The following is a 72,089-nucleotide window of genomic DNA, read 5'->3' as shown; positions in this document are numbered from 1 at the left end:
AGTTGGTACTTTCAACATGAATTTGTAGCAAGGTTTCATGATATTTATGCATGAAGAAGGGTGTGTCACATTGAGGGGATCTTGTTTCTCCATGTTGACATTGATCAATGGCACAAAACTCAAAAAGGAGCTCATGAATGGAGTGTGTTTATGCATTATAGTTTTGTAAAGATGAAGCTATTAAAGGAGATGACAAAGTAATGCATAAGGGCATAGCTAAGCTTTTAGAAGAGCACAAAGAAGGGTTTAAAATACCTAACAACCTATCACTAAAGAGAGATATTGATCATGGTATTGAGCTTGAATCAAATGCAAAGGCAATAATCAACAAGCCTTTATATAGGCTCTCTAAGGTGGAAAAAGATAAAGTAGTAAGTCAAGTCAAGTCAAGTCAAGGAACTCTTGTATATATAGGATGGGTAGAACCAAGCTAATCACCATTTGCTTCACCCATACTTTTGGTGAAGAAGAAAGATGGGAAATTCCATATGTGCATTGATTATCGTGATCTTAAACAAGAAGAACATCAAGAATAGATTTTTCATATCTCCTGTGGATAATCTTCTTGATGAACTCAAGGGTGCTAAGTACTTTAAGATTGATTCGAGGTCTAGGTACCATCAAATTAGAATGAGGGTGGGTGAAGAGTTCAAAACAACGTTTAGAATGGAAAGAGAGCTATTTTATTTTATGGTTATACCACTTGGGTTGTGCAATGTGCTCGCTACTTTCTAAGCATTGATGATGAACAAAATATTATAGTCCTTCCTCTCTTTGAGTTTGTGTTCATTTATTTGATGAGGATATAATTGCAAATGAGAGGATAACCATTTGATGCATGCTAGAGAAGTGCTTGAGGTATTAAAGAGTATGCAAAGGAGAGCAAATGTACTTTTATGGCTCAAGAGTAGCTTGGTCACATTATGAGCAAAGAAGGCATCAAAGTGAATCCTAAGAAGGTTGATTGCGGACCCATTGTTTTCCCAAATCTCCATCTATCTCCATTTTGTTCACCGATTCCAAACTAGATCCAAGTCCCATTGTGCTCATCTTGAAAATAGGTGATATTACATGTGATTACTCACTATCCTTCAGCTACCCTAGGAATATTCCCAAATCTCCATCTAGCCTCAAACTAGATCTAAGTCCCATTATGCTTATCTTGAAAACATGTGATTACTCACGATCCTCAGCTACCCTAGGAATATTACACTTTAGAAGTAGGAGCATCGACAATGATGCTCCAAATCTAGCAAGTCTTTTCATTTAATCCAAATCTAGCAATATCTCTCCTTTTCATTTGCACACGTCTTTGGACTATGCGCAACACTAAAAATGGCAGGCATAATCAAATAAACTCAAGTACAAAGGGTTAGGACCTTTCAGAGTGTCCAGGATCACCTCTCTAGGCTCGGTCCAAATTGAAACCATTGAGGGAGGAGAAATGGAAGGATACATTAATGGGAGAAAACTCAAAAAGTATTACGGACCCCTGACCTAGGAAATGCTTGCACAAGAGTGTAAGATTCCTCCCTCTAGCTTTTGAAGTGTGCTGGCATAAGTACCTCCCCTTCTGATCTTATAATTATTCCCTTCTCAGAAATAAAAGAAAGATCCTGTTTTGGCCTAGAGAGAGAAAATGTCTAGAGGGAGGTAATTCAAAATTGAGATATTTTTGGATATAATAAATCCTCTTAGTGTCTAAAATGGTTTCTCTTGAAATAGAAATTCAAAAAGAACTTCCCAATGTGCAATTGGAATTAATTAAAAATAGGTATAAAGGACCTTAGCCTAAGGGTGCAGATTTTCAAAAATTTTTGAATTATGCTCCAATTAAGGTTCCTATGGACCAATAAGATTAATCCAAATAATTCTACAAACTTTTTTTGTAAAAATAAATTTGCACCAAGATAAAGATATGTTCAACACTATACCAAGAGTTGCACAATGTTGCATTTCTCACATTAAAATGTTGTCCAAATTAGTCTTAATTGTCAACTATTGTAATAATCTTGTGTTTCTTCTAACAAGATATACTAATCTTGTTTCTCTTACATTAATTTCATCAATATTATGGTTTCTTGAACTTATTGTAATTTCTTTTTAAAAAACATAACTTATAAGAAGTGATCAAGATTAGAAAGGTTTTAATAAAGAACACTCACTGTTTAAGTTTGCGTCAAGATTTATTGATTTTCACACAATCTTGTAAACTTTACAAATCTTCACCAAGAACCTTGTAAACTGCACTTGCCATAGCATATTCTGCACAATTTGTAATAGATTTGAAAACTGCACTACTTTTCTTGATGAACTTTGTATCAAAATTTACACAGTAACGAGCATTTTTCTCTAAATTACCTAGATTCTTCATAAAGTAGGTAAATGTAAAAAAAAACTAGGGTTTATGAATAAGTTTTGTAAGAAAAAATACTAATTTAAGTATTATCTTACATTAATAACAGAGATTAGGATTTTAAAATCTATTGCAAATCTATACTCGAGATTAAAGTTTTCTAATCAAGATTATTAAGCAGATCTACCAATAATATCAACATCACCACTAATATTATCATCTTGTGCATTTATACACGGGACACCTTTACGAACATTGGTAAGTGGTAACTCATACCCTACATATTCCATTTATTCATAGACATATATATCTTTCACTCCCAACTCTTCCATAAGTTCATCAATGTCTTCGTCCTAGCAAGATTTGCAGAGCAGGCTAAGAAGGGAGATTTGTAGAGGCTAAGGAGGAAACATGAAATGTATACTTCAAGAAGTCAACTACTCAAATAACTTCAAAGAGGTAAGCTATGCAAATATAAATAGACACACTATGTTTGATATAGAAAAGTAACAAGCAAGACATACAAATTTACAAACATATTTTGAGTCAGCGATGGTCACAAAAGGCAACAACAAGCGTGAGAGGACATTTCTTTTTCAGTAGCCATGGATGGCGTTTCCAATAGCCAAGCACAACACTAAGCTCTAGGCTAAGCAGAGGAATTTGGATTCAGCTTTGGCGAGTTTATTAGTAGAAGGGGTGCTTTGAGGGTAGGCTTAGTAGGCCCAGGAGACGTTTTGGGAAGCATCACGGCCTTGGTAGCCACAACAGCCTTCATAGTGGCTTTGGTTGGTTGGAGAAGACCGTCTCGACTTTCTTGGGTGACTTAGTAGGTGATTACGGGCTATGCAGAGTGAGAGAGTTGTGCAAAAGAAAACCAAAGCACAGAGCGTGCTGCCATGATCTCAATGTGAAAAAGAAGGTGTGAGGAAAGAAAAGAATCTTTTGCAAAGAGTCTTATGACCTTAGGGTTTTGAAAAACTTAGGCCTTTCACATCTTGGCTTCCACCCAGACTGGACTATTTGATTCCCATTCATTCCCACATCTTGCCTTTTCACACACTTTCATTTTGTTAATACACCACGTGCCCAGTATTTGTTTCCAATTACACTAGAGCTTGTATTGCATGGGTGGTGAGTTTGTATACATTTGTGTGTTTGACCTTGTTCATACGCAATTGGGAATTGGGCATGTTGTCTTATGTATTGGTGCATTGCTAGCCTTCATTCACATGCATTGTAACTTGGGTGTAGGTTAGTGATCATTCAGGGCTTGTTCATAAGTGATTCTAATTTGTGATGTGTTGGGCTCATTTTGAGCCTTGGTTAGTGAGGGTGTTTACACGCTTAGGATTCTTTCACGTGTAAGTGTCTTTTGGAAATTATTAGAAATCATTCATGCATATTGGTGCATTGTTTAGCCTTGTTCATGTAAGGTGCGTGTTTGTTGTGCGTTTCTAGCCTTTGTTCGTGTGATCTCACATCATTATTGACATCACTTCGACAGAATTTTAGATACATATTATGGGAGATGTGCTCATGCCTTATTATCATGGCTCTACGCTCGATATTTTGAGTTGCCATTGTCTTAGGACACATACCTTTTGCTATACACATACCTTTGGCTCTTTGAGGCTTAGACCTCTAGACCCTCATTCTTTGACTTCATGCTATGATAAGGTGGCAAGCGACATACTCAAGCCATGGATTGATGTTCGAGCTTGAGGGTTTGATGCCTAGCTACTTGAGGCATTTTTTCGATGAGGTGGATGTACGTGCCGGATGGTCCAAGTATTCCGCCCACATTGACTTCATTGACTCTTTGCTTGGTTACCTCGACACATATGGTTCATATTGTTCGCATGGAATAAGTCTTCTTTTGGTGACTTTTATGAGTGTCCTACACTCTTGAGTCACCATGATTATGGTTCTGATATGGTGCAGACTACATCAACATGGATCTAGATAATGATGATAATGATGTATTGTATACTCATACACATGATGATGTATCACATACATATATGATAATATTCATGTATCACACGTACATGTGTTAACCACTCCAGTTAACATGACCTAATTTCATGGTGCTACAACACTCCTTTTATAACTTATCTTTTTGTAGCCGCGCAATGCGTTGATTGACATGGGATGACTGAGCTTACGACATGTGTAACGCCGGTCATGAGGAATTGATGTACATAGAGCTAGTAAAACTAGGAAGACTAGTTTTGGGCCCCCACTTGTAATCGGGCGGCCCAGACATTGTAAATATGAGCTCATGTATATAAGACATTTGATGCAATATGAAAAGGGAAAATCCCATTTGTCTCACTTGAGTTTACCTTCTCTCTCTCTTTCTCTCATTTGAGCTTATGGTTTCTTGCTTGCTTGTGTGGTTGCTTGCTTGCTTTGATTGTTGGTGTATGTGAGTAGGAATGGTAATTCTCTCCTCTCTCTCCGTCTCTACCTTCTCTTTGCTATCTACCATGTCTTATTTGCATACTAGTGGCATGAGGTAGAGGTTGAGCTCTCCATAGCTCCTTCCCTCTTGCTCTCTACTTAGCATTGGATCTATTCTTGGGTGACACAAGGAGGGTGTGGAGTGAGCCCCTAGCGACTTCACATCGAGGAGTTAACCTTCATAGGGTTGGCCACATGCTATTCACTGGATTTGACTCTTGCATGCATCTTTCTCTTCTCTTTTCTCTTGTGAATGCAAGGTAGTATGTTATTCCTTAACATCTTTGGTGTCGTTGCTGTCGAGGAAGGAATTTGGCTTAGGGTCCTCCACTTAATTCATTTGCTAGAGTCTTTGATTTAGCCTAGTTGGAGTGCAAATCCATTGGTGGATTGATTAATCTTATTTTGTGTTATTTTTTGATGATGATTACCTATAGCTTTGGTTTTTAATCGAGCATTGGAGCATTTGAGTCTTCAATGAGAGCGGGAGAAGCAAGTGAGTGCCCTTACCTTTCCCTTAACATTCAAGCAAATCTCAAATTTTTTGTGTTTTTCTTTATGTTTGTATTCTAGCTTAATCTTTAAATTAATCAATTTGTTAGATTAAATCATGCATTATAGGCATCAATAAGTATCTAGAGATTAGCTCTAGCTCCTTGTTAAAACAAAAACATAAAAAAATACTGGAAAGATACCTAAATCAGTTAGGTGATTGAAGAAAATCCCAGGTAAAACTGCATTCTGCCAAGCTACTCTGAGAGAAGCGAACGTCCGTTCGCTTATCAGGCCACATCTGTTCCTTTCATCTATAGTCTATATCTGGTAAGACCTCCTACCTAAAAGTGGCAGAGGCATTAAAAATAGAATAAATGCATTTAATTGGGCATAATTTGCATTGAAGTGCATTCAATCTAGGGGGATATTGTACTGTTAGAGGATCTTCAGGGAGGCTATCAGACCTACAGCCATAAAGTCCCAGTTAAATTCTGAAAATTCCTAGTTCTGAACAGTGCCACGTCCGTTCGCTTCTCATCTTGAAGCGAACACTCGTTCCTGTGCTTAACTGCAAAACTGCCACACCCATGTCTCTTTCTCTGACCCCTATATTTGCAAGTGAACGCCTGTTCTTTGTCACCGGAAGTGAACGTCCATTCCATTCAATTTTGTGAAGTGAACTTTCGTGGCATTTTTGCCATGCCTGTTCCACATAGCACTTAACTTCGAACACTCATTCCCTTCTAATCTCTGAAGAAAATGCTTGTTTCATCCTTCAACTCAGAAGCGCACGTCCGTGCTAATCCCAAAGCGAATGTTCATCTTTTCTCCCTTGAGTAGTGAATGCCCGTTCCCTTCACATTCCGCGAACATCTGTTCCTTCTCCCCTGAGAAGCAAACGCTCGTTCCCTTCACATTCCGAAGCGAACATCCGTTTCCCAAGCATACGGCCGTTCCATTTCTCTCTCTCTCTCTCTCTCTCTCTCTCTCTCTCTCTATATATATATATATATATATATATATATATATATATATGTTAAAATCCTAAAGTCTCTCTAGATAATTGCTATGCATAAACATGCATAAATTAGGCATAAACTCATCCACCCAACCATCCCTGAGCTCGTCGAGGGATGCACACATATACAAAGTTTCCTTTCCCTGAAGTCAAGTAACTTATCAGGTTCATGTAGAACATAGGATAATTCTTCTACTTCAACGAGTTCTTGAGGAGTAACTGTGTTATTCTCACCTCCCAGTTTCCCTTTCAATCTATTGATATGAAAGACTGGATGAACTCTAACATGTGGAGGTAGTTTAAGTTCATACGTAACTGTGCTAATCCAATGTATAAATCGAAATGAATCACAATATCTAGGATATAAATTCAAGCATTTTTCTTTTGACAAAGTCTGAGAATCTTTAGGAATTTTTAAATAAACCAATGCTCCTAGTTTAAAGGACCAAGTTGAGCATCCTCTATCAGCATAGAACCGTGCCCTATCCTAAGTACTCCTGATAGAATCTCGAGCTTCGATCAGCATTTCCTGCATATCACGCAAGAAATCCCTCGATGCATCAAGCTCGATGTCCTTAAGACCGACATCAATAGGTGCCCTGAGTTGATACCCATACATAAGCATGAACGGACTAAAACCAATAGCCGTATGTTTAAAACTGATATAGGCAAATTCCATCATTGGAAGATATTTTTTCCAATTTGATGCTTTTCCAGAGACATATGCATGAAGCATATCCTCTACAATCTGATTCATACGCTCTGTTTGCCCATTAGACTGAATATTATCAGAGGATCTCATACTCAAAGTAGTTTCCTCATTGTAAACCATTTGGAATAAAGTAGGAAAACATGGCATTATAACAGTAGGAACCAGGGATCCATCGACAACCCGATGTACCCACATCTGCACACATGGTATTATCAGTGTCCCGAGTTATCCATATCAACATAGAGATCATCAACGTCTCAATGAGTCACATATGTACATCCATAAACCATCAGGTGGACTGTATAAATCACCTAAAGGACGTAACTAATGCCATCAAAGGAAGAATCCAAGTTTCCTTAATCCGAACACAACAAGATAAACTCGTTGAACTTTAAAGAAGAAAATTTCAACAAGTGAATATGCCGACGAGATTACACTCATCAAAACATATAGGCTATAGATAAAAGAAGTTTATCAAGAGAATGCCTACACTATAACTTTAAATGAATTCAAAAAATGAGATTTTCTTTGAATGTTGAGGTCAACATGCCAAGTGATGTAAGCAAAGCAACAATCGTGAGCCCAAATTATCCTATAAGATAATATATGTGAGGGATCTCTAGCATCCCATACCACCCATACATACCTTATCAATTTGAAACTCCGTAAGTATGCCGTCTAGGAAAAATGAATAAAATCTTGTATAAAAGGAATAAGATGGCCTTATCCCAGACTTTCACATACTGAAACCTGTCTCTATATTCCTGAGACTACATCAAGATATAACTCTTTCCGAGTACATCATTAGAAAAGAAATTCAATCATTGGCACCTTTCTAATGAATAACGACCCAATAAACACAAAAAAGCTAGGGTAGAAAAATAACTCACCTAGATACATAAGCAACTAGGTATCCGAGTTGGAATATGTACAAGAGTACAAGCAATATACTCCAAAATTAAGTACAAAAAACGAAGGCAAATGCTACCTTCAAAGCACATGATATTATCCAAAAGATCAAAAGATCCTTATAAAACCATGGATAAAAGCATAGAAGCTCCTCGAATCCATGAAAACCATAGTTGATCATAAAAATCAATCCATGCCATCTAATGGTCTAATTATGCCAAAAGAAGCATTAAAATTGGTGGCCAACTCGTCAATCCAGAGTATATGAACGTGATGTCATTCAAGTAAAACTCCAAAGTAAGCAAGTGAAAACACATGTGTATAGCACTCATTAAAAACAACCCCTAGACACAAGTGATCTAGGCAGAACCTGATGAGTCCAAATAAAACTTGGAAAATATCCAATAAAATCCACCAAAACAAATCAACTAACCCATGATAGAATTTATCTTAGGCTTAAGAAATTAAGCATAGACCACACTTAAATAAGTGCAAAATAAATTATCATGGATAAGTGTCAAAGGCAAGACACACTTTGAACGCAAATTCTAGCCATCATTAAAGAAAGTAAGGAACATGTCCAAAAATAATGGCCAAACAATGGTAAAAAATCATGAAAATATGGTTTAGAATTAATCCAAACAGAAATAACTACTAATACGAGGTACAATCGTATTAATAATATGCAAATAACCTACATCTATCTAATTTCAGCACAAGAAAACATACTTCAACATTGAATAACCCTCAAAAATATTAAATTCTTGAGAAAAAAAATTATCATGATTTTTTTCTAATTTTTCCTAATTTAATAGGGCCACAAAATACGATAATTTTGAATTCCACCAAAACTATCTTATGGCATTCCAAACCTATATTTTTCTAGAAAATTTTTAGCAAATAGTTTTGCCAAAATACCATTGATATTTTAAAAAAATATCAATTTCTAGAATTTTTAAAAATAATTTCTAGAATATTCCTAATTTTTCTTGAGAATCCCGTCGTTTCACAAAATTTCCAATTCTGCTCGACAATTCTCAAATCCAATGAAAATTTATAATTTTAATGGATTTTTAAATTTTAGGGTAAAAATATATTTTTAAAGGAATTTGAATGGTCACGGGTGCCCGAATGGACACACCACATGCCAAACACCAACCCCACATTTATAAGAAATTTAAAATAACCTTTGTCTAATTTTTCACTAATTTTTTACTAATTTTCAAGAATTTAAAAAAAATAATTTACCCCGAATGCATTAGAGTACGAACGGTCAAAAAATTTCGAAATCCCAATGGTTTTCCCGGAATATGGAAAGCCAATAGATTCGAGAAAATGAAAAGACAAAATAAATTGGAATGTGAAAGGTCAAAAGTTTCCGGAATCCAAAAGGTCAAAAGATTTTCCGGAATTCGGAAAGTCAAAAGGTTTCTCAGGAGATGGAAAGCCAAAAGGCACCAAGAAAAAAATTTTCCAAAAAATTTTCAGAGAATTGTTTTTTCTTAGATTAGTCTAGTTGGGCGGTTGGCTAACCCCATCCAGTCCCATGGGTTAGCCAACCGCCCAACCATTGTAGTGATAGGATCCATTTAGGAATTTAGTTATGTTTTGTCTCGAGTACCAGGGAAAAGAGTTCCCACGTCCCTTAGTCGCCGGCACTTCAAGCAAACTTTAAGATAGTCACACCACTTACACACCCAATATGAAATTGTCTTTTTCACAGATTCAACTGTCTTTAAAACAATCTTTTAATGAAACCATAGTATCACTGATCATAATCCTCCAAAATATTTGGTTGAATTCTAATTTCCAATCATTCTTTCATCGGTGTACCTATGGCATCATTGGCAACCACAACGCTCCACGTGTCCACTTAGGGACCTTTTCAATAGTTCCTAGATCATAGTACCCAGGAATATATTCACTTATAAAAATCCAGATGGACTCTCTGTTGAAGATCAACAAGATTAACCAACAGATCCATATAAAAGAGCCATGGACTCATGAAACATAAACAGGTACAAGCTAGATTGGTAGCCAAAGGATATGCGCAGACATATGGCATTGATTATGAGGAAACTTTCAGCCCAGTTGTTGCCAAGATGGCAACAGTGAGAGTTGTGATGGCAATGGCTGCGTCAAAGCAATGGTCTTTACATCAGATGGATGTAAAGAATGCATTCTTGCATGGGGATTTGCATGAAGAGGTGTATATGTTGCAGCCACCTGGTTATGAGCATGTGAGTCACCCCGAGCATGTTTATAGGTTGAAGAAAGCCTTGTAAAACAAGCACCAAGAGCATGGTCTGACAAGATTTCTGGTTATCTTGTCATTATTGACTTTCATATAGCCAATGCATACTTCTCGCTGTATGTGAGACACAGTGATAGAGGGGTTGTGCTTGTTGTCATCTATGTAGATGACCTAATCATTACGGGGACCATGATGCAGAGATCTTTGATGTAAAGATCTTGCTTAGACATAAGTTTGAGATGAAGGATCTGGGGGAGCTCAGATATTTCTTGGGCATTGAGGTGATTAGGTCACCACATGGTATTGGATTATTGGAGAGATCTTTGATGTAAAGATCTTGCTTAGACATAAGTTTGAGATGAAGGATCCGGGGGAGCTCAGATATTTCTTGGACATTGAGGTGATTAGGTCACCACATGGTATTGGATTACTGCAGAGAAAGTATGGCTTGGACATGTTGTCCAAGTATGGTATGACAGGCTGTAAGCCTATCTCAGTGCCATTGGATCAGAATGGCAAGTTGAGTGTAGATTCAGGAGAGATTTTGGAGGATCCTACTATGTATAGGTGCCTCTATCCAGTACAGATGCCGAGTACAGAGGTGCTGCTATGGCAGCATGTGAGGTAGCTTTGTTGAGAAAGCTACTTTTGCAGATTTGGGTCTATCAGTGGATAGACAAGTTGGATAGACAAGTTGTCATTTTTTGTGACAACATTAGCAGTATACAGTTGGCCAGGAACCCAGTTTTTCATGCTCACACAAAGCATATAGAGGTCCACTACCATTTTGTCAGAGAGAATGTTTTGGCAGGAGACGTTGACCTTATTTATGTCAGCACACAGGATTAGGTCGCTGACATCTTCATCGAAGCATTGGGTACAGAGAAGCTTCATAGATTCAGGGCTTCGCTTGGTGTACATGAGATGGAGTTGAGCTCGAGGGGGAGTGTTGAGATATCGAGCTCATCTAGTGAGGCGGTGGACACTGACCCACCTGGGGGATAGGCCCCACACTTACACCACTGGCATGGTTGGTGAGATCATGGGTGATATGCGGCCAGTGGGATGATAGGCTATGTGATTACCATTCTAGAGACTGGCATAGTTATAGCGCCAACTCATTTAGTTGGGTTCACACTATAGAGAATCCTAGTATGTATTTGGTTGAGTACCTTTTCATGTTGTGTGTTCTCTTTTAGAGTTTTGTGAGTGCCTGTGTGCTTTGCAAGAGCTCAAGCTCTCTTCTCCCCTGTATCTTTTCACTTCTTGCGCAAGGCAGAGCCTCTCACTAGGGGCCTCGTCCACGGATATCCGGACAAGATACTAATCCCTCGATTCTTCCAAAACCGAATCCGAAAAAACTTCCCTCGCCCAGCAGACATAGGCGATTCCTCCGTGATATTTTATTCTAATGTAGTCAAGTCTTAACTAACCAAATTGATCCAACCAAACCCGTAAGTCTCATGGTCAGATCAAGGAAGCACTTGGATTATAGAGACCAACGCTTTTTTCCTCATCAAGAGACACAGTTCCATAGAACAAGGACTATCCGGGATTTACTTCATCTATCGCGTAATATACTAGAATTGAGTCTCATTTTAGGGATCCATCAGTCCAGCATAACCCCCCATCCAATCCCATGGGTTAGCCAATCGCCCAACCACTGTAGTGATAGAATCCATTTAGGAATTTGGTTATGCTTTGCCTCGGGTACAGGGGAAAAGAGTTCCCAGGCTCCCTAGCCGGTGCTTCAAGAAAACTTCAATAGTCACACCACACCCAATATGAAATGACCTGTTTCACAGATTCAGCTGTCTTTAAAACAATCTTCTAATGAAACCATAGTACCACTGATCATAATCCTCCAAAATATCTAGCTTGAATTTAAATTTCCAATCATTCCTTCATCGGTGTATCTATGGCATCATTGGCAACCAGAACGCTCACCACCTGTTCACTTAGGGGCCTTTTCAATAGTTCCTAGCTCATAGTACCCAAAAATATAATCACATAGGAAAAAACCAGACGCACTCTCTCTTGAAGATCAGCAAGATCAACCAACAGATCCATATAAAAGAGTCATGGACTCATCTGTTGAGCATCAGTAAGGCCAATCAATTAGATCCATACTCGAGTTCAGAAAACAACTCTAAATCCATACCCGAGTTCAAAAAACAACTCTAACTCCTTGTTCCATTTTCTACCCCGACGCATGCGTGGGTATCTTCGGTGACCCAGAGCCCGAGCATCGTATGGTCAGCACCCTCTAGGCTCCTTCGCAGGTCACCTAGCACTTCACTCATAGGCCGCTTTCTTGGTCCCTTATCCACCGTACCGGAAGCTCACCATTTAAATCGAACCGAGGCTGGTCAAGACCTCGGCTGACCTTGCTACGCGAGACATCCTCCATTGACTCTCCGTCAGCTGTTGCAACTTTATCACTTAGGTCTCCCCATGATCTCATTCACAAGATGGTCAAAATGCTTCCCCAGCATTCTTGACATAAAAAAGTCATTTAAGAACAGGTTTCATAAATACAATTTCTAACGAACTCTCATCTTTCCACATTGTTCCACATCATTTCTCGTGTTATTCCACATTCTTTTACATCAATTCACATTGCTTATTCCACATCCAGTCATATGTATTCCTATCGTCCTTCATCCATTCTCATCCAATCACATCATATTACATCTCATCCAATCACATCATATTACATCTTATCACATCTATCCACATCTATCCTCATCACATCACATCACAACTTATCCGCATCACATCTCATTCATTCATATCACATCACATCCATCTACATTCATTCAGATCCACATCACATCCACATATTATCACATCACGTTCTGGTCTATTTACATCACTTCACATCCATTCACATCTACCCAAGTCCACATCACATCACATCTCATCTATCCACATCATATCTCATCCATTCATATCTAACCAGATCCACATCGCATCACATCCATTCACATCTCATTACATCACATTCACATCTCACCACATCCACTCACATCTTGTCACATCCATCACACCCATTACATCTTGTCACATCCATTCACATCCATCTCATTACATTCACATCTCATTACATTACATTCACATCTCACCACATCCACTCACATCTTGTCACATCCATTCACATCCATCACACCCATTCACATCCCACATTCATTCACATCCATCTCACATCCATCTCATTACATTCATATCTCATTACATTACATTCACATCTCACCACATCCACTCACATCTTGTCACATCCATTCACATCCATCACACCCATTCACATCCCACATTCATTCACATCTCATCACATCCATCCTCATCTTATCACATCTCGTTCACATCCATCCACATCACATCTCATTCATTCCATCCACATTACATCACATCCACATCCATCCATATCACACCACATCCATTCAAAGCTCAGCACATTCATCCACATCCATTCATTCATTCACATTCACATCTATCCACATACATTCATTCACATCCACTCACATCTCCGCACATTACATTCACATCTTATCACATCGCATCCTCATCCATTTATATCACATCACATTCCACTTTTAGTACCGTTTTCTACTTTCGATACTAATAGGATGTTTCTAAGTTTCTACCAATTTCTTCGCCTAGTTAAAGGTACTTTTTCTCGATCCCATTGAATCTACGAATTAGAGTGTTGTTGTTGAAGGTTTTAAAAAGGGAAAATAAACCTTATCAGAATTGAATAGTAGTAAAAACTCAGAAAGAGCATTTACATATTATATTTTCATTACTTAAGCTTCATTAATGAGAACTAAATCTAAACTTTTGTTTACTCATTGGATCCTCAATCTTCCCAGGGATTCCAGATTCTCTTTGTAAGATTCCTCCCCCCAGCCTTTGAGGTATACAGGAGTAAGAATCTCCCTTTCTGATCTTATAATTATTCCCTCTCTAAAATAAAAGAAAGTTTCTATTCAAAAAAGGAAGACCCTTGCCCTAGAATACTTCTCAGGAGTCCCACCTGTTTTAAGGATTTAGAACAATAAGTTCAGAAGTGAGAATCGGTGTTTTGGATACCAAGGTTTTGGTTTTCATTCGAGTACGGCCCAAAAGAAGTTCTTTGTATAAGAAGTTATCCCCCAGATATTGTGATGCTTATATCTGAATTCAATGAAAGTAGGTGACTTAGCCTACAAGCTTCTTTTATCTCCTCATCTCAAAATTCTTAATGCCTTCTATAGAAAAATGTGTCAAACTCAAATCATGGAAAGACGGTAAAACTTCAGTGGCAAGTTACCGTTGGCTTCTAGGTTACGCTAGCTCCTTCCTTTATATAAGTCGTAACTTTTACTTGTCACTCACAGTAATCTTACTCCCATCAATCTCTTTTCTTTCTTAATCTCCTTCATGGCTTGGCAACAGGAATTAGTTTTATCCCTGATGATTTCTCACCTTCAAGACGCAAGAGAGTCTGTGAAGAAAGACTTTATAGAACAGTATGAGCGCTCACTTTTTCCTCACCTAGGAAATTCTATAGCTCAGACCAAATGGCGGACCTATCAAAACATAACTAGGGTAACACCCTGGGGTCAGCAGCACTTTCGTAACAATGTCCGCTTGGCCATGGTTATTGAAGCTTTGGGTTTGGGTCCCCGATACTACTGCGTCATGAGATCAAGGCATCTTGGGTTTTCTGAGCGGGGTCTTCTTACTGGCGTGTTTTCTTCCTTATGAGAAGATATGCCTTTATCCCGTTTTTGGCTTGCCTCTCAGAGGTCCTTTTGTTAGATCACCTCATACCACTGAGATAGGTGCGGTAATAACCAGCAGAATCATTCCCATAGATGAGTTACCCTATACTTGTGCAGCTTGTGAGTGCTGCTTTTGTGACCATATGATGGACGGGCTTATGGAAGTGTAAAGAATTCTTTTATCTTTACTGTATAAGTTTCAAGAATGAATAAAGTTTAAATCTTGTTCTTATCTTGCTTTCTTTAAGACTTTTCTTGGTGGTTAATCTTGATTAAAATTTTTCTCTAAGTCTCATATTCGTGCATCTTGCAAAATTATCCCAGTTTGCGAGATGAGGACATCTCGCATTTTTTAAGTGGGGTAGAATGTAAGATTCCTCCCCCAACCCCTTTTTGATGTCTAGTATCTTCCCCTGTAATCAATCCCTCTTCAGAAATATAAAGACCTTGTTTCTAACTGTTTTAGCCTAGAGAGAGAAAATTATTCTAGAGAGATAATATTCAGATTATGAATATTTTTGGATAGAAAAATAACTCATCTTATTAAAATAAGTTTCCCTGAAACAGAAATTCAAAAAGAATTTTCCAATGTGCAATTGGAATTAATTGCAAATAGGTATAAAGAACCTTAGTCTAAGGGTCTAGATTTTCAGAAATTTTTGGATTATGGTCCAATTAAGGTTCCTATGGACCAATAGCATCAATCCATGTGTAGGGAGGAGATAAATCCAAATTGTAAAAGAAGATACCCAAAAATGAGTAAATGCTCACATAAGATGAAGAGTTGAAAATATACAAGGTTTATTAGTAAAAAACTATAAGCAATAAAATTTTGACACATATGTAAGGAAGGAGAGTTCTTTAAAGAAGGTGCATATTTCACATAAGATGAAGAGTTGAAAATGTACAAGGTTTATTAGTTAAAAAACTATGAGCAATAAAATTTTGACACATATGTAAGGAAGGGGAGTTCTTTAAAGAAGGTGCATATTTCACATAAGATGAAGAGTTGAAAATGTACAAGGTTTAGTAAAAAAACTATGAGCAATAGAATTTTGACACATATGTAAGGAAGGGGAGTTCTTTAAAGAAGGTGCATATTTCACATAAGATGAAGAGTTGAAAATGTACAAGGTTTATTAGTAAAAAAACTATGAGCAATAGAATTTTGACACATATGTAAGGAAAGGGAGTTCTTTAAAGGAGGTGCATATTTCACATGCTTGAATGAGTTTTAAACTCAAAAATAATGTGATATTTTTATCTCTCATATCTCTTGAACCAAACTAAATCAAAATGGAACCAAATCGAATCAAAAAGTAACCAAACTAGGTCCAAATCTAGTCCAAATTCAACCAAACTGACTTGGAAAATTCTAGAATCAGTTTGTTTGGTTAGGAGCTCAATTTTTCCTATAAATAGAAGCCTTCCCTTGTTGAAAAAGTTATAGTGTCTTATGCATTGTTACTCTACTCTACCTAAGCCAAGAACTGTGAATTCTTTAATAATTCACTAGTTTTTGATACTTCTCTCTATCTTCAATCCCCATTGGTGGCTCCATCAACATACTAAACCAATTGATTGGTTGGGAGCCTCTACCGTGATCAAAGAATCAAGCAAATTATAAGATAAGTATACTCAACCCCTCTCAAGCTTGAGAAGCTTAATTGATATGGTTTTTGAAATGCTATTGAAGTTAATTAATTAATGTTAGTAAAGAATTACATAAAATTCTATTTATATTTAATTCTAATGGTTTTTCTCTCTCTCACATAAGAAATGGTCATACTCATGACCCTTTTCAATCCAAATGAAGCTTTTCATAAGGCTTTTCCTTAATCCAAGATTAAGCTATGCTTGAGGCCAAATTAATGGCTTTTTTTCTATGCTTTTAGTTTATGTATATTGATGATTCAATCCATTACGGATTGATGATCCAATTAGAGACCATTCTAATTATTTCCTTAATGGTAAGCCTTATCTCTTAGAAAAAATTGAGATTTATCAGTCATAGTAGCGGAGCTATGGCAAAATTTTTATAGAAATTACGCATAAAATAATTTCATTCAAAGCATAAAAAGAGGACTTCCTACCATATTCTAGGAACTATCATCCTAGATTAATTAAAAGAATATTATTATGCATGGAGATATGGATGTTTGCATGTAGATGTAGAGGTATGGATGTGAGTGTGAATGTGGAGGTGGATGTATACATGTAGATGTAGATGTGGATGTAGATGTGGATGTGGATGTAGATGTGGAGGTGGATGTATGCATGTAGATGTAGATGTATAGATGTAGATGTGAATGGAGATGTGGATGTATACATGTAGATGTAGATGTATAGATGTAGATGTGAATGGAGATGTGGATGTATACATGTAGATGTGAATGGAGATGTGGATGTATAGATGTAGATGTGAATGGAGATGTGGATGTATACATGTAGATGTGAATGTAGATGTGGATGTGAATGTAGATGTGGATGTAGAGATGTAGATGTGAATGTAGATGTGGATGTAGATGTATAGATGTAGATGTGAATGGAGATGTGGATGTATACATGTAGATGTGAATGGAGATGTGGATGTATACATGTAGATGTAGATGTGAATGGAGATGTATATGTATAGATGTAGATGTGAATGGAGATGTGGATGTATGCATGTAGATGTAGATGTATAGATGTAGATGTGGATGTATGCAAGTAGATGTAGATGTATAGATGTAGATGTGAATGTAGATGTATAGATGTGGATGTATGCATGTAGATGTAGATGTATAGATGTAGATGTATAGATGTAGATGTAGATGTAGATGTATAGATGTAGATGTAGATGTATAGATGTAGATGTGAATGGAGATGTGGATGTATGCATGTAGATGTAGATGTATAGATGTAGATGTGAATGGAGATGTGGATGTATGCAAGTAGATGTAGATGTGGAAGTGGAGGTGTGGATGTATGCAAGTAGATGTAGATGTATACATGTAGATGTGGAAGTGGAGGTGGATGTATACATGTAGATGTAGATGTGGATGTAGATGTGGAGGTGGATATATGCATGTAGATGTAGATGTATAGATGTAGATGTGAATGGAGATGTGGATGTATACATGTAGATGTAGATGTATAGATGTAGATGTGAATGGAGATGTGGATGTATGCATGTAGATGTAGATGTATAGATGTAGATGTGAATGGAGATGTGGATGTATGCAAGTAGATGTAGATGTATAGATGTAGATGTGAATGGAGATGTGGATGTATGCATGTAGATGTAGATGTATAGATGTAGATGTGAATAGAGATGTGGATGTATGCAAGTAGATGTAGATGTATAGATGTAGATGTATAGATGTAGATGTGGATGTGGAGGTGGATGTATACATGTAGATGTAGATGTGGATGTAGATGTGGAGGTGGATGTATGCATGTAGATGTAGATGTATAGATGTGGGTGTGAATGTGGAGGTGGATGTATGCATGTAGATGTAGATGTATGGAGGTGGGTGTGAATGTGGAGGTGGATGTATACATGTAGATGTAGATGTGGAGGTGGATGTATACATGTAGATGTAGATGTGGAGGTGGATGTATGCATGTAGATGTAGATGTAGATGTATAGATGTGGAGGTGGATGTATGCATGTAGATGTAGATGTATAGATGTGGGTGTGAATGTGGAGGTGGATGTATGCATGTAGATGTAGATGTATAGATGTGGGTGTGAATGTGGAGGTGGATGTATGCATGTAGATGTAGATGTATGGAGGTGGGTGTGAATGTGGAGGTGGATGTATGCATGTAGATGTAGATGTATGGAGGTGAATGTGAATGTGGATGTGGAAGTATGCATAGAGATGTGGATGTATGCATGTAGATGTGAATGTACGCATATAGATATGGATGTATGGATGTGGATGCATGAATGTGCATGTAGATGTGAAAATAGATGTATGGATGTAGATATGGATGTATGGATGTGAATATATGATATGTGATGTGAAGGAATCTGAAATGATAAGATGGAAAATGATGTGATGGGATGAGTATACATATAAATGGAATATGGAATAAGTAATGTAGATTGATGAGGGATAATGTGGAAAAATGAGAGTTAATATAGAAACTGTATTTGTAAACTGTTTGTAAATGCTGTTTGTAAATGATTGTTTTATGTCAAGAATGCTGGGGGGAGCATTTTGGCCGTCTTGTGATTAAGGTCGTGATGATAAAGTTGCAACTGCTGACGGAGAGTCAATGAAGGACGTCTCGCGTAGCAAGGTCGGCCGAGGTCTTGACCAGCCTCGGTGCGATTAAAATGGTGAGCTTCCGGTACGGTGGATGAGGGGCCAAGGAAGCGGCCTATGAGTGAAGCGCTAGGTCACCTGCGAAGGATCCTAGAGGGTGTTGACCATACGGTGCTCGGGCTCTGGGTCGCCTAGGATACCCACGCGTGCGTCGAGGAAGATATTGGAACAAGAGTAGGAGTTGTTTTCTGAAATCGGGCATGGATCTGGTTGATTGACCTTGCTGGTCTTCAATGGATGAGTCCATGGCTCTTTATATGGATCTGTTGGTTGATCTTGCTGATCTTCAACGAGAGTCCATCTTGATAAGTGATTATATTGCCGAGTATTATGGGCTAGGAACTATCGAAACGGCCCCTGAGCGTTCTAGTTGCCAATGATGCCATAGATACTCTGATGAAGGAATGATGGGAAATTAAGAGTCAATTGGATAAATTGGAATCAATTTGTATGAATTTCATCACACAATTACAATCTTTTACTGGTACTTCATAAATTTTTGACATTTCTTTCTTCTTGGTTGATCCACTTTAGCCGATTCGCTCTAATACCAACTGAAAGATCCTTGCCCCCTCCGTGCAATGAATTTCGGGGTGCTAGTAGCAGAAGTAGCACTTCTTGCATAGGGCAGAGTCTCTCACTCGGGGCCTCGTCCATGGATATTCGGACAAGAGACTAATTCCTCGGTTCTTCCAAAACCGAATCCGAAAAAACTTCCCTCGTCTAGCAGACATAGGTGATTCCTCCATAATATTTTATTCTAACATAGTCAAGGTCCTAACTAATCAAACTCATCCGACCGAACCCGTAAGTCTCATGGTCAGATCAAGGAAGAGACTGGCACTTGGATTATAGAGACCAACTCTTTTTCCCTCATTAAGAGGCACAGCCATTGATTATTTTCCATAGAACAAGGACTACTCGGGATTTACTTTGTCTATCGAAACATAATAGAATTGAGTCTCATTTTAGGGAAACCATAGTATCATTGATCATAATCCTCCAAAATATCTAGCTTGAACTCCAATTTCCAATCACTCCTTCATTGGTGTACCTATGACATCATTGGCAACCAGAACGCTCTACCACCTGTTCACTCAGGGGCCTTTTCAATAGTTCCTAGCTCAAAATACCCAGAAATATAATCACATAAGAAAAATCCAGATGGACTCTCTGTTGAAGATCAGCAAGATCAACCAACAGATCCATATAAAAGAGTCATGGACTCATCCGTTGAGGACCAGCAAGGCCAATCAACTAGATCCATACCCAAGTTCAGAAAGCAACTCTAAATCCATACACGAGTTCAGAAAACAACTCTAACTCCTTGTTCCATTTTCTTCCCCGATGCATGCATGGGTATCTTCGGCAACCCAGAGCCCGTCGAGCACCGTATGGTCAGCACCCTCTAGGCTCCTTACAGGTCACCTACTATCGCTTCACTCATAGGCCGCTTCCTTGGTCCCTCATCCACCGTAGCGGAAGCTCACCATTTAAATTTAACCGAGGCTGGTCAAGACCTCGGCTGACCTTGCTACGCGAGATGTCCTCCATTGACTCTTCCTCGGTTGTTGCAATTTTATCACTTAGGTCTCCACGATCTCATTCACAAGATGGTCAAAATTCTTCCCCAGCATTCTTGACATAAAACAGGCATTTAAAAATAGGTTTCATAAATACAGTTTCTAACGAACTCTCATCTTTGCACATTGTTCCACATCATTTCTTGTTATTCCACATTTTTCTACATCAATTCACATTGCTTGTTCTACATCCACTAATATGTATTCCCATCGTCCTTCATCCATTCTTATCCAATCACATCATATTACATCTCATCACATCTATCCTCATCACATCACCTCACAACATATCCGCATCACATCTCATTCATTCAAATCCACATCACATCCACATATTATCACATCACGTCACATCCATCCTCATCTTATCACATCTCGTTCACATCCATCCACATCACATCTCATTCATTCCATCCACATTACATCACATCCACATCACATCTCATTCATTCCATCCACATTACATCACATCCACATCCATCCACATCACATCTCATTCATTCCATCCACATTACATCACATTTACATACATCCATATCACATTACATCACATCCACATACATCCATATCACACCACATCCATTCACAGCTCATCACATTCATCCATATCCATTCATTCATTCACATTCACATCTATCCACATCCATTCATTCACATCCACTCACATCTCCTCACATCACATTCACATCTCCTCACATCACATTCACATCTTATCACATCGCATCCTCATCCATTTACATCACATCACATTCCACTTTTAGTACCATTTTCTACTTTTGATACTGATAGGACTTTTCTAAGTTTCTGCCAATTGCTTGGCCTAGTTAAAGATACTTTTTCTCGATCCCAGTGAATCTACGTGTATCGGAGTGTTATTGAAGGTTTTAAAAAGGGAAAATAAACCTTATCAGAATTGAATAGTAAAAACTCAGAAAGAGCATTTACATATTATATTTTCAATCCTTAAGCTTCATTAATGAGAACTAAATCTAAACTTCCATTTACTCGTTGGATCCTCGATCCTCCCAGGGATTCCAGATTCTCTTTTCTAAATAAGAATTATCCAAGTTTTCTTGATTGGATATTTTCATATTCTTTCTCAAATTTCTCAAGTAAAATATATTCAATATTCTTCTTTTCGAGTAACAGATTCATGGGATTTACAAAAATCAATTCTACCCATATTTCCCAATAAAATTAATAATGCTCAAAATTCCACTTTTGATAAATACTCATAATTTGAATTATGCCAAAAAATTCTCTTTTACCATCTTATTACTTGGATCTCAATTATCGTGGGAATTCCTCTTTTTGCATAAAAATAAAATTTTCAAAAATTTCTTTTTTACCATTTAATTACTTGGATCTCAAATATCATGGGAATTCCTCTTTTTGCATAAAAATAAATTTACCAAAAATTCCTCTTTTCTTTTAATTAAATATTTATGCATAAATACAAAAAAATATTTTCCATGAATATGATGAAGGAGGATGTCCAATCCTAGAATATGGTAGGAAGTCCTCTTTTAGCATTATGCATAAAAATAAGATATGTATTATTTTCTGAAAATTTTGCCATAGCTTTGCTGCTATTACTGATAATTCTCAAATTTTTTCCAAAAGAATAAAAGCTTGTAATGAAAATATGATAGTAGTTCCTCTTTTATGCTTAAAATCAAACTATGAATTTAAATCATAATTTGAAGCTAAAATTAAACATAACTATGATTATCCCACTAGATTAAGCTAATTTCAACATTCTTCTTTTTTCGAATTGTTAGGATAATCCATTTCTCATTGAAAATGAATTAGAGTAGTTTTCAAAAACTACTCATAAATAATCTAGAAGAATTTAATAGCACAAAATCATGAAAATATCATTTTCTTAATCTCTAGCTTATCAAACCTAGAGTTTAGCTTTGAATTAAGAGACTATCATTGAGAAGCATCCTTTTCCAAGGGATTTAGCCATAAAGATGGCTATTCTTTTAGCGAGAGAGATTTACTTAAAGAAAGCATTACAATTTAAGCATAAAGATTAACTTAATGCTAATTAAACATTAGAAAACTTAGGGAAAGCTTGATTTGAATTAAAACAATCATTTTGAAAGGTTCTCAAGCTTGAGAGGGGTTGAGAAGAAGAAAGTTATTGAGAAAATTGGAAAAAACCATAATATTTGATTTTACCTCCAAATTTGGCGTGATTCTCTAACTGCAGTAAAGCCCTTGACCAATCAATTGGTCCACCAAGAGGAGAAGAGCAACTCCAAGAGATGTTGTAGAGAGAGAGAGAGAGAGCTCCAAGCTCCCAAGAGAGAGGAAAATTTAAGGGATAATAAAAAATATGATTATTTTAATATAATACTGGCATGGTATAACTCCAATATCCAATTACAAATAACTGAGGGTCTATTTATAGGTTAGGGAGGCCACTAACCAAGTCCAACTTGGTTCTAGAGTTTTCGAGGTTCAGTTTGACAAGATTTAGACCAGTTTGGCTCCCTTTTTGATTTGGTTTGATCCAGGAAAGAGGAGAGATAAAAATATCACAACTTTTTTGAATTAAAAACCCTTCCACACATGTCAAAGAGGCGCCTACCTCAAGAGTCCCCCTTTCCTTACCAAGGTGTCAAAAATGCATCATTATTCTAAAATATCTCATTTTTGATTTGGTTCTAGAGTTTTCGAGGTTCAGTTTGACAAGATTTAGACCAGTTTGGCTCCCTTTTTTATTTAGTTTGATCCAGGAAAGAGGAGAGATAAAAATATCACAACTTTTTTGAATTAAAAACCCTTCCACACATGTCAAAGAGGCGCCTACCTCAAGAGTCCCCCTTTCCTTACCAAGGTGTCAAAAATGCATCATTATTCTAAAATATCTCATTTTTTTAGTAATATCTCATAATTTTTAGCTAATAAACCTTGTACTCAGTCAACTCTTCATCTTATGTGAGCATTTACTCATTTTTGGGTATTTTCTTTTATTTTTTTGGATTAATCTCATCCCAACACTTGGATTAATCCAGTTGGCCCATTGGAACCTTAATTGGACCATAATCCATTTTTTTTTTAAAATGTAGACCCTTAGGCTAAGGTCCCTTATACCATTTTCAATTAATTCCTAATGCACATTGGAAAGTTTATTTTGAACTTTTTTTTCACGGGAATCCATTTTAGACACGAGGAGGATTTTTATACCCAAAGGTATCTCAATTTGAGCATAAAATAGCATAAAAACATGAGATAGAATAGACATCACCTTCAACACGATATTGGTGTGATCTCCCTCCCCCACCCCCAGAAAGTGTCGGCATACTTCCACATCTTGGGTATTTATGTCTTTATTCACAAAAATAGACTGCATGCCAAAAATAGTTGTACGCTCTTGCATGGGATTTCCCTTTACATAAAATAGGAGCTGCTTTTACCAAAAGATTAAAAACACCCTTCCTATATAACCAAATCACTAAGAAAAAATGCATATAAACTCCTAAGGGCTAATTCACGTGTAACCAAATTAAGAGGTCCACTCCCATGTATAACAAAAGTGGGCAGCTAACAAAATACAAAAATATCTTGTAGTAAATACCACATCCAAAATACCAAAATCATATCAGAAGGGAAGGTTCTTACACCTGTACAACACCTCAAAAGCTGGAGGGAGGAATCTTACATCCTACCCCACTTAAAAAACGCGAGATGTCCTCATCTCGCAACTGGAGGACAACTCTTTCCCTTAAGATGCAACTGATTGTGGGGTTCCTTATAGTCTGGTGAACGCAACAGAATCATGGGATAAAGATCCCCTATATAGAACTCATCAGATAACAATTCTTTCAGATCATATCATTCATAGTTTTAATATATTTAATCAAAGGTATCCAAATAATAAGTTTTCACAAACTTATCCAAATTAAACTTATTGCGATCATTCAAGCTTGATCTAAATAGTCCGTGTGCCATTCATTACTTATCGACTAAAAGGGAAAAAGTTGGATTACAACGAAAAACAATTACATTGACATTACCCAATTACACTCCTAATTGCAATTCCACACCCCCGTCCCTCCAAGAATCATGAGCCATGAAAGACTTCTCCATATGTCTCCTAATCTACACAAACACATATGAACAAATATCACTACAGCATGGATGGTTAAGAAAAATCAACTCAAAAATCAATGAGGAAAAATCTAATACCTTTCGACGTTCTATCTTGAAGCTTGCATCTTGTACTTCTTCAAATCCCATGATAAGTAGGTGTTCTCAAACGTCTACTAAGCTCCATTCTTTTCTAGCATTGACAAGGTCAATGGTGCCATTAGGTAGTTTGAACGGTAGTTCTATGGGTGAATCAACACCCTCACATGACTGCAATGGTATTCACTCCCCCTTTTTCTTCATCCATAGCTTGTAGTGGAATCGGATGTATAAATTTGAGCATGCTTTCAAGTATTGAAGTGTGATACTTGAAATCACAACTCTGTAAGAATACACATCTCCCTCATGCACCCCTTCCACTATATCCCATGCATTTCCAAATAAACCATTCATCTATTCAGATTGCAATTTCTTGCAAATAAACCTTGCTGGAGTGGCTTGTGTGGCAAGAGCTTACAAAACACGTGCACAAAAAGATCAATAGGAGCATACCAACTAAGACCTACTGATCGAGAGGCCTTTGTAAATTTTAAAGAGGATTGGATATCACCAATCATATTTTGTTTGAAGGCATCTACACTCCATTTGTCTGGGATTGGCCACTGTATACTGCCTAATGAGGGAAATGGAAGCTTTTCAAGTCTTCCATAGTCTTTATGCTTGCCTGGAGGGAACTATGTAAGAGTGTGTGAAAAAAAATATTTTATTGCCAAGAAGTGTCCTAGGGTTCTTGCTGGGAAATAGAACCTCACCTATGGTGGAATGGAAAGCATTGAAGTTCCCTGTTATACTCCTCTATATAACTTGATGGGAATATATCTGCATACACAAAACCACTATTAAAAAAAAAGAAGTGAACAACAAGGGTATAATAAAATAATTTGAATAGAACCACATTAGTGACAAAATACTTACAATTACAACAAGGAAACTTGGTTTTTGCCATTTGAGGAGGAAAATGAATGTCTAAAGCCATGTAGACATGTTGAACCACTGCTACCATGCCTTCATTTCAAGTTTTCTTGAAAGCTAGCAATCTTTCCTTCCAATGATTTTACAAAACGCTACAAGCTTTGACTTGTGTGACCCTCTTAAGCTTGGCTATAAGTAAACCCAATGATTAACCCCGAATCTCTCTCCAACCCAAATACCTTGCTCGTTCCTAGAGTTGTTAAGAACATACTCAAAGATGGAATCACTGGGTCTCCTATTCAATGTTTCCATGGCTGAGAACTTGCTTACAAGAGGATAAAGCAACTTAAGCAGGATTAGATGAGGAATATAGGTTAGAAGGCTGCTAGAGGATTAGACAAGAGCTGAAAGAGCCATTAAACCTTGCAACAAGTGGGATTAGATGAGGAATAAAGGAAGGCTGCTAGAGGATTAGACAAGAGCTAAAAGAGCCATTAAACCTTGCAACAAGTGGTTAGAGAGGGATTAAAGAGGTTATAGTAAGATTATTAGAGATATGGAAGCTTGCAAGAGGGTTAGAAACTTGCTGCAAGATTAAGGAGAGATTAAAGACACACAAGAGGATTGGATAGTGATTACAAGCTTACAACAAAGATTAAAATGAGATTAGAAGGTTGTAGGCAAGATTAGAGAGTGATTAGAGAGGTTATAGCAAGATTAGTAGAGATATGGAAGCTTGCAAGAGGGTTTGAAACTTGCTGCAAGATTAAGGAGAGATTAAAGACATACAAGAGGATTTAAGAGAGATTACAAGCTTACATTAAATATTAGAAGGTTGCAGGCAAGATTAGAGGGATTAGAGAGCTCTAGGACTAATTATTTGAATGTGTAATTAGTTTAAGAGCATAGAAAGGGGCTAGGAAGCTTGGAGAATCCTTTTTTCACTATAGAATAATATGGAAGTACTTTTTTGGAAGGAAAAAAATAAATTTTAGGGTTACTTTTTGGCCATGTAGGTCTAGTGGGGCCCAAGGGAGGTGAAGTGACACTAGTGGGGCTACTACATAAAAAAGGTGATGTGATTGGGGTTACTAGGGGGACAAGCCTAAAGTATATCAATAAATACCCCTATTTAGGTCCTAAAGCTAGTGGATAGAATGTGCACTCCCCCCCCTCCCATTGGTCCAACTTGATTAAAATGTCATTAAAATTAATCCTTAAGGGCCCTTTTGGTAGTCCATATTTCTCCTAATGTCTGTGAAGGCAATGTAGGGTTATTGGGATACACTATGAGGCTAGCAATGCAAGCTCATAGTGTTTACACATCTTTTCAGTGCACCACGATGGGCATGGATGCAAAAGGATCAAGGAGCTCACAAAATCACTAAGTGAAAAGGAGAGAGAGAGAATCAAAGTCTACAAGATGCGATGCATGTTATGGAAAATGCGGTGCATGTTGTCGAGGTAGACAATGAAGAACTACATTGTAAAATGTAGGGTTTGGAGAAAGAGAACAAAAAGATGGTAGAAATTCTTGGCAAAGATTGTTGTTGCTAGACCCTTAACGAAAACCAAATAATCATGTGAGCATGTAAGGTTGCTCAAACCACTTCATCAGTTAACCAAAGGGATTAGGCAATATAATCGGTGGGTCTATGCACAATGTGCAAACATGAAGAATATGTTTTCCAACCCAAGTGAAGAGATTGATGATGCAAAGGTCCTAAGCAAAGGTATGGTGAAGTTTGCATTGGAAAACCCCAAATTCAAAACCATTGGTGATGATGCTACAAGAGTATGCTTGAAGGAAGTAAGCAATATCTTCACAACTACAAATGCTCAAGGTATATGTGACATGGTGTAGGGATTGGCTCCGAATCCTATGCTCTGATTTATAAGCAATTGGATATAGGATTTAATGTTGTTCTTAACAACAGATGGGTGGTACCCATGCCTAAACCATTCCATGTGAAGTAGGCACAAAAAGATCTTAATGCAAAAGTCTTAGACACAATTGGTGAGCCAATATATTTGGAACAGACACCGATGCCTTAAGTCTGTATCAAAGGAAGTGCCCTTCAAATTGCATGTATCCAATAAGTTTATATTGGATGTATGTAACCTACAAGCAGCAATGCTGAAGTTCTACAACATCTAAAGAGTGCAGAGGTAAGCTTCAATTTGTTTTGAAGCTTAATGAGAGTGAAGTCGTTAAGGGTTAAAAGCTTGAACGTGTTAGCTTGACACTAATGAATAGGGCGTTGGATCCCAATATCAATTTAAAACATCCAAAATATTTTAGTGTCCAATCGGAGAATGAAATATGGTGGCTTGCTACATTTGAGGTACCAAAGGGGGACCATGAAGTACCTAAGATTTTTTTAAACTTAATAACAAAGAAAACAGATATTGTACAATGGAAAAACAATGGTGAAGTTTTGCATGTCAATGGATTTGGTGAATATGAGGTAGAATGGCATCTTGCTGGAGATTTAAAAACATTGAAATGTATGTTTGGTGTTTCAAATTCAGCAGCAGAGCTGAATTTCCTTGCTGGAGATTTAAAAACATTGAAATGTATGTTTGGTGTTTCAAATTCAGCATCAGCTGAATTTGAAACAAGGGAATTCAGCATCAGCTAAATTTCCTTGCTTATATTACATGTAGTGCTCCAACACATGACCAGTATGTTTAAAGAAATGGAATGTTGGTGCCATTAGATCCTAAGTGGGATCCTATTTTAGAAATACCCTTAACAAGGGTCTACTTTTGCACCTTGCATTGCATAATAAGGATAATATAGAAGTTGGTGTTTGAGTACGTGTGTTTTTCCTACAAGATGTAGCTTGCTTCAAATGTTGATGCAACATGCAAGAAGGTAGAACAAGTCTTATTTGATGTTGGATAGCACCAGGGCCAAGTAGAAATAAAAAAGGAAGAGAAAAAGTCAGAAAAGAGTGGAAATTTTCTATGCAAACCATGTTTTGGAGGAGCAAAGTCTAGGAAATTGTTATCTCCACCACGAGATGAAAATGGTAAGGTGCTTGTAAAACATCAGGAGAAGTACCAAGCATGGAAAAAACTACACATGGCTGTCCCTGATCGGAGCAATGGGAGACAGATGTGGATAGCAAAGGCAAATGTATGGATTACACTTGATAAATTGGCACCACTTTTACAAAAGATGAAATTCAATTCCGATGATGCCAATGCATTTAAAGAGGCAGTTGTAAACTTTCATAACTCAATGACAAAGGCATGGACTTCAAATTGCATTACACACTATATGGTTAGAGTGGTCTCCATTTTGTTTTTATAATTAAAATGTGAATATAATATTTTGAGTTTAACTGTGGATCCTGTGTTTTGAATGCAGCACATACTTGAGGCTCATGGTCCATACTTTGTTGAACAAGGAAGTTTGGCGATATGGTCCACACAAGGCATGGAGTGATCTCATTGGCAAGCTTGATATGCCGATTCCAAAAAGCAACGGTGCATGGAGGTAAAATCGATGATTCCAATCTTATGAGGCAGTTACTCCAATGGTGGTATAGGAGAATAGAGAAAAGGTATGAGGACAAATTATTAAAGTCCAAATCCAATGATACAGAAGTTGTTCGTCGCAGGGCAATATATGAATGGAGGAAAGCAAGATATGAAAATAGCATGGCTAGAGAACCTCATACAGAATGGTTGACAACCCAAGAGAGAGTCCGTAGTAGCAAATGGAAACATTGTGGTGATGAAAGTGATTAGCGTATTGGAACAATCCAATGTTTTAAAGAAATAGGTGTTTTATGTTTATGAGACTACTGTGAAGAAATCCAATTTTATGTTTATGAGAGTATTAGAGCAATCCAATGTTTTAAAGAAATATGTGTTTTCTAAATTCAACATGGATAACATTTTCAAAATAAGTGTTTGCTAAAGTCACTCAAGATGGATAACTCTTTCCAAGTGTTGATATTTTTAAAAAATAAGTGTTAATAACTTATAGTAAGTTCGATTTATAAATGAAGGCACTTCTTTCATTTCTCCATTTCTCTCCATTCCTTCTAGCTTGTGAGTATGGTGTGTACTAAGCAAAGAGCAAACAAGATGCCTACCAAGACACCGGTTCATTCATCTGAATCTAGTGAACGTACTAACATCGACAATGATGAAGGTCAAGTTGCTCCCGCTGCTCCAGGTAGTAATGTTCGTCCACTGACACATAAGAAGAGAAGATGGAGACCATGCACTTCCGCTCTTCGTGAAATTAGGAGGTTCTAGAAGAGTCCTGAGTTGATTACACCCAAGGTGCCTTTCTCGAGATTGGTGCAAGAAATATTGCAAGATCTACAAAGGGAAAATCTACAGGTACTTTTCAAGAAATAAGCACGTAATGTGGAGTGACGGTCAGCCCAAGCATTCTTGTTCTTCAAAAGGTGGCTAAAAGCTACTCATGCATGATGGTAAGCTGTTAGCCATCCATGCCCGTCGCATCACACTCAAGCCCTCGGATCTCTATCGTGTTCGTAGGATTCATATAACAATAGTTATGCATTCAACCTTAACCATGACATGGTTTGAAGAGCTGTGTAAATGCTCGTGTATCATTTTTTGTTTTCATGTTTTCATTCAATTCTACTCAACTGGTTGTACTTGATGCGATGTACTAGATTTGGATATTTTAAGTTTTCTTTATTTCCAATGTTGTTTCCTTGATGTGATGTATTGGATTTGTTCATTGATTTGGATATTTTAAGTTTTCTTCATTTCCAATGTCAATGTATATTCTTATATTTTCATGGAAAAAAATTGCATGTGCATGTGCAGGTGTTCATAAATTTTTCGAGAAAAAATAGATGCATGGTGTGCAGCCATCATAATGGGCTGAAATTTGTTTTATGCATAGATCATGTGCATGTGTAGGTGTATATTCATAAAATTTTCGAGAAAAAATCGATGCATAGTGTGCAATGATCATAATGCCATTTGACTAAAATTTGTTCTATGCATAGATCATGTGGTTTACATCATGAGCATGCATGTGCAAGCAAGTCCATGTGCACGTGCAAGTGCTATTTTATATAATAATTTTATTTTTTCTAAGAAAAAAATAATGTAATGATCAGAATGGGTTGAAATTTGTTTTGTGCATAGATCATATGGTTTACATAGCCTAGATAAAATATCATCCCCATCAGAGGCCTGTAGGCCCTTGTCCGAAGGCTTGCGTGTGCATGTGAGCCTTCGGACAAGGGCCCTACTGGCCTCTGATGGGGCTGATATTTTATCTAGGAGGTGGTCTATGATACTTCTATGTACACATAAAATTTGAGCTCATTCTGATAAGGGAAGTATTTTTTAAAATTAAAAAATTATCAAATTTATGTATTAGGTAAATTTTTTAAAAAAATCTATCTATAAGTATGGAAGTGACCCTCATTTCACCTCATTTCTCATCTTTCATTTCTCTCCCTCACCTCCACGAGCATGGCTCGCACCAAGCAAACTCTGCAAAGAGATTTTGGCCCCCCAAGGTTAGACATGGAGTACCCCTCATCCACCAACCACCACCGCAGCAACATCGCAAGGGCAGGTAGAGGCCAGACACTGTGGCCCTTCGTGAGAATAGGCAATACCAAAAGACAGTCCAACTACTCTTGCCAAAGTTATCCTTCCAACGTGTGGTGTGATAAATCATGCAATATCTGCAGCTCTGTTATGACATGAGGTTCTGGGTTCGTGCAGCATCAAGCCCACTACTTATGTGGTGGACAGCTCAGGCCCCTTGGAGGCACTCTAGGAGGCTGTGGAGGCATACGTAGTGGATATTTTTTGGTGACACGGTGTTTGCAGCTGTCCATGCGAAGAGGGTCACCATCATTGAAAAGGACATGCAGGTTGTGCGACTTATGCGATGCTGGAGAGATCCTCTGGGATAGGATCTTTAGTTATATTTGTATATATCTTGCATGAATGTAATTCTCAAAAGCTATGTAAAGCTTGATGAAATATACAAAGTGTTTGCTCTTATCTTGTGGTGCAAATAAGTCTCTTTTAATTAGAGTTTATATAATTTTTGTTGATTTATTTGTGTTTTCAAATGGTTACAATTTTTATTTAAGTTACGTGTGTAATTTAAATTTATTTTCTTGAGTTGACTAATAAAATACATTACAAGACATGTATTAAACAAAAAAACTCTGCAACCCAAATTTCCATTCATAGCATAAAAAATTATAGTCATCATGGCTATATCGTAGGCTTCTTACTACTTGGCTCTCCAGACTCTGAAGCTGCCTTGATGGTTGGCATCAAAACATTGAACCCTCTAAGCTCTGCCCTGATAACGGTGGGATCTTGTATCCTTGCAACAATGCCACGGGCCACCACAGAATGTAAGGGGCCGCACCTTTGAGTCGAGAACAAATAAAGCAGCTTTGAGCATCGAAGTAGAACAACTTTTTCCAAACTTGAATTAGTCGGAATAAGTTTCAATGAAGGACACTTTGTAAGTGCTTTAAGCTTTAGAAAGTTCTCTTCATACCCTGGAGAGAAACTCTTGTGGAAGCCTATCTTGTCCTAGCTCATCAACTTGTGGTAGGTCTTCTTGGAAATCAAAGTCCAAGAACTCATCAGTGGCATCTCGCACAACTATACTGTAGAGTTTCTCTTCCCTCAACTCCAAGAGCTCTAACACATCCTGCATGAGAAGGTACTCCACTCCTTCGATATGGTGATGGCACTCCACCCCTTCAATGAAGCTAGTGGTGGTTCGTGACTTTGGGTTTCGTGATGCCTGATGGATGTAAGCGCCATGTGAGAGCTCTTTGCAGCCTCAATGACATGGTCTAGAGCGATCTTCTCTGGCTCTCTGTCTATGGATTCCACCAGTGGGAGAACATAGATGTCATCATCCTTAGGCTCTTGAACATCAGAGTTCAAGATGTAGATAGCAAAAGCAATATCTTGCTCAATGAGATCGAGTGGGATGTGCTCTTCATAGGAGGTTGAGACAATGGTAGTTCGGAGATGTCCGACATGAGCTAGAGCCCTGTTCACTGCCTTCTTGTGGTTGGATCCACTCTTCATGCCAACAAAGAGGAACTCCAAAGGAATCCAACTCAAGGTGGAGTTGGATAGAGTAGGTAAAGTAATTGATTGCTATGCAAAATGCAACTAACAAGGTGGAATCTGGGTCTAAGGTGGTAATGGCAGCCTCGAGGTCTAAACTCTTGCAAAACTTGGGGGTAGATCTGGTCCCCAAGGTGCGAGTGCTGCTAATCCACGCGGCGAAAGTAGGGGAGGCGGCCATGATGGGTATTGGGGAGAGCTAGCACACAAATGGAGAGCTAGAGAATAGATAGTATAAATGAGTTTGATCTAACTTATACTCATATTTATACTTACACTTAAATTTATAATATTTATAATAAATTTATACTTATGTTTATTATTGTGCTTACAAATAGCTATAAACTTATATTTATTTTAATACCTTATGTTTATACTCTAGTAAATAAAGGACACTTCATTAAAATATAATAAAGAAAACTTCATTAAAATATAATAAAGGACACTTCATTAAATAAAGGACACTTCATTAAAATATAATAAACAATAAATCATAATTCTTTTCCATGTTGCATTATAATAATATTATGCGTGGCTATGCTCATTCGAACTCATCTTTTGTAACCGCACAAAGCGCTGATGTTAAAAGAGACATAGGATGGCCGAGCTTACGGTTTGTGTAATGTTGGCCATAGGAAAGAGTTGTACATAGAACTAGGAAGACTAGTTTTGGGCCCCCAATCGTAAATGGGCGGTTGGCCATTATAAACTAAGAGCTCTTGTATAAAAGACATTTTATGAAATATGAAAAAGGGACAATCTCATTAGTCTCATTTGAGTTTTGGCTCTCTCTCTCTCACACACACTCTCATGAGCTTGTGGATACATGCTTGCTTTGTTGTTGCTTGCATGCTTGATTGTTGGTGTGTGCTTGTAGGGATGGTGATGCTCTAGATTTTGTTCTTCTCTCTCCTCTCTTTGCTCTCTACCAAAGTCCCTCTTGCATGCATATGGCATGGAGTGAAGGTTGAGCTTTTCATAGCTCTCTCCTTCTTGCTTTCTACTACCTAGCTCTTGAATCTCTACTTGGGTGACATGAGTAGTCCCTAGCGACTTCACATCGAGGAGTTAATCCTCATTATGGGTTGGCTAAGTTCACATCTCCAAACTCAATCCTTGCATGTTGTTTCTCTTCTTCTTCTTCTTCTTCTTCTTCTTCTTCTCTCTCTCTCTCTCTCTCTCTCTCGTGTGCAAGGTAGTATGTTAGGGTTAACATTCTTTGTGTCGCTACTGGGGATTGCATTTAGCTTAGGTCCTTGATGCTAGAAAAGGCAAAGATATATTCTTATCCTAGTTAAGAGTTGGCGGTGAGTAAGCAATAATCTCAACTTCAATCATAAGCTAATTGAGCATGGCTAGTTCACCACTCTTCAGCGTGATGTGATGGAGCTGGATCTTTTGCATTTAGGTCTCACCACCTTTGCTTCAAGGGGGGTGATGGAATAATCGGAGTCTTAGTGGTGTGAAAGGTTATTAAGTCTTGATGTGAACACATTAGGTATGAACCACCTCTTATTAAGAGATTAAAGATAAGGGCACCCTAGTGCCTATAAAAGCAAGGTCTTGGGTTGTATTTCATTCTTGCAAAAGTAATGAGAATCATTTGAGTTCTTATAATCTTGGTTCTTTGCACCTATTTCATCTCTCTCTATGCTTCCACACACCATGGCTTAATCTCTCCACCACTCCTTGCACTCTCACTCCCTCCCTCCAGGACTTGGCCATGTTTCCAACACTCAACACCCAGATGTGGGGGTTTTCTTTGTAGAATCCTTGTGTATTTAGCAATCTTATCGGGGTCCAACGAAGCATAAACTTTTGGGGTGGTACTAGGTATTGAGGTCATCGCTTGGATATTTTTCGCTTCCAAGGTTGTGTAAATGGCAAGGTTTTAGGGACTGAGATGGATGGTCTCCCTTCATAGCCCTTGACGGGGATCCAATGGGACTCGGGGTTTCAATAGAACACTGTTACATGGGATTCTCGCTTGGCAGATAGAGGCTCATGGTTGGTGGGCTTTGGGCTAAAAGGTGGCTACCTCCCCTAGAACTTGTTGAGGTTGACTTTTGGGGGGTGGTCTTCATCCTTCACCGACGACGAGGTTTTGGATCTCCATAATGATTTAAGAGGGTGGCTGACTCTACAAGGCAAGAGTGTTGTGTAGTGTTAGAGGTAATGTGAGGTAGTGGCTCATAGGTGGAGGACGAGGTTTGGGATATTGATCGGTTTGGGGTACCCTCATCCACCAAGGGTATGATAAACCATTCCAAAGGGGATCTCAAGCATTGCGGCCCCAATTGACAATGAAATCCGTGGTTACAATCCATCCCCTTCTGAGGATTCTGAGGATGATGCTCTCTTTCATTGCGCCTGTGGGGGTCACATAAAACTTGCACTCGAACGTGCACAATGCAGGTTTAGATCCAATTAGAAACTCTACTTAAAAATAATCAACATTCATGGATTGGAAATTATTTGCCGTGATAATGATTGTTGTGCATCCCATCAATCCTTTGATTATGCTGACACCAACACCATCATCCAATATTGTGGAGAATGTCCTTCATTTATAAACAACGGGTAACACATCATTCATGGGCACTTTCGACTGTCGAATTAGGGGATGATTACAGAGACTAAAGGGGAGGTTCTTACACCTTTACAGCTCAAAAATTGGAGGGAGGAATCTTACAAACCTAAATCCTCTTTATCTCTCCCTCTCATCACTCCAACATGTCTACCTCTAGTAGCACTGTCCCGACCTTCCTCGTGTTCCCTATTCCTCATCCAAATGGAGAAGAACTCAAACTTGGTTCCGTGGGTAAGGATGTTTCTATAATGAGCTCATGTGGAGAGCGGGACTCTTGTTGTGTTGTGTGCACTTGCTATTGTGTGTACTGTGGAGCATTTATCCCTGGTGGTACAATAAAAGACACATGTCCCATTTGCTATACTGCAATTGTTGGGGGCTGCTTTTGCTGGTCATGGTCTGCTTGGGATAATCCTAGCTTACGATCAACACCAAATGTTTGAAACATTATGGCGTCTAACATGGTTTGGACCACTTTCCCAATGGGAGCAAATCTTGAGGTTCCTGGTCCTATTCCCACTCGTTCACTAGAGTTGTGCCTAAAAATAAGGTAGTTGAACCCCTTCTTCATAAAATTTAAGGCGTTGTGAATCTGGAGCTCATGGCCCATGGGGTGGCTCCTATTTCTAGGTGTTCCATTGTTTCTCCACTTACGTCTATGTTCCATTGGCTCATTTTCTCCCAAAGCTCTTCACTTGAGGTGGATCCGAAGAACTCTAGCCTTCTTAACAAGGAAGCACTATTCTTACTATGATCAAAGGCTTGGTGGGTTTGAGGAGGGGTGGTTGGATGTGCTGCAAAAATTGACTCCCTTGATAACAGGCCCTGATCTCCTCAACTTTTGAACTGCAAGTTTGGAGTCTTGATAACATGCCCTAATCTCCTCAACTTTTTAACTACAAGTTTGGAGTCTTAGCATTCACAACCCTTGAGAAAATGGTCGGATCCATCCTTCCTTAAGCCATGAGATCTCTAAGGGTCATATCTACTGGGATCTTTTCCTTTCTACCCTTTAATTATTTTCTGTGAATCTCCCTAAGCATACTCTTAAGTGTTACTAGTACTTTATAAGGGAGGCTAGAATTGAGCCATTTGTTTCATTGGAACTAAGGTTCTAGTCTATGCTGAGAATGATGAATTCCTCAATTCGGGGCAAAAGTAAGATATTTTTACTATTTCAATAAAAATTTCCACTATTGTTCTTGGTGCTACACATGTGGAGTTGTAGGTTGGTTATAAACCAAATTTATAATTGAGATTAAAAAATCATCAATAAGGTGTTGGAACGAAACTATTTTAGGTTTTTAATTTTGGTTGAGCCTTGTATGTAGCCCCTAAATGGATGTAACTCTTAGCCTAGTTACATGCATGGCCATCTTACCTAATGTTGGATAAGTTGCCACATAGAGCTTTATCCATGCAGTTTCTTGCATGGGCACTTTTTGCCTAGAACAATGACAAATGCAAAAGCTAGCCAAGAATTAGCAATGGTGGCATGGTCACACTTGCTTGGCAAAATCATAGGCTTTTTGGCCCACACATGCCGTGGGGCTATTGTGGTGGCACGTTGTCAATGTTGTGTAAAAATGTGGCAAATTGCACCCAACATAGGGCATGCTAATTGGTTTCGAATCAACCCTAGTGGCATTTCAATTCTCATTCTGAACAAAAAGAAAAAACTAGAAAGCTTGGGCAGCTACGCATGTGGTTTCATGTGTAAAGTTATAGTAGGAGGAAGATGTAGAGATTTGGGAATTCACTAACATGTTTATTACTCCACAATTCATTCTTAGTGTTGTATAAAGAAAAAACATACAACTTTATGAAATGACATAAGACTACAAGAATGGATTCTGATAGTCATCAAAATAAAAATAAATAACCCTCTTACGGAACCCTAGATGGATGCTACTCCAATTATATAATATGGAAGAACCCTCTTACGGAACCCTTGTACAATTACATGCAAACTAACATCAGTCTCATTGATGAGGGACTAGATGTAATATGGAAGAACCCTCTTGCAAAACCCTTGCACAATTACACGTAAACCAACATCGGTCCATTGATGAAGTTAATCGTTTTGTCCATGACAACACTTGTTTTGTGCATCAATGTGTGTGGGGGAAAAAAAAGACCATACACAAGGTATGGCGGGGAGGTGGCACAAGTCTCCTCTTTACACTATAATCATAGAGAAGCGTGCTCTTCTCCCGTTTAGTAGGGCACTTTTTGTGATAAAAGTGGAGGATGGTGAGTTGTTGAAAGAAAACTCTCAAACCAGAGAGATATCATTTGGAATATTCTATAGACAATTTATATTAAATTGGAGGATAGTGAGCTGTTACATAGCCATATGAAAGTGGAGCATAGCGAATTGTTACATAGCCATATGAAAGTGGAGCATAGCGAATTGTTACATAGCCATATGAAAGTGGAGGATAGCGAATTGTTATGAACGTAAGTTGCATCCCCCATTAGTCCTTAACCTAAACTAAAATCTACCCTTGTAAACCAACAACAATCACATTGATGAGGGATGAGGGACTAGATGGATGCTCCAATTATGTAATATGGAAGAACCCTCTCACAGGAACCTTGCACAATTACACATAAACCAACATTTCTTTTTTGTACATCAATGTGTGTGGGAAAAAAAAGACCACACACAAGGTATCGCGGGGAGGTGGCACAAATCACCCATTTAAACTATAATCATAGAGGAGTGTGCCCTTCCCCCATTTAGTAGGTCACTTTTTGTGATGAAAGTGGAGAATAGTGAACTGTTGAAAGAAAACTCTCAAACCAAAGAGAGAATATTCTAGAGACAATTTATGAAGGTGGAGGATAGTGAGTTGTTACATAGCCATATGACAGTGGAGGATAGCGAGTTGTTATGACTGTGGAGGATAGTGAGTTGTTGTGAAAGTGGAGGATAGTGAGTTGTTACGTAGCCATATAACATGTGACACGATACTTATATGGTGGTGTGTACTTGCTTCAAAATTGTTTTAGAACATTCAATTTTTTTCCCATGTTATGGAGTTAGATAATGATAATATTTTTAGATCTACATGTAAGTCACATCCCACATTAGTCCTTTACCTAAAACTAAAATCTACCCTCGGCAACATTCAGAGCTTTAAACTCTACACTATGAGTCATCTTGAGTTGTATTTTTCCATTTTAATGTTAAACAAACTAATAAAGAATAGTAGAGTTACTTTAGCTTCGTCAATTCTTCTTGAACTTTGGCCAAAATTCTTGCACAAAAAAGAGGAAAAACTTGATATAAAAAAGGTGCTTCTCTGTGGTGGCTAGCACACAACTATTGCACAAATCTACAATTATGTGTGCGTCGAGAGAAAAGCTCAAACGGAATTATATCATCGAGTAAAGAGATCATGCCACGAGTGCTTGGAACCCATAAATAGTTATAATAATTCCAAATAGAAATAAGTAGATAAATAAAGTAAATCTATATTATATATATAGGATGATATGCGTGGCGCGGTCTAAAACGTTTTTGTTGGGTTTGACTGGACTATTTCTATTTCCGAATCTTCTCGCGCGTTGGGACTCTCTCGGGAGGCACTGCAGCAGGCGTGCGTTGTTGGGGTAGGTTTTGTAAGGTATCGAGATGGGCACGCGTGCAGAAGGAGAACCTCCGACTCTGCTAATCAGCAACAACAATAAAAGCAACAGTGCGCTGCAATCGTCCGCGGCCGCCTTCGTGGAAGGCGGAGTGCAGGACGCCTGCGACGACTCCTGCTCCATCTGCTTGGAGCTCTTCTACGACAGCAACCCTGCCACGGTACATCTTTCCATTCCATGCCCTAACCTCTCTTTTTTTTGGTGAAAAATCAAACCTGCGCAATTGTCGATTTCCCTCTCTGCTTAAATAAAGCTCTCTTGTGATATATGCTGCTGTAGGTCACCTCCTGCAAACACGAATATCACCTTCAGTGCATCCTGGAATGGTTGGTTCTCATGCCTGTGTCTTAACCCCTTTTTACAGACTTTGTCTATGGTTTTAATTTTCTTTCGCTTGTCCATTTAATCGAACAGGGCTCAGAGGAGCAAAGAATGCCCCATGTGTTGGCAACCCCTCAGCCTCAAGGATCCCAACAGGTACTTCCCCATCTTTCTTCCTCTCCGTGATATGAATTGGCCTATCAATCAGATCAATAACTTTTTAGCCCAACGGGTTGTTGTTTCCCCCCCCTCAGCCAAGAGCTTCTGGACGCAGTAGAGCAAGAGCGGTCCTTGACATGGGCCACAAACTCAGTGGATGGGATTCAGTTTCATCAGGTATGCTGCTTGCTATGCATTTCTCTAGACCTCTGCAATTTGCACGGTTTGTGAGCAAAATGATTATGCAGTATTATGTGGTGGTGCTAGGTTCCAGCGTTTGCCAACTATGCCGATTTTGAGGAAAGGATTATGCAGCATTTAGCACATCAGTTGGCAAGGAGGGGGTCATTGCAGAACAGGTTATCAAGTATGCTAGATGACGCTCTTGTGCCAGTAGGAACTCCTCGTGCTTCCATGGAGCAACCTTTGCAAGAAGCCAGGCAGATGGATGCCTATGCAGCATGTCACAGTCACTTGGGTAGTCGAGTTCAAGCGCATGAGATGGAAATGTATGGATCGTGTGGGGCTTTTGATGGCTTGATTTAACGATATGCATAAAACCAAAGACCATCTCCACATCTAAAACAACCCCATCACCCACACACACACACACACACACACACCCTGCCCCCCCTTCCTAAAAAACAAAAAAACCCTTTTTCCCTCTAGCCCCTTCTGCTCTTTTGAACAAAATCATATTTGCTCTTTGATTCTGTGTCTCTGAATCTTACGTTTGTAGCAGACATAACACTGTCTCGGAGCCCCTGGAAGGAAGTCAGCAAGGAACAGCATCTATGCCAATGTCCTCATTGTCTGAGTCACTGAAGTCACGCTTTTTGGTGGCCTCATCCAAGTATTCTCAAGTTCAATTAAGTCAATTGTAATTGTACTATTGTGTTCCCCTTGGTGAAATTCATTTATTTCCTCTTTACTCGTGTCTGCAGATGCAAAGAAACACTCACAAGAACCACTCGCAGCTTGAAAGAGAGGTTACGAGGACGAAACAACTCTACGACAGATTTTAGAGCTCGGACTCAAGAAGTGAGTGTTGACGTGGTCCGACAGGCACTCAAGAGGATTTCCCCTGAATCCATTGGGAAGGAAGACGATGTTCCAACCACCTCTAGTGGTTCTTCTGCTTTGAGTGATGGGATTGATGAAAGCCCTTGCAAACCAGGAGCATGTACTCGAACCAGGTGCACTACTAATAATCATTTGGAAAGAGTGGTTGCTAATGGAGTCTCACTTCAGCCACCAAGTGAAGCAGTCTAGATAAGATGACATTTGTAGTCAGATGGTTATAGGTAGGCTGGTTCTTGAACAGCTAGCTGCACACAGCATAGATTGTTTTAAATATGAGGTTTTATTGGACCTACTTGGATCAGTTGATATTGTTTCAAAAACTAGCAGTAAATGTCAATGTGGGACTTCGAAGTGACATCGAAGGGGAGGACATGAACGACTTGTGAAGCATCTTTGTGATGGATATTGTTCAGGTCAGGCAGGTACAAAAGCACCACCCTTAGAAGGTACATTTCTAATGTCATGTCTGGCATGTCGCTGCTGCTTTTACCCTAAAACTGGATAACTTCCAGGTTGGATATAGTATCCAATATTAGTCTTAAAATGAATTGGATTGATGTATATTGGCATTTATTTTTTAGAAGATTGTATGGTGATTAAACTCCACCATGGAAATTGTGCAAAATATGAACCTGATGAAAAAGTTGGTATTTTATTGTTGAGACCTCGATCATAAGTATAGAAATTAATATCTACAGGTTTTTAAGTGATACCCAATATGTTTCTCCAATGATTGTGGAGAGTGTGCAAGCTATCACATGCTTAGCTGTGTTTTTCCCGTCTCTGATAATGTGGTGAGAAATAGAAAAAATTCCCTGGAACCATCATATTCCAAAGAGTATTAGGACTAATTCTGTTGGTTTAATAGCTTGTGTTGTAACAAGATGTTTTTGGTGCTTTTTCGGTGAGTCTTCTTGAGTGTTACTGTGGCAAGCTGTGGCTGATTGAATGGTGGAAGTTGAGAAGTTCATCAAGATATTATTGAGAACAAACCCTTCTAGTACATTGCCTCAGCTTTCACAGTAACATTTAACAGAACCTCTGAGGAGCTTCTGTTAAATGGCTTTATAATCTGTCTTGGAACCATCACATGAAAAAGAGTATTAGGACTACTCTGTTGGTTTGATAGATTGCCAGGTGTTGTAACAGGCTGTTTCTGGTGCAGCGAGTCTTTTTGAGTGTTACTGTGGCAAACTGTGGCTGATTAAGCTTTCACAGTTAACAGATTTTACAGGAGTTTGGTGGTGCTTCATTTTTTTACGTGTGGAATGAGCCTTGTTTAGGAATTTTTTAATGGGTTATAACTCACGTGCATTAGATGAGTAATCTCACATATGTGGGATGTTTTAGATGAGATGAGAAATATGCATGATTTGTTATCTCATGCATGATGTGTGATGACTAGACATGTCAGCAATGATGTGGGATGTGCTTGAGATGACTAGAGACGTGAGAGAATATGACGTGAGATTAGTTAACTTACACGTGATAGTTTTAGCTCAGCGTGTGAGATGAGTCCAAATTTGAGGAGTTAAAACCACAACAAGAGTCGAGGACTATGTGACCGAATCTGGATAGTTTCTCCTCTCTTTTGGGGGGGTCTTCATAACTTTCTAGCATTTTTCCTTGTTCTTTTTGTTGCTTTCCTCAATTTTGTCTCCAACACCTATCTAGTTTCTTCAACTTTACTTTTTTTAGATTTTTTGCCTTTTTGATGTTTTTGAATTTTTGTAGTTCTTAGTACTCCCCAACATAGTCTGCCAAATAGTAAGCTACTGTTGTGGTGCATCAGAGATGAAAGGGTTAGACAGCTCTTCATGTCTTTTTGGATTGAAGGTTCAAATTGTGGGATGCTATAAACTTTGTTTTATGGATCCTTGTGGCTGATTTTGATTTTTTTGGGATCTTGGGGGCTTCTTTGACTGGGGCTTCTTATCTCTTCTACTGGGTGGAGTTTTGGTTTGGAGGGTTTATTCATGAGGTCTTTACTCTCCACTCCCATTGGAGCTTATTCATGAGGTCTTTACTCTCCACTCCCATTGGAGCTTATTCATGGGCCTTTTTCTAGGTGGTACAACTTCGGCTTTCATGGGTTTGGAAAATGGAGTGGACTGCAAGGGGGAACCTAAACCATGGATTATTTTCAAAATAACCTTACGCTTTAAGAAGTATTTTAAAGATCTAACAAGACCTCTATTGCTTTTGAAGGGCCCAGTGAGGAGTTTTGCAACTTTGTTACTAGCAAGATTGTGACAATGCCTTCAAGTACAAGGTACTAGCTTGAGGACATACCCGTAGCCCGTTGGTAGCATTTATACCAGCAATCTAGCTTGAGGATTAATGAGAGACATACTAGTAGCCCATTGGTAGCCTTTATACCAGCAATCTCCCCTAAAGATGGTGGTGATAATGAGCCCCTACAATTTCTCCCCTAAAGATGGTGGTGATAATGAGCCCCTACAATTTCTCCAAAACCTGTTCAAGAAATCTCACATCCAATTTAGCAAAACATTAAACATAACTTTCAACATTTGATCCGATAACTCACATTCAATTAAGCAACATTATTAACTTTCTACATTTGATCCAATAATGGGGCCATTCTGCAATTTATTGTTTGCCTATTTTGCTATCTCCCAAGGAAAAAAGGGGGGAAGGGAGCAATATTAAGACCTGAAGGCTCATTAAAGTGTTACCAGTAACTCTACGAGAGCCGCACCTTTCCAAGACTCAATAAAATATTACAAAGGGGGAAACCTTTGCAATTTAGAGGAGCAAGAGCACACTTTGCCAATCTAGAATGACCCCTACCATCATTTAACACCACTTGATAATGGTCCGCAATCTATTTCAACAACACAACCCAAGGTTGACTTTGCTCCACCATCCTTCCCATAGTAGATGCAATCAAGGCTAGGAAGTGAACCTACAAATCCAAAATTCCAAGCCCATCATAAGCGTTAGTTGAACATACCTTCGTCCAACTCAACTAATGTAAAGCCCTTCCCTTAGTTTTGTTCCTTCACGAAAAGGACTTCACAGAAAGGAACCTATTCTAGTGACATTTCTTAAAATTTATCGAGGAAGAAGGAAGCTTGACATGATTGACCATAAAAACTCTAGCATGAAGGGTAGGAGGACACTATCCCATTTCGTTATCCTTGCCACCACCCAATCTACTATTTTGTTATTTGAAACTCCACTCCCATAGGACGTCCTTGATGCTTGAAAATAAAACCTTTGTTCACCACACCATCCAGATTAATCAAAATCTTCTTTAGGAAGACTAGTTATCTTAAGAGTTGTCAAGATTGCATCTTGAACCAAAAACCTCAACAAAGACCTGAATAATTGCTAAGGTCATTCTCAAATTCTCATCATCATTTTGAAGAGATGGAATAGAATCATTAGCAAAACATTGAATTACTTATGTCCCCCCCCCCCCCCCCCCCCTTGTGGTTTCTCAACCCAAGAATCTGTCTTCCACACCTAGCCCTAGAGCCAATATAAGAGGATGTGTAGCAACTACAAAGAAAAGTGGGGCTAAAGGGCAACCCTATCATCTACTGATTGACCTACATAAGGTAAACTTTCCTACCAAAGAGAAGTGGGGCTAAAGGGAGACCTACCTAGCATTTAACAAATCCCATTTAACATAAGGTCAATTTTTTTTGCTAAAAGCCCATTTAACAAACATGACATATATCACAGTAGAGATCAAAGGTCCAAATCCCATTTTGGCTACACTCTACTCAAGAAGGACCAGTGCACACTGTCTTAGGCTTTTCTTAAGTTCCAACTAAAGCATAAGGTATTCTGGTTTATGTCAGGAGCCTCTCACTTTTATAAATCCATGTCTCTTGGACACATATTTAAAGAAGAGAGTCCATCCTAATGCCAATAACTTAAGTAGCCAAGATCTTATAGAGCACATTAGGCCTCCAATGAGCCATATTTTGAAACCCTCTATTTATTATGAGTGATCCTTGAGAGAGGGTTAACATTCCAAAAATAATTCCACAATCAATAGTCCATCCCAACCATGAGATTTTTCCTTGCCCATTTGCTTAAGAGCCTCTCATCACCCATCACTTTCAATGCCTCTTTCTATTCAATTAGCTTCTTCCTAAAAAATTCTCCTAGGGATTAGGTGAAGCAACCATCCTTCAGCTTGAAAGGTTAGCCTGGAGCCATCCTCTTGCTAACTAGAACTATCCTCTTGATAAGTAAGGGTGTGACCAAGAAACTTAACATAGTTGGAGGCCAACCCATGAGGCTCAAAGATTAATCTTCCTTATTTGTCAACAATTAAAGAGATGAATTCCTACGTTTTTTTGGGGTTTAAGAGCTATGTAAAAATGTTTAGATGGAAGCTGAGAAGCTAGAGCATTTTCTTAGAAAGAATTCTCCTAGTTTGGGCCCTCAAACAAGTCCACTTGGGATTTGGGTCACGCATACTTTTGATGCTGAAGACCCCTTCTCTCAAGAGCCCTTGGTTTTCTACCACGTCTCACGTCACACACAATCTCACTAGCATAGGTGATCAAGAAGAAGATTAGTAAAAGGGTTAGAAAGAAAGACTCTATTACACAATGGGGGAATGGAAGAATATATTGAATTATGAGAGAAATTGACTTCTATACAAGGTCGTAAGTGTTCACACACACTAAAAGAAGGGTCGATCGAGTGCCCATGACCCATAATACATACATGACCTATATCATTGTGGGGAATCTATCTTAGCTTGCTGCCACATGCTCTTGGAGTGGGAATCACCATCAATATTCCATTGGACCATTATGGGTGCCCACCCAAGTTGTAGATATTAACATCATTCCTTCATATATTTGATAATACATCCCTTTTTTGTGTCCGTCTTTTCTCTTTGATGTAGAATATTAGTGGTAACATAAGTTAATCCCAAAATGGGTTAACATCCTCGGATCCAACCATCCTAAAGGTCAATGACCACATTAAAGTCCACCCGCATAAGTACCCCAAGGATGAGAGCCTCCAACTATGTTCAATCACCCTCAAAGTTCTCTCCTTTACTTTTAGATATGTGATACGTACACATTAACAATCCACAAAGATTGTTCTTTCCATGTCACTTCAACAATGACAGTCCTCCTGTTGGGGGGATTGGCAATAATGGAGGACTGGAGAGACCTATGAACAATAGTCATAACTTCACTATATCCCTTGTCAAGGCCCCATAAAATATCAACCAACCCTTAAACCCTTAAAAGTGATGACTCCACAATATCCCTTGTCAAAGCCCCATAAAAGATGAACCATTTATTAAACCCTTGTTTCCTCTTCCATCCCCTCCCATAGAGGTTATGCTCCTATATTGCCCAAATCAAACCAAACACCCCTCTCAACAATGTAACTCTAGAAATCCCCTTGCTTGTTCTTGTTTATCTTTTAACATTCCAAGTTGTCCCCTCCATCATAGCTTAAATTTAAGTTCCCCCATCTCTTGATTTTTGGCTCCATGACCCAATCTTTGTCAGCCAAAAATATAAACCTTTGCACAAAAGAAGACTCACTGTCATCTTCCTCCAAGGTAGCAAAAGAGTTCTTGAAAAAGTAAGGGAGGACAGAGGGAAAGGAGCCTTCTTCTCAAACGTAGGTACCAATCTAGAATAGAATTGCAACTATCGACCCGCATTGAATCATGCCAAGATAGAATAAAATTGTAAATGTCATGGGAAACTTTCTCGCATCAAGTCGTGCTCCAAGATGTAACTTCTACTTCCTCCTCCAGTTTTCTCCAATCTCTCTATTCTCACCTATGAGCTCGAGGGGTACCGGTTTGCATGGAAACAATTTTTACTTCTGGTAGCTACCTCTGGTGGGTGGATGCTCCATGCGCGGAAGCTTACCGTCTCAGTGTCACGATCCAAACAATGTAAAGATCATTTTCAGGGAGGTGTCGGATTTCGGCACATTTCCATGGATCCTTAGGGTCTCAACCTGGCATTGGATCTTTGGTTGGATAAACCCCTTGCCTTACGAGATTCAACAGCGAAGAAATCTACCAAAGAACTTGAGTATTTCCTTTCAACTTTCTCCTTTCTTTGATGGTGGTAAGGTGAAACATCACTCACATAGAGATTTATGACCCTTTTTGAAGTAGTCTTGGGCTGGGTTAATATAGTTTTCAGGGACTCCATGATTTTTAATCTTGTAAGGTCTGTAATGCCCACATCAACAGCTATCCTATAATGCCATCAAAATAGGTTTCGGAAGATTTGTCTATATTGGATGCACCCAAATAGGTTCTTACACATGGCTCATGTTCTGTGCCGCATGTTCTGTTCTTACATCAAAAGCTGTCCTATAATGCCATCCAAATAGGTTTTAAAAGATCTGTCTATATTGGATGCACCAAAATAGGTTCTTAGAGCTGAGGGATATGTCTCTGCATGAATGCTCCACATGTCTGCAGTCCCACTGTTCTTGACTGGGACATGTGGCGCATGATTGAAGCGACACACACCCGACAAAAACTTGGTTTTTCCCCGCTTTTTGAAGCACATGGGCTCACCTGACCGCCTGCAGCAGGTTTTCGGTCCTCCTCCTCGCGCCATGGAGACGATTTCAGGAGGCTTGCCAGGATCGCTCCAGTGATTTCGCCTCCTGCAATCACGCTTCGATCGCAGGCGGAGATGAAGGGGGGTAGTTTGCCAAATCCCCATGATCACGCAGCCATGGTAGACGTAGAGAACTCCTCCAGGGAGGTATTTCTACATCACCTCCCAACACATTATTCGTCCCCTTCGTCTGTCCCTCTAATCCAGATTGTTCTTCACATACCGGGATATTAACGAGATGTCGGTTTGGTCTTGAAAGCGTGTCCGACGCTTGATGCAAGAGGAAGCCCAAAGCAATGGCAAAATCGCAAGCACGATCTTCTCTGTTTCGAATCTATCGGTATCGTTCAAAGGAAGCTTGGAGCTGCACTTGAGTAGGTTCTCCATTGCTTGCTCAGCCAACGAGATGACCGCTGGCATTGTAGCAAGTAGAATGCCGATGACTGTATTCCGATCACCAAGGCTCTGTTGGGCCATTTCAAAACTGCATGTGTGTGTGTGTATTTGTGTTGGGAGGAAGAAAGACAGAGAGTGATGAAGAGGTTCTTGCTGTAGGGAATGGAGCTGCTCTGCAGATTTCATAGATGGGAGAGGCCTCATTAAAAAAATGTGCAATAGTGAAAAAGGAATTATTTTTTCTTGCGTAATCCCTTTTAAGAGCGGGCTGTTAACTGGTTGCCCCCAGTACGGGGAAATTTGTTTTGGTAGGACTGGGCAACGTTTTTCTGGGGGATACTTGGAGCGCATGATCTTGATGCGCTGCAAGTATCCAGCGAGACGCAGCTCTTACATATGGCTCATGTTCTATGCGGAACAAGAATGCATGTTCTTCTAGTTACAGCTTTAGTTGTCGGTAGACTTTGATGTATAGTAAAAGAAAGTTTTCTAGATGGTAATTCCATATGGATTAGCTTTTTTTAAGCATCTGCACCTAAAGTCTTTCCTTGACCGTTTGTGAACCACATCAAGTCGTCTTGGCAGGTTTCCATATTGAGGGGTACTCTACACTCGATACTCGTTTGCCATCATCACTATGCATTCTTCTACTAGCCCTAGTGGTGCTTTTTTAAATAGGGAAACCCATGCAATGAAATTCATGACCATGGGGTGCATGTCTACATTGTCCAAGTTAGCAAAATTTTGTAGGGCGAGGGTGCCTTGAAATTCCATCATCGGAATGTACACTTGAGGCTTCCACTTGCTTCGGTTATCGACACAACAAATAGTGAATGTGCTAGGAGCTTCGGTTTCTCTTATGTGACATGATGCTTACAACTTCTACAATCGTTTCTTTTGAGTATCTCAAAATCGACCACTTCCACTATGAATGCATTCGCGGTCAACTCCAAAGCTACAGAGGAGAATTTGCCATACGAGCAAACTCCTAGCAACGGAGGAGTGGCAAAGAAGACCCGAAAGAGGACTCATGTGTATGACGTGGGTGTGAAGGAAGCTACCAAGGACATTGCTGGGGTGTTGGAACTATAGAAGGGTCTCGACATGTAGAGCTGGTGGACATCGAGCGGAGCAAGGTTGAGATCGAGTGGAGCAAGTTGGCTGCTTCAGTACGATTTGCTACCGGCATCGAGGGCTTGTCTGATGCCCTGAGGATGATTGCAGAAAAGCTTTGATGTAGTATTGTTGTAGCTCATATTGGTTATGGTAAGGGGAAAATTAATTCTTGAATAAACGTCAAACCAACATTTTCATTGACTATTACAACATCACAAATTCAACCACAACAAAATGAATTTGAATTGCATTCCTCATAGGAACTGTCATTGATATATAAAAGCACGTAATTCCAATGATTTTCAAACACCAATCTAGTTGAATTACATTGGTCATATGCTCGAAGTAGCATAAACCACTAAAAGCAACAACTGTCATTGATTTTCAAGAGCAAGTACTGTCATTGATGTTATGAGCATCAATTTCAACAAAACAAAGAGACCCTAATAGTAAGAAAGCTTGGAAACCGTAAACAAGGGTGGACATCAATCCACTAGACCACGCATTTCCAAGTACTCTAGCAAGTCCTCCATCATTCTGTCGCCCTCCAGAGTATCCTCGTAATCTGATGGCAACTCTCTGTTTTAAAGGAATTGTCCAACAGAGGGTCATTCACATTAAGAGCTCCATAATCCAGGTCCTCTTCATTGATATCAATTAACATGTTGTGCAGGATGCAGCATGCATGAATGATAGTGTGTCTATGTTAGGGCTCTGGACCATTCTACCAACAAATTTCCACGATTCCTTCAAGTGTCTAAAGGCCCTTTCAACCACAATCCTTGTAGATGACTGCATGAAGTTAAATCTTCTGTGCATTAGTGAACTCAACATTGCTTTGGGGTATGGAATCAATAGCCATGGCAATAGTACATCCCCAACTATGTACTCGGGGATGGTGTAATCCATGAAGCGGATGGGTGGGCCTGATAATCTTTTACCTCCTTGACATCTCCTGTAGAATCCACTGTTACGAAGGACACGAGGGTCGTTGCATGAACCAGGCCAACCTATGTTAACGTCCGTGACCCTCATCTTTGAGTCCACCACTCCTTGCACGATCATGTTGTAGGTGCCATTCTGATCGTACCACACCTCATTGGTCTCGTTCTTTGGCAAATTCATGATCACATCAGTGCAATCAATAGCACCGCAGTAGTTCGGCAAACCACGAAGGTTCTGGAAATCTTCTTTAACTTCTGACATCTCATTTTCAGTCATCGAATTTTCGATCCAGCAATATTTCTCACAAGAGCACCTACAAACTGGTGAAGGAAGCGTGAAACAGTTGACCTCCCACATCCAAAAGTGTTAGCAATGTGATGCTGGCTATTCCCAGATGCAAGTAACATAACGGCCATCGCCTTCAGGAGATCATATCCTTCCAAGGATATTTCTGAATTGCGGAGGAATTATTTTCTGCTTTACATCTTCACGAACGAGATCCACACGAGTGTTGAAAAGTGCAAAGGGCATCAGAAACATCTCCCTCCATCTATCACCATCAGCCTCGGCGTGGAATACAAAGTGATTCCAGCAATGTATGGTGGAACCAGGCTTCACATACCAGGATATTAACAAGATGTCAGTTTGGTCTTGAAAGCGTGTCTGACGCTTGATGCAAGAGGAATCCCAAAGCAATGGCAAAATCGCAAGCACGATATTCTCCGTTTCGAAGCTATCGGTGTCCTCCAAAGGAAGCTTGGAGCTGCACTCGAGAAGGTTCTCCATTGCTTGCTTAGCCGACGAGATGACTGCTGGCATTGTAGCAAGTAGAATGCCGATGATTGTCTTCCGATCAGCAGGGCTTATATGTTGGGCCATTTTGAAACTACTCGTGTGTGTGTGTATTTGTATTGGGAGAAAGAAACACCGAGAGTGATGAAGAGGTGCTTGCTGCAGGGAATGGAGCTGCCCTGCAAATTTCGTAGCTGGGAGGGGCCTCGTTAAAAAAAATGCACAGCAATGAAAAAGGAATTATTTTTTCTTGTGTGACCAATTTTAAGAGCGGGCTATAACCAGTTGCCCCAGTTACGGGGGAAAAAACATTTGTATGGCTGGGCCATGTTTTTCTGGGGGATACTTGGGGCGCATGAGCATGCTTCATGTAAGTATGTACTGTGTTTTGTATCTAATTTGATTTTTTTGCTACTAGCAGTAACTTGTTAGTTTTCTCAAGGTGATCCTCCAAGAGGATTGCACCTCTAAGGTATTTTTTTCTCCTCTTAAATTTGTGGCCTCTCATGCCTGGTGGTGTTTAGCCGTTTCTACTTCCTTGTTGATATTTGCCTCATACATTTGTGACTTGGCCATGTGGGATTGAAGAAGCTAGATTTCATTATACATTATGGCCTTGGCACACCGCTCTTCTCCTTTTGGATTTGGCATTGTTGCATAGTCTATTTTACAAGCAAGCAGGCCGTCAACCTTGCACTTTTTGATAACTTTGTGATCTTGCTTGATGTTTGTAGTGTAGAGAAGGTGGAAAAACAACACACATAGGAGGGGGTGACCCTTGGATGAGGAGGTGAGGTTTGTTCTATTTGTGGTTCTAATACTATAGGCAGGCTTTCCTCATCTCCTCATGGGTTATGCTCTTTCTTCTTGCCCTTGTCCTTGTTCTACTTTGTTTCTTTCTCATTTTTGGCTTCTGTGTCTATTTCAATCTCAGAGCTTGACTCCATATGCCTGACTCCATAGTAATATTGTTTGTTTGGGATAAACTTCTCCTTTATTTGAGTCGGCGTCTCACTGTTACCCGACTCCACCAACCCTTTCTTTGAGCACTATGAGGCTGTAGGGCTAGGTTGAACCCGTCACACTCACGGGTTGCCATAGAGGGTGCAAGATAGTCAAATCCCTCTCCCACAAGATGGCAACAAGCATGCAACCACAAACCCGACCCCTCTCAAAGCCTGATTCCACAATAATATTGCCATGTTTTTTTGTGATAAACTTTTGAGTCAACATCTCCTTTTGCCCCCCTCATGTGTTCTCTTCTTGTCTTTCTTGGGCTAGTAGGTGTCTTAGGAGGGGCTCTTACTCCTATTAGTGGTGGGAGCAACATGTCTATGGCATTCATGCTCTGATATATTACCTGGGGTAATCCTTAAGTAAGGGTCTTTTGGATTCTTCAGTGAGTCCTCTTCGTTTCTGCATGTATCAATTCTAACCAATTTTCCTTTGCCTAGTTGGGGTTTTGGTAGAGGTGTGGCCTCTTAAACTTGGTTAGTAACCCAATATCCACTTGGATGGTGTTGTGACGCTTATAAACTGAGAGTATCTATAGTACAATCTCCATGGCATTATTGTTGTGAATATGATGAGAAGCAGGCGATGAGAACTTAGCGTAAGGTTGGCCACTACTGGGGTTGAGAGCCTCCCCTTCCCCAGATCCAACCATAAAGCTTGGGGGATTGAGGGAGGCCTAGGGTATTCTATCCTATATACTAAGGTCACAAGACCCCTTCACACACATCATATTATGGATTTATTTCCAATACACATGTGGTAGCCAGAGAAGAGACCCACCAACACCCCCTTCGAGCGTGACGTGGTTTGAGGGACTTGAAAAGATGCAAGCACATGCATACCTCTACGGATCCTAGGTATATACATACGTAGGCAATGGACGAGTGTGTATCCTTATGTATGTATGTAGGCAGGGCATAAGTGTGTGTTCTCATGTACATTTATGGGAATGTGCTTTTATGGACATACATAATAATGAAGATTCCTGGAATAGGTCCTTTAAATAGTGTTGCTTAACTTTAGTGATAACTTTATGGGAACTTATGCATGAAATTTATAAAAAAAGACTGGCCTATCTTAGCACTATTGCTTAAAAATTGTCTAAAATTGTAAAGCACCCTAGAAGGATAGTCAGTCATATCGAAGAGCACTCACTGTTCATAGTTTTTGTATATCAGGAAATCCTCGCCTCTAGCCTCCCACTTAAGTTGGGTCACTAGGCAAGGCCCTTATTACAACTTATGATAATATGCGTGGGGAGAATCAAGTGCAAAGCTTTCTTCTTCTCTTGTGCTCCTACCTTCTTTCTTGATTGATTGCAGTGTGTATGTTTGTGTGTGTTCTTGGAGTGCATTGAGTGTGCTTGGAGTGTGTTGAGTGTGCATGTTGCTAGCGTCAATGAGATTGTGACTAAGTTAGAGTGGAGAGGAGAGTGGCTCAAGACTTCTAGGTTAACCATTTCTATGGGAAGGATTACCTTAGAGGATTGAGAGTATAGGAATGCCTTAAACAAGAGGGATTGACACACCTCTTGGCCTATTTTGTGTCTCCTTACAGGACTTCTACGATCCAAGATAAGTGGTTGTCCACTATCCTGATGATTCCTTGCAAGTGGTTGTCCACTATCCTGATGATTCCTTGCAAATGGGTAAGAAAGTTTTTTGACATGAACAAATGGCACCGTTGTGCCGGGGATCCAAGTCTACTTGGATGAAAGAAGAAAGTAGAGCTATTTTCTACTAAAAAATATTATATTCTTCTTACCTTATCTTACCCTCGGCGGATGCAAGTCCTTGGTCTATTATTAGGGAAATATGTTCTAGAGTAGGGTATTGAGTATATTGAATGTTAATGTGTGTGAGAGTGGATTTGTGTGATTAGAGTAGGTTTTCTTTCTAACCTTAACCTTTTTATGTTTTTATGTTTTTAATTAGATCCATTCTTTGTCGTCTCATGGGAGTGATGATGTGAAGAGAAAGCTCTCTCGAGGCATTTGTCTTTGTAGTTGTTGTTTTTTTGAGGCATTGAGATCATGGCATTAGAGTGTTGCTAAGCATCACTATCATGTCAAAAAAACCCAAAGAACAGTAACAAAAAACCCTAAAATTTTCAAAATCCTTGAATTTTTTTTTTTGAATCACATCTCATCACCTCTATTCACATCACATCCATCCATCCATATCCATTTTTTTTTTGAATCACATCTCATCACCTCTATTCACATCACATCCATCCATCCATCCATCCATTCATATCTATCTGATTCACATCACTTGAAATTTTTGCTTTGTCAACTAAGATTTGAATCATCCAGCATCCTAATCACCGATCCAAAATTTAGATTGTTTGTGAATAGAGTTGAAACTGGGTTGTATGGGATAATATGTGGTAAAATGATCTTCATTTCGACACGCTTAAGCTATAAAAGGGAGGCTATCAAGGTACCAATCAAATACTCTATTATAAGAGGGTATAAAGTTTGTGTAAAGATCCTTGGTGTACCTAGAAAGTGCACAGAAACCGATGCCAACAACCACTATGTTTGATGCATTTTGCCCCAATCTAGATTGCTGACCTCGAATTTAAATTTATGATCACTGATCCAGCTTACAAGTCCGGATTGTTGATCCAACTTTTGGATCGTCCACTTCTACATTGTGTGATCCCAAATCGAGATCATTGTTTATTTCAAATCATCAATCTGAAATTCCAATCATCTCAGATCCAGATCACTGCTAATATTTAGATTTGATCTAATTCTCAAATTGGCTCCCAAATTTCAGATCGTCATCCAGGATCTAGATCGTCCCATTTTTTGGATATTTGATTTTCGTATCACCACCAATTTAGGATCGTAAAAAACCATAAAAGCCTATAAAAACTCAAAAAATCATGTAATAGTTATTAAAGAACCTTAGCAAGCAATTATGGTGTTGGATCAAGTGTTTATGTATTTTCAATAAGGCATAATCATTGTTGAGTCCTATTCTAACCCTATCTTCATGTTGGCGTGTCGATAGAAGATGTTGAAGTGGGAGAATTTCCTCTTCCTTTTCCCCTTGAAGATGGTGATATTGACAAGCTAAATCTAAAGGATACATCATTGTGTGGCCAACCAGAGATTGTGTAAGTCTTATTTTATCTCTCCACTTTTAATTATGCTCTTTTTAGTGATTTTTTTGAAAGTAACCTGTCTTGTATATGTCGATGTGTTTAGATAATTATAAACACATCAAAGGAAACACCACATCCAAAGCGTGCAAAACGTGTTAAGAAAACACCTGCCGCCAGGCAACAAAGCCAAGAAGTGACGAGCACCAAGAAGAGGAAGAAAGTGAAAGAGGTAGATGATGATTGGCGTCCTTCTCGAAGGAATCCAAGTCAAGTTGCTAAGTCTTCGAAGAAAGGTGCTTCCTTAAAAATCATTGAAGAAACTAAGGGGTGGACGAGGAAATTGAAAAAGAAGGCAAGAATGAAGAGAGTTTCATGGTGGTGACTCCCGCAACTCGCTTTTGCGACGATTAGAACTCCTACAAGACACTCTTAATAGAGTGAAGGTAATTGTTAACCACTTTTTATCAAATCTTACATAAGGTATCTTTTGGATTACCAAGCATAAGGTGTGTATATGCGTGCATTGCAGGTGGTGAAATCCACTCCTTTTCCAATTATTCCCTTCTGCAAACTTGTACCTAACCCCTCCATACAAAGAGTGCAGTTTAGATACAAGAAGCTGGCAAGGGAATTTTATATGAATGGCTACGTTGCCGATAGATATAGGTTCATTTGCTCCATCTCCTCATCCCATAATCCTATTAGAGAAGTGACTCAATATGAAGTTATCGCAGGGGATGACATTTGGTGATTGAAAAACGAGGAGTTTGAGAATATGATCAAAGGCCCATAGTGGAAATTCATGAGCAACAAGATGTTGTATGTGTGGGACGGCAATCATCGAGTTGTTGTGGCATGGATGGAGGAGATTAATAAATGTGAGTCTACTTAAATTGCCTACTTTTATGAATGCAATCTTTTGTTTTATAAATTAGTTTTGGGACTAATTAGATTTGCACTATATAACTGTAGCATTCAATAATGTTACATTAAGACGACATTCTGGTGTTGATGCTATCCTTATTGAATTCAATGAGGATAGGGAGGGGGGATTCTCACAGTGATCGCTCGCTTAAACAGGTACGAGAATATATGTGTTAAGACTCTTTGAATTAAGAATATTCGACGTACTATATTTCAATCTTTCATCATCATAACCTTAAATTTTGTTGCCGTAGGATGAATGAAGTGGGCTATGTTTCTTCTTCCCTTGTGGACAGTGTGCCTCATTAGGGTACTTGGGCTGGCAACAAACAAAGAAACAATTATGAAAGCACACTAGAGAGATGAACAAGGCATGGAGGGACAAGCATGCCTCAACACAGAAAAAAAAGGGCCGCCCATCTTGGTATAACTCCTGCAATCTTTCGAAACTTTCCCAAATAGTATTCCAGGTAAACCTTCAATCTTTAGACACTTGCAATATATGATAAACATTTGCATATCATCCACTAATGTTGTAATTCGTGAATAATAGGATGAGTACCTCTCCTAGCCATCCGAGATATTAACCCCCTAGTAGATAGTTTGTCTGCACAAGAGTTTGAAGAGAGGTGGAGAATGACATTTTATAAAGATGAAAGAAAGTGGAGGCATGCTACAAGGCAGTTTGATTGCAATTTTCCTGGGCAAGCTTTGGATGAGTCAGACTGATGTTATGTGTTTAAAATGTCAACCACAGGGCCTGCATTGAGGGTTTAGTTCTGGTGAACTGTATGCGCTAAACAGGAGATGGGGATTTGAGAAAGGCTTGGGTTTGTTTTGATCACGTCAGGCATGTGCAAGTATAGACAACAACAATGGCTGCACATGTATATGATCCAAGGTAGAGTTTGGACTTGTTAAGTTCTTGAAGAAAATTGATTTTGATTTTAGTACTTTTCCAATTGTCGTATGATGGCATGTAGCCTGTAAGAATTCATGACAATTGCAACTTATGAAATGAAAGAGGAGGACACAGTGGCACAAGTGCTTTTTTGGGAGATGATTAACAATGTTGTGGTCCAAAAAGGCTTCTCCAAGCCATGTTTTTTTGGCTTCATGGTGGCTGATGAGGTTGGAGCCAACTAGAGGTTAGTAAGGACTATCAATAACAATGGACTAGAGAATATATTGGAAGGTCGTGAAAGCGTTCATGTTTTTTCATTAGAAACAAAGCTTGAACATCCATACAGTACAGTATGTAGTTAGGAATTTTTAGGAAGAGCACAAGTGACTATGTCATTAGTGGCGTTGTGCATTAAGTGAGGAAGAGGCACTTTTAAAATACAGACACATTAGATCGTGGTGGATGAACGGTAAAGTCGCTGATGCAAACTTACCATCATGGATTATTGGCTTAGTTGGTGGCATGCTAGATATCCACATTGGAGGAAACATCTTGTAGGGGTAAGTATTATTTTCTTGGTTCTTGAAAAGAATAGCTTGTATTTTGAATCTAAATTGCCAACTTAACTATCTGGTTATATAATGCGGTTGGATGACATAATTAACCTAATTTCCTGCTGGAGGATGTCGACGATGCTTGTCTGTCGCACATGCCGACCATTAATCTAGAGGAAACGAAGCATGCAAGTTGGTTAGCACAGGAGAGGGTTCAAGCGAAACCATCTCTTTATATGATGCAGCTGTTTCAGACCTCGCCAACCAATGCCCTGTTGCAATCCACAAAGAAGCATGCATTCATGTAAGATAAATATCATGAAGCCTACCCTGCAATAACAAAGTTGATGGAGAAGGCCAAAACATCAAAAGCTCCAAGTTCGTCAAGCACTAGCAGATTGGTGGGGGAAGCTATGAGTGGCACACCAATGCACGTGCAACCAAACTTTTTTGGTGATAACATTACTATTAGTTGGCATCATCGAAAACCCATAGTTATAAATCTTGAGGAGGATAACTCATCACATCGTCCAGAGTATCACATAAAACCAGCCACGTAAGAAACAACGTAGGAGATTAAGATTTCCACCTCCTATTCCTTTAACTACAGGTGGTTAAAAAATGCAGAGGAAGAGACAAGTGAAGCAGAACTGTAGAAAATTATGGAGAGTGACATACACAATTCAATGTGGGCTATACGTTGAACATATCTACACAGCAAGGTAACTTGCCAAGGATGGTTAGGTGGCCAAGATGGCAAGTGCAAAAAGAGCATCAAGAATTGTGGGCAAGGTGTTCCAGCTCCTTCTTTCTATGGTATGAGAGAATGGTCTGGGAAGCAAAGGCATTAGTTCATATGGTTTTGTAATAACAATGTGGATCATACTTGGGGAGTATGTAACACTATTTGTTAATGACCTGCTAGACTCCCGGTTGTTTGGCCAGTGGAACGAGGTACAAACCTGACTGTGGATGAGATTCAGGAATTGGATGCTGGTTGGTTTGTGTTGCAAAAGGGACAACATTAGGAAGCAAATGATGTGGGTCAATGGCCAACAAGGTACACAAGTGGCATATCAGATATGTAGCAGCCAAGCGAATAAATTTGGCAGTCTCAAGTACAGCTCGGTCTTTGAGCATTTGGTCATTAAAGTTGGGCAGATGGAAGTTTTTGTCATTGAGAATGAGGAATCACTAGTGCGCAATGAAAAATACCGGGTGACTATGGGAAAGAATCCATCATGCACATATCCCGATTTTCAAATCAAGGTAGGTGTTGGGCGACCATATTGTGCATGCGAACCATAATATGTTTATACATCAACCCACTCTAAAAAAGGAGTAAATAATGAGAATGTTCAGAGTAGGAGAACAATGTGAAAAGGACCTAATACTGTTCATAACATTGTATTGTAGTTTTGAAAAGATCTTTCATGTTGCAATAATAAAATGTCCGACTATTTACTTTTCATTTTTTAAAATGTTTCAACATGGTTATGTGTCAATGCCTCCTAGATGTTCATTCCATTCATCTACTTTTTTTAAAAAAAGTGGATAGACATGCATCTACTTTTCTAAATTTAGGAAAAAACCATGCATGTACTTTTCTAAATTTAGGGAAAAGCCAAGTATCTACTTTTCTAAATTTAGTGAGTGACCATACAAAGTAGCTTTTTGCTTTGTGTATTTATAAATTTGACCCCTTCCTCTTACTATAATCCTCACTTCTAAATCTTGTTGCCTTCCTCTCCTCTTGTTGCCTCCCTCGCCCTCGCATTGTATTTCTCTCCCTCTCTATTGTTCTCTTCCTTACGGCCCTCAAGACCATCAAGTACATTTGTTCATCTCTAATGGCTTCTTCTAATGGCCCTAGCTATACTTTGAAGGAAACCCTAGAAAGGGTTTGTAAAGATTTATGCAACAAAACAGGCAGAGATGCAAGAGAACATCTTAGAATCATGGCAAAGGCCCGCAATCTTTGGACAAAGATGCTAGCAGATGAGCCTATTGATTCTGGAGATTTGTTCATGTGGAACATGAATATTGGAAGCACCATCGGTACTTGGCAAAGTTTTGGATATATTACACCTTTTTTTTGGAATAAAGTGGCTTCAACTCTAGATCGCCATGTCTTTTGTATTAATTATGGATTTGTTGTTGTTGTTATGGTTAATTATATCAGATTTTAGGTTTATTGTGTGTTTTGAATAGCAGCGTCATGTTCTTATCTCTCTCTCCCTCTTCCTCTCTCTCTCTCCCTCTTCCTCTCAAAGAATTAGGCCATGATCTCTATCAATAATTGAAAATTAATTGACCTTAATAAATTTACATTCTTCATTGCTTCTTATGCAAGGCATTGTAGATAGCTTGTATGTAATAATCTTGAAATTATTCACCTTGTCAATTGTACACATCACCTTATTAATTGTACTCACATGCAAAGATATGCCGTCACATGCAAAGGCTTTGAATGCTATGAAGTCACGTGCAAAGGGCATGGAGTCCCATACAATCACATCGAGATGCAATAACATCCACATGTAATAACATCTGGAGATGAAGAGATTATGTATAGGGAGGGTGGGACACAAGGAGAGAGTGAGAGAGGGTGAGAGAGGGAGGGTGAGAGAGGGAGAGAGAGGGAGGGTGGGTGAAAGGGAGGGAAGAGGATGGGAGAAAGAGAGAGAGGGTAGTGTGGGACAAGGGGAGAGAGAGAGAGAGAGAGAGAGAGAGAGGGAAGAGGCTGGGAGAAGGAGAGAAGGGAGAGCAAAAGGGAGGGTGGGAGAGATGAGAGAGAGGGAGGGTAGGAGAAGGAGACAGAGGGAGGGTGGGAGAGAAAAAGGGAGAGGGAGAGGAGAGGAGAGGGAGGCAGGGAGGGTAGGAGAGTGAAAGGGAGGGAAGAGGATGGGAGAAGGAGAGAGAGGGTAGTGTGGGACAAGGAGAGAGGGAAGAGGGTGGGAGAAGGAGAGAAGGGAGGGTAGGAGGGCAAAAGGAAGAGATGAGAGAGAGGGAGGGTGGCAGAAGGAGAGAGAGAGGGAGGGTGGGAGAGAGAAAGGGAGAGAGCAAGAGAGAGAGAGAGAGAGAGAGAGAGAGGGAGGGTGGGAGAGTGAAAGGGAGGGAAGAGGATGGGAGAAGGAGAGAGAGAGGGTAGTGTGGGACAAGGAGAGAGGGAATAGGGTGGGAGAAGGAGAGAAGGGAGGGTGGAGGGAAAAAGGGAGAGATGAGAGAGGGAGGGTCGGAGAGATAAGAGAGAAGGAGGGTCGGAGAAGGAGAGAGAGGTATAGCTTATGGCATAGTTACGGTTCCTCATAAGCATTGCTATCTATACCAACACTATCACTAGTTGATGTGCCTTTCCTGGAGAAGATAGATGAGGTATCCTCTTCTTCACTATCCACAAATACATTTTTTTCTTCTATGTGTACACTTCAAGCTTAGACTCCTTAGGTCATCTGCCATGGTAGCATGATTGAGGATGTGTTATAGAGTGCAACTATAAAAAAACTATTTATATGATTATATTACAAAATCGTTATCTTTATACCTTAATTATAAAACCCTATTTTGGCTCTTGATGAGAGTAGTATTAAAATCCATTTTGAAGCTCTTGAGTATCACAATTTCTTAATTGATAATATATACTTTTTTTAAAAGACTTCGTTACATATAGATGAATTTTAAAATATCATGAATAAGCTATTTAAAAGTTGTCTAATTTTGAAAACTAATTACACACTCATTTTTAAAGAAGATGTGTCCTTGATGTGACAAAAAGAGGTTAAAATGGTAATTTTAGTTATTTAAATGAGTTTAGAAAGCATGAAAAGGCTCGCTTTAAGAAACAAAAGTTTATACTTTCCAAAATAATTTTTTGTAAAATATCAGGTAGGGACTTGGGTTCGAATCCTACTGGTTACTACACATGGCAAGGATGTTTTAGCTACAACATTTTCGGCCAACTTAATGTTGAGTAAGAACTTCTCAACTAAGAGTTGAAGTTTTTCATCAACTTCATACAAAACATCACCTTTTATGAAAATTTGATATTTTGTATCAAGTTGATGTAAAACATAAACTTAATATGCAAAACACCAACTTTCTACACAAAAGATCAACTTTTCTCCAAAACTTGGTGTTTTGCATCAACGTTATGCAAAACATCAACTTTTAGGCTAAAAGTTGATGTTTTGCACATCGAGTTGATGCAAAACATCAACTTTTTCACACACAACTTGATGTTTTGCATCGAAGTTGATGCAAAACATCAACTCTATCACAAAACTTGATGTTTTGCATCAAGTTTTAGATGCTTCGGAGAAGAAAGTTGAAGGATCGTAGGTCAATTTTCACAAGTAGCCTGTTTAAGCGATTCCGTCCACCACTCGCATGCTCAGACAACCTATTCAACAAAATTTTAGTACCAACACAACTATGTTTGGATGCGATATGAAGATGTCACAAAGCAGTGTGCTGATGCATCAACAAACTGCTTTGTGACGTCTACATATCGCATCAAAATATAGTCGTGTTGTTGGTACTCAAAATTTATGGAATATGTCATTTAAACATCGTAGCACAAACGGAATCGATAAAACAAGCCGTTTGTGAAAATCGACCTCCGATCCTCCAAATTTCTTCTTCGGAGCATCTGAAACTTGATGCAAAATATCAAGTTTTGTGGTAGAGTTGATGTTTTGCATCAACTTTGATGCAAAACATCAAGTTATGTAGAAAAGTTAATGTTTTGCATTAACATAAAACATCAATTTTTAGGGGGCTATTTTTCTTAACTTTAAAATATTTTTACATTTTTTATCAGAATTGTTTTTATTTTTTATCACCAATAAATTTATAAAAACTCATTCCAAATAGTAGATAGTAGCCAATAAAATCTCAAAAATTTAAAAAAATCATATAAATCATGGAATTAAAGAAAAAATATGCCTAGGATAAGGTGATATACGTAGAACATGGTTTTAGGGTTAAGGACTTAAAAAACACACATGGTCGCAACCTTTGACTACAAATTTGAGAGGAGGTCATTTAAAAAAATGCTTGTCTATGTATCCATATAACCTTTGTATCATAAATAACATCATTGAATAGCATATGCCAAAAATTCATGATAACAGAAGAGCTAGATGAGATAATCTATGATGACCTATAATCCATTGGTTTTGATCTAGATGTGTAAGGCTCCATTGATTTGGAAAACCATGAGTCGATTAATTTGCCAATCCTGATTTTTATTCTACAATTCAATTTTAAAGCCGAAGAACTATAAGCAAATACACTTGGGGGGTGGTGGGACTATCTATGTCAGGGAGGGGGGTGCATGTGAGCCTGGACTTTGCCATGCTTATGTGCAGTAGTATGCTCTCCAGCATAGGGGACCTTGAATCTATTGTCATCGTGAAAGCTCCAAGCTCCTCTCTACCACCATTCAAGAAGCCCTACGCTCCTCTCTTTTCTCTTTGTACACAAAGACAATGTCACGGACGAAGATTGCATCTCTTAGCATGTCCTCCAAATAATTATAACCAGAGCTCATTCTGCACTACCCTTAGACATATCATCTCTCAACATCCTTCACATGTACTCTAAATAATTGTAACTAGAGCTCATTTCTACACTAATCTTAGATATAGCATCACCTACGTTCGTGATGATAATGGTGGCTATCTGGATCAAACATCAATATATGCATACTATGAATTTTTGCCACTACCACATGTGTACATGATATAGGCTACAATTTCTTCCCGCCACCCTTATTCATATTGCATAACAAGAATTTTCTTCATGAAAACAAATGCCTACGTGGGTCAAAATTTACACCCATAGGCTATATAATGTTTGCCTCTAAAATTGTCCTGTCGAAAAAATATTTCAATTTTCTACTCTTTTAACATTCTTAGATTTACTCAAAGCCTCCATAGTTATCGTCTTCTACATATATATATGAATAGAAGTCTACCTTTGGACACCTATAAGTTGACCTCTTTAAACTCTTAGCATTGGTTGTATATCATGCCCACTATCTGCCTATAAATAATAGAGTAAATAATTATGTCATGTAAACTGTCAAGGTAAGTATATACTAAAGGCTTTGCTATTTGGGTCTAGAAATGGACTCAAGGATGTTTGTAGGATTTTTCATAAATTATGGAGTTTATATTGTTATGTCTTCTAATATTTTTTGAGTGCTTGTTGTCAAATAATGTGCATATTTATGCATAGTGGTAGAATTTGTCTCAATAAAGTCCATTAAAAAAAGTGTCTTACATTCATGAAATTTATAAAATAAATTTTTATTTAAAAAATATTGATATTTATTTAAGTTGTGTAGACTCCTATGCCATTTTGTAAGTCAAGTTTATTTTTCTATCACAAACAACACTAGTTTATAAATCTATGAAGGTCACACGTGTTCTCAATCTTGAAAAAATAACAAAATTCACGTAATTTTTAAATTCATACATGGAATTCTAGATGTGTTTTCAAAAAACTATGTTTTTAAGATATTTTTAAGATTTCACATATTTTGGGAGGGAATCTTTTTAGGTAACCCTCGTCAGTTACCTATTTTGCTTGCAACAATGTTGCTAAGTTAAGAAATCACTTGAGCACATAAAATATCAATGCTTTGATGCATATATCAGTAGAGAGAAGAGGCTTTGGTTGACTTCAAGTTTAAAGAGGCAATTGGCATCATGTGGAAGATGAGAGTAAAGACAAGCCAACACATTTTCAATGACACAGCAAGGTAAAACCTTGAACTTGCATCGTTGTATATCTTCTTGTATTTGTTACTCGAATTTTGATAAATGTATTTTATTTCTAAATTTGTAGGTTTTCAACAAATGTAGATTATGCATGTCTTGAGTCAATATTAGATAATTTGAAAAAAAATCTCATATTTTGAAAATTAATCACTCCATTTAATTTTGTATATATCTTAAACATGTCAACTCCAAATTTGTCAGAGATTGAAGATCTAGATTCTACTCTTCAAGATCTTTCCAATGATATGTCACATGAGAGGGAGTTTTGATAAAATTTTGGACAAATTCACCATGATCCCATTTTTCAAATAGGAATGGGTTTTTTTCCAAATTATCTAATATGGTGTTTCTTATGCAATAGTCTTTCTTTGTTGCACTTTGCTCTATTTATTCAAGGTTTTTTTTCTTGGAAATTATGTTTGTATATATCTTCATGGAAGTTTCTTTTGGCTATTTATAATTTAGCTAAATATATTTGTTTAGATAGGAGAATAATATTTCTCTCATAAAATCAAATTAACAGTTTAGTTAATGATTATCATATATTATACTCATTTCTCATCAAAGGTGATTTGAGATAAGGTAGATTCTAATTTTCCAACATTACCCCTTTCTCTCTCAGAAACTCTTTTTTAATGTATTTGACTTTTCAACTTTTTTTTTTCTTATGCTAAGTTTATAAATCTTTTTGTTTCATTGTTTACTTAGCTTGCTTTACTTAATTTGTACAGTTTCGAAGTTTTTTATACTACGTTTTAGTGGTTTGTATGATGTTGCTATTTTATTATTTCTTTAGTATGTATATATTATTTATTTTATCTTTTTTTTAGATTGGTTTCTTGATTATGTTGAGGCCGAAAGAAAGAATTGCATAACATCTATTACATATTATCCATGGACAACTTTTTTATGACATGGCATAAGAAGAGGAGAGAAAAGAGAAATCCTCTAAAAAATAAGAGAAAACAATCCCCCTATTGCCATGTGGCAATAGGGGATTTTTTCATTCTTTAGTGCCCTAAGATTTTTTTCTTTAGTGTCCCTTGGGGGGGGGCCAGACTGCGCAGCTTGCCCTTTTTTTAATTACTTTGGTTATATTATATTATTTAAAGAGAGAGCATTTAAACATGTGGAGGGGAGGCGATGAGTGCCTTGTTGAGAGAGAGAGCATGTAATGCACCTCTTTTCAATCGCAAGGCCTTTTGTCAATTTGAATTTTGAATTTGCAAAAGTGGAAAAAGAGAATGCATCCAAACGCTTTGTTTGGGAAAGATGATTAGATTAGATGCCTAGATTTGAGCTAGAGGCAACTTTTGTATTTATTTTACTTATATACATACATACATATATATATATATATATATATAACCACACATAATAGATATGCACACACTATACATACACACACGTACGTATATATAATATACATGCGCACACATACATATATACATATATATATACTCGAGGGGCTGGGTGCACACTCAATACACATATATGCGCACACAAAATTACAGACACATCTTTATGCACACATTGTGGGTGTTAATGTGGACAAGACACTTGCTATAATTTGAAGACAACAAGTAAATGAGGATATCGCGATGTCAGTCTTTTCTCAACAAGTCATCACCAATGTAAATGCACAAGTTGAAAATGAAATTGCTTGGACCACTTTCATAAGTGCTTTGAATGATACATTTTCAGCTTATGATATGATGACACAAAATCATGAAGACATGATCATTGAGGAGGCTTTAGATGTGCATGTAATTTTTGTTCAAACAAGAGGGATGATGACTCATGTATTGATGATACACATGATGACTATGCCTATAGATGATTATCCATCGAGTGAGTCATGGACGTTCTATGGAAATGCTCTGTATGATCCATTATGGATTTTGGATTGGACGACTTACGATGGTCTATTATTTGACTATGGGGACCTGAAGGATGTGGATCTTGATGCACATGAGGACTTTCTCTACTGACGAGAATATCCATACATGTCATGCATATATTGGTGGTACACCTGTTCATGGAAATATTGATAGTTTTGAGGTGATATATTTTACTCCGATTTATCATGGCTGTCACATGGATTTAGCACATGCTATACATGTACGAGGAAGTAAGCATTGGTAGCAAACATGCAGATTCTGAGGATGACACCTATTATTATGGGGCTACTAGTTATGAGGCATGTGCTTTTAGATTTTGTGGATACTGATATGATTTATGATCTATGGAAATGGACACTCATGTATTGGTATTGGCTCTAAAGTGACGTACGTGCACACAAAATTCTAGACACATCTGTATGCATGTACGTTAAAGTGGACTAGACACTTTTTTTGTAATTTGTGGACAAGTAGTAAATGAGGATATCTCACTGTCAACCCTTTCTCGACAAGTCATCACCAATGTGAATGCACAAGTTGAAAATGGAAATGCTTGGACCACTTTCATAAGTGCTTTGAATGATACATTTTCAGCTTGTGAAGACATGATCATTGAGTAAGCGTTAGATGTGCATGTAATTGTTGTTGACTCAAAGGATGATGACTCATGTATTGATGGTACATATGATAACTATGCTTTAGATCAATATGCATTTGAGTTAGTCATGAAAGTTCTATGGAGATGCATTGAATGATCCATTCTGGCATTCGGATTGGACGACATACGATGTCATCGTCTATTATATTTGACTATGGGGACTTGAAGGATGTCGATTTTGATGCATATGAGAGGACTTTCTTGTGATGACAAGTTTATTCGTAGATGTCACGCATATATTGGTGGTACACATGTTCATGGAGAAATTGATAGTCTTGAGGTAACATATTTTACTCCTATTGACCATGACTATCACATGGATTCAACGGGTATTATACTTGTCGACAAGGAAGTATGCATTGGTAGCAAACATGCCTATCATAAGAATAACACCTATGATATTGAGGTTCTAGTTGTGAGACATTTACCTTAAATTTGTGGATACCGATATAATTTTACGATCTATGGAAATGGAGCACTCATTTATTGGTATTGCCTTCCTGTGATGGTAACATTTCATCATGTATTGCACTCTATGTATATTTGTATTGTGCAAAACCACCCTTCAATTTCAAGACAAATCATCGTAGGAAGGGATTGTTTGTAATGAAATAGATTTGTCATGTACATGCACATGGGGAATAGAGCCAATGCAAGGGTCATTCGGCTATATTGGGCATAGAACTCATGGGCATCATACCTCACTGATCATATTTCACTATGTAGATATTTATGTCTTCTCAATTGTCATTCCCAAGCTTCCATGGTGAGTTTCTCCCATATAAGATCTAGGATGGTGATGACAAACACTCATGTCTACTCCATGAAATGAGTGGACCTTCTTCATTGCACACCAATGCAATAGGGTTGGAACAAATATAGGTAAAAGCTACGAAAAATTTATATGAGGAGGAAAACATCAAAGCTTTACTCAATAGTTGCAGGCAGCCATTGCAAGGGAGACTGATTCAACAAAAACAATTGCTTTGGAACATACAAAGAGGTTTAGGCCCACAATGAGTGGTAGATGCCAATGTTTAAGAAGGAAATACACCCTGCATTTACCCTTTTCATTTTCGTCATACGCTTTTAGATATCTGTTAGGTTCATCAATATAACGTGCTTGTTCAACACTTAGAACCCAACATTTGCACTCACTTAACATTTACTTCAGAAGAAAGACTCTTCAGACAGTAACCTTTGGTGGTGGCTGGTGTGCTGAACAAGGCGTCAGGGATGGTGGGCCTAGGTCACCGAACTTTCCGTTCACACTTGCAATACATCCAACCACTACTACTGCGTGTACACATCCTCTAAACTCACAGGACATGACAATTTGAAGCCTTCCAAGCATCAAAGCTGTTCACATACTCTAAAGAGGGCTACTTTGAAAAAGAATAGTAAAATAAGGGCCACTGATTCCAATACACCTATATACCTGGTTGATTTTTAAGAGTCAAGTGGTATATGCGGTTCTTATAAAAGACCAAGGTGATATATTCAGACTGAAAGCTAAGGAAGTAAGCCTTCAAATTAGGGCCCTAACCACACAGGAATATGATCACACACCACGCACAGCACACATCAAAATCCAACCTCGTAACTGCCTAAAGTACAGGGCGCTGGTCACTGGAGGCTAGTGTGGCCTTTTTGGATTGGCATGCAAGGCCGCCGGATGGTGGTCGGAAGTCGTAGAGAAGAGGGTCCACACAAACCCGCGTGGAAACCATCATTGCCCGCCCCTATAATAATTAGCATTGCAGCGCAGAAGTGAAGCTAGGTACACAGGAAATTCCAAGACGTTCAAGTTTAGGCAGGCAAGGTGACTTGCATTGACAGTTGATAGAGGGAGAAAGAAAATCGCTGAGATCAGCCAACATTTATTATACAAATGAGGATACTTCAAGGGTACCCGGATGAAGCTGCCTAGAAGAATTTAGAGAAAGGTGCGATGTTATCGACGCTCGGCTTAGATTTTACCGCGTGGCCCCGGCTTGGGGGGCTGCTGGGGCCCCTTCTGGATGGGCAGGATATCGCCAGAGGCAGAGGAGCTGAGGTATGCAAGAGTGCCGCCACCTCCCAGAACCAAGAATTTGAGCAAAAGCCCACGCTTGGTGAACGCACCCCCAAATGTCTCGAAGAACTTGCTCTGCAAAAGTAGCACACATTTACCACTCTTTCCTACGCATCATCAACCACAATATGTTGCCTTAGCGCGCGCGCGCACACACATACACACACACACACACAAACACCTACCTGCAGGCCGTTGTAGGGGGATGGAGAGTCGGAGCCGTAGAGATCCCATGCACCGGTAGTGTTACCAATGTCCTCCAGGTCGAAGTAGACGCTCTTTTCGCCATACTTCGCAGAAACCGCTCCCAACCTATTTAAGGGAAACACAACCAAGTGAGCTTTAGGGGGAAGATCCCGCACAACCACCTCTGCCCTCAACGAGAGTAGTGACGAGCTTACCTAGTGGGACAGCGGGTGGGGACAGATACCCGGGAGGAGGTGGGGAGCTTCTGGCCGAGAATGCTGCTGGAGCTGAGGGCCACAGAGCTCCCAGCGGCGAGGGCTAGAGGCGCCATTCTTCTTCCTCACCTTTTCCTTTGCCTAAACCCAAGGCAGCAAGGTGTAGGGAAACTTGGCGGAGTAGATCAGAACAGTAGACAGAGAGTGGAGCTGTTAAGCATAAGGCTGGCCCGAGGAGGGAACAGTGTGTCCCACTTGCAGCCAATGGAATGTGGAAGGGGGTCTATCCGTATTGGATAAGGCCGTGAATGTTATGTTTGAGGTGCCCATTGGTCGACGAGGCTCTATTTCTTAGTTAGCCAGGCTGAAACCTATTTTTTAAAGGAGTTCTAAAGCATGAATTTTACAATTTTGACTTCTATGGGACTAAATTTTGATTTTTGTAATGAAAAAAGGCAAAAAAAGGGCAAAATTTTGTAATTTCATAGCGTGAAAAAAAGGCAAGGATCTAAACATGTAAAATTAGACAAAAGTGACAGATTTTCTTTCCTCAAGGTTACCCTAGTACTCATGAACATAAACAACACATAAAAAACATAATAACAACCTATATTTTCTTCTTTTTCTCACAAAACTCCCAACCTTATCCTCTTCTCAAAACCAATATAAGAAACAATGGTTATGGAAAACATGAGGGAGCCAAGGCTCTAAAAAACAAGAAGGAAGCAATAATGCCTCCCCGGTAGCAATGCCAAAAATGCTATGGTCCATTGTAGCCCTCTTCAGAACTTACCCATTTTCTAAAGGAGGTCTAAAGCATGAATTTTACAATTTTGACTATTTTCTCATACATGTTATAACTTTTATAGTGCCTTTGTATGCCACTTATTCTTCACTCTTATATATGGTGAAGAGCATCTAGTTAACCCAAAATGGGCTAAACACTCTCGTTTTATAACGCTTGTGGGCCTTTTACCCTAGGCCTACTATTACCAAACGATGACCTTGGCTTTTCTTTTTCTTTTTCCGAAAAATAGACCTCATCTTCGTCCACCTTAAACATAATATGAAAGTGCCATCCCTTATTAGTTTGCATTGTGTTTCTTAAGAGGTCTATGTAAAAGAGTTAAAAAATTGATTGAATTTTGACTTTCATGGGTGCCTACCACTGGCTTTATCACGCTAGTGCTCTATTCACTTGAATGTTATATGTGTCTATTCATTTGTTAATGGGTTTTTTGATAGCAGTTCATTCTAATCAAAGGTTAATAAATGTGTCAACCTTAGGGCCTTTACACATCTAAAGGCTCTGGAACCAAAACTTCTGCCTAAAAACTCGCGAGAGGGGAGATGGACTAGTGTAGTTGCCTGGGAAATGAGTTGTAAGGAAGATCAAAGCAAGAATCTTAGGATAGTGTGTAAAGGCCCTTGAAACCTCCTTTGTTGCCTTCCCCTTAATCCTTCGTCCCCCTCTCTTCCCTCCTCTGTCCCCTCCCACTGTACCTCCTCCATCTTCTATCTTTTAAGAGAAGCCATTGCCATCTATCTCTCCCCATCTACCTCCACACCAAGCCTGTTGTCCCAACCTCTATTCCAAGTATTTTTAGAGTTAGTTGCCCTAGGTGGGGAGTGCCCAGTTACCCCAAACTAACCACTAAATAAATCACATCAGAATGGTTACCCTAAACCGATCTTGTTGGAATGGTTACCCTAGGGGAAGTCCCCTAGTTTACAAATTCATCATCATCATCATTCACACTTTGAGACCATGTTTGTCAACCATCTTTATGAAACCAATCCCATATAAGATAGTCACCTTTCTATAAAAAGAACAATCAATTTTCTATAATATGCAATAAATAATCCTACTTTTTAATCAACCCACTAATAATTAAGATCTTGTCCTAGTACTCAAGTCATGTAGAGAGACAAAGATGGGAACACTGATATTCTCAAGCCAAATCCTAGGTCTTGGGAATCACACAAACTTAAGTATAAATTAACTCGTGGGGAAGGAATCAAGTCCTATCATGTGATGGATAGACCAACTACAAACCATTATTCTAATTTTGGTCCAACTCAGGATGGTTTAACCAAGGTGAACATCTCATTTCGTATCAACTCAAGTCTTACTTTTCAAAAACAAAATCAGTTTAAACGATGCTACCAATTTGTCAACTAATTATAAAAAAGGGTTTTTAGTTAAGATTGACTTACTTGCTATGCCGAGTCCATATAGTAGAAATAAAGACGGTTAACCTGGATACAAGTAGTAGAAGCCAACAATCTACATTCCCTTGATATGTTGCCTAGGAGTGTTCTACCTTACCTTTTCCCCCATCTTTTCGCATCACCCCATCTCGTACTTGGAATGGCAATGTCAGTTCTCCTCTTTTTAGTTCTCCTACTAGGTTGTAGTCATCGCATATCCTCCCACATTCTAACTCTCCACATATCACCAAGAATATCTTAAGGATCAATGAAATAGTTAAGAAACTCATAGTAACACCGTTGGAACGTTCGGGTGTCTTGAGGGTTGAAGTGATCCATAGTTTAATTCATTAAGAGAATGGGAACTTGAAACCACTTCCTTTTGAGAAAGATTTCCATGAAGCCATCTCATATGGTTGTGACTCTCTGAAGTGGGCATGTGCACAACGAGAAGGCAACATGACAGGGAGAGGGAGAGAAAGCACGTGAGAGGGGGAGAGAGCAAGAGAGAGAGATTGGTGAGGGGATGAGAGAGAGCGGGTGAGACTAGCGAGGGGGTCACTAGAGGGGGGAGGGAGTGGTTGTTGCAATAAAATCAAGTTAGGTCCATTTTTTTAATTGTTGGAGTATAGTAGTGCATACTTCCTACACTAAGAAAACACAAGTTTTAAGGTTGAGTTTTTGTCATGAAAAACTCATAGTGCTCTCATGGCCATGAAAAATAGGTAGTTTTTCACACTTGGAATCCATGGAGAATGCTCCAAGAAACAAGGAGCAAGGGGAGAAGAATATTGTATCTTCTCCACAAGATCCAATAGTCTTTTG

The 72,089-nt window shown here is 38.8% G+C and overlaps 2 protein-coding genes across 3 annotated transcripts; one reads left to right on the top strand and one right to left on the bottom strand.

Moving 5' to 3' along the window:
• Nucleotides 1–39,194: 39,194 nt before the first annotated feature.
• Nucleotides 39,195–41,584, top strand: LOC147630665 (E3 ubiquitin-protein ligase RHF2A-like). The gene is made up of 7 exons (XM_086810602.1): nt 39,195–39,473; nt 39,593–39,639; nt 39,728–39,790; nt 39,889–39,970; nt 40,061–40,302; nt 40,536–40,646; nt 40,738–41,584. The coding sequence occupies exons 1-7, from the start codon at nt 39,300–39,302 to the stop codon at nt 41,063–41,065; spliced, it is 1,047 nt and encodes a 348-aa protein (XP_086666728.1). The 5' UTR covers nt 39,195–39,299; the 3' UTR covers nt 41,066–41,584.
• Nucleotides 41,585–67,192: 25,608 nt separating this feature from the next.
• On the bottom strand, nt 67,193–69,367 carry LOC147630664 (photosystem I reaction center subunit VI, chloroplastic-like). Of its 2 annotated transcripts, XM_086810600.1 has the most exons (4): nt 69,054–69,316; nt 68,838–68,964; nt 68,559–68,727; nt 67,193–67,416 (listed from the first exon to the last, which is right to left on the bottom strand). In XM_086810600.1, exons 1-4 carry the CDS (start codon nt 69,167–69,169, stop codon nt 67,367–67,369), a joined length of 462 nt encoding a protein of 153 aa, XP_086666726.1. In that variant the 5' UTR covers nt 69,170–69,316; the 3' UTR covers nt 67,193–67,366. The 2 variants fall into 2 exon arrangements, with proteins under 2 accessions (XP_086666726.1, XP_086666727.1); XM_086810601.1 differs by lacking the exon at nt 67,193–67,416 and having other exon boundaries at nt 68,430–68,727; nt 69,054–69,367.
• Between the last annotated feature and the right edge of the window lie 2,722 nt (nt 69,368–72,089).

The sequence above is a fragment of the Cibotium barometz genome, chromosome 16 (assembly GCF_041138505.1).
Source record: "Cibotium barometz isolate CiBa-2024 chromosome 16, ASM4113850v1, whole genome shotgun sequence".
Classification (NCBI taxonomy): domain Eukaryota; kingdom Viridiplantae; phylum Streptophyta; class Polypodiopsida; order Cyatheales; family Cibotiaceae; genus Cibotium; species Cibotium barometz.
Note: the sequence above shows the minus strand (reverse complement) of the source record. Positions and strands in the feature narration are given on the sequence as shown.

Bases quoted from the DNA above. Each gene is read 5' to 3' on its own strand.
- LOC147630665 (XM_086810602.1), top strand. From the start codon at position 39,300: ATGGGCACGCGTGCAGAAGGAGAACCTCCGACTCTGCTAATCAGCAAC. The intron at 39,640-39,727 runs GTTGGTTCTCAT...TTAATCGAACAG, and splicing joins CTTCAGTGCATCCTGGAATG to GGCTCAGAGGAGCAAAGAAT. The intron at 39,791-39,888 runs GTACTTCCCCAT...CCCCCCCCTCAG, and splicing joins AGCCTCAAGGATCCCAACAG to CCAAGAGCTTCTGGACGCAG.
- LOC147630664 (XM_086810600.1), bottom strand. From the start codon at position 69,169: ATGGCGCCTCTAGCCCTCGCCGCTGGGAGCTCTGTGGCCCTCAGCTCC. The intron at 68,728-68,837 runs GTAGGTGTTTGT...CTACTTTTGCAG, and splicing joins CCCCCTACAACGGCCTGCAG to AGCAAGTTCTTCGAGACATT. The intron at 67,417-68,558 runs GTAAAATCTAAG...GCAATGAAGAAG, and splicing joins CCCCAAGCCGGGGCCACGCG to GTCCACTCATTTCATGGAGT.